The sequence below is a fragment of the Pristiophorus japonicus genome, chromosome 20, assembly GCF_044704955.1.
Source record: "Pristiophorus japonicus isolate sPriJap1 chromosome 20, sPriJap1.hap1, whole genome shotgun sequence".
NCBI classification, from domain to species: domain Eukaryota; kingdom Metazoa; phylum Chordata; class Chondrichthyes; family Pristiophoridae; genus Pristiophorus; species Pristiophorus japonicus.
In genome coordinates this window covers 54,989,017-55,061,105 of record NC_091996.1, presented here as the reverse complement: position 1 = coordinate 55,061,105, position 72,089 = coordinate 54,989,017, and positions in this window count along the sequence as shown.

The window sequence follows — 72,089 nt, the reverse complement described above, 5'->3', positions numbered from 1 at the left end:
TTAACGCTTCTTTTTCAATCATGCTGTAGGCTCTCTCAGCCTTAGACAGACTTCTGGATGCATAAGCAACTGGTTGCAGTATCCTGAAATCATTAGCTTGTTGCAATACACGCCCGACGCCATATGACGACGCATCACATGCTAGTACCAAACACTTACATGGATTGTACAACACAAGCAATTTGTTTGAACATAACAACTTTCTCGCTTTTACAAAGGCATTTTCTTGGCTTTTGCCCCAAATCCATTCGCCCCTTTTCGTAGTAAGACATGTAGTGGTTCTAGCAGTGTGCTGAGATCCGGTAAGTAGTTACCAAATAGTTCAAGAGTTCCAGAAACGACCGCAGCTCTGTCACGTTCTGTGGCCTCGGTGCGTTCTCGATTGCCTCCATCTTCGTGTTGGTGGGCCTGATGCCGTCTGCCGCAATCCTCCTTCCCAAGAACACTAATTCAGGTGCCAGGAAAACGCACTTCAAGCGTTTTAACCTGAGCCCCACGCTGTTGACTCAACTACGAACCTCCTCCATGTTCTGAAGTTGTTCGACTGTGTTCCGACCTGTAACCAAGATGTCGTCCTGGAAGACCACGGTGTGCTGGACCGACTTCAGTAAACTCTCCATGTATCTCTGGAATATTGCCGCCGCTGATCGGATTCCAAGCAGCATCTGTTATAAACAAAAAAGTCCTTGTGCGTGTTGATGCAGGTGAGGGCTTTCGATGATTCCTCTAGTTCCTGCATCATGTAGGCTGAAGTCAGATCTAGTTTCGTGAACGTCTTTCCTCCCGCCAGTATTGCAAAGAGGTCATCAGCCTTTGGTAGTGAGTATTGGTCCTGCAGGGAGAAACGATTGATAGTTACTTTGTAATCGCCACAGATTCTGATGGTGCTGTCTCCCTTGAGGACTGGGACAATAGGACTGGCCCACTTGCTGAACTCGATCGGTGAAATGATGCCCTCTCTTTGCATCCGGTCTAGCTCGATCTCTACCCTTTCTCTCATCATGAATGGTACTGCTCTCGCCTTGGGATGGATGGGTTGCAACCCGGAATTAGATGGATCTGCACTTTTGCTCCTTGGAATTTCCCGATGCCTATTTCGAACAGCGAAGGAAATTTGTTTAAGACCTGGGCACACGAAGTGTCGTCAGCGGGCGATAGCGCTCGGACAACGTCCCAGTTCCAGTGTATCTTTCCCAGCCAGCTCCTGCCGAGCAGCGTGGGACCATCGCCCAGTAGCACCCAGAGTGGTAGCTTGTGCACAGCTCCATCGTAGGAGACCTTTACGATAGCACTGCCGATTACAGGAATCAGTTCTTTTGTGTAAGTTGTTAGTTTCGTGCGAACTGGAGTTAAAACTGGCCTTGAGGCCTTGTTGCACCACAACCTTTCGAAAATCTTATTGCCCATGATGGACTGGCTCGTGCCCGTGTCCAGCTCCATTGACACCAGGAATCCATTTAGTTCAACATTCAGCATTATCGGGGGACAATTCGTGGTGAATGTGTGCACCCCATGTACCTCTGCCTCCTCTATCTGTGGCTCTGGTTCATCGCGATCCTCCGTGGATCTGACCTCCTCTGCAACATGGTGGTTTGCAGGTTTAACAGGCTTAGCAGCTCGCCTGCACACCCATTGGAGGTGTCCCATTGTTGCACAGCCCTTGCAAACGTACTCTTTGAATCGGCATGAATGGAAAGATGATCACCCCTGCAGCACCAACAAAGTGTTAATGGCCTTGCATTCATCACCCTTGATGGTGGTCTCTGAGTCATCTGCGGATGTGCGGCTGCACGTATGTGTGACCTGCCCTGTACTTTATGATTCAAAAACAACATCACTTTGTTCACAGTACTTGTGAACAGCACTTGTGTGCTGAGAGATTTGCTTCGTATTGGCACTGGTGGCAATGAACGCCTGGGCTATCGCTATGGCCTTACTCAAGGTTGGGGTCTCTACAATCAAAAGTTTGCGAAGTATTGTTTCGTGGCCAATGCTAAGTACAAAAAAGTTTCTGAGCATGTGCTCCAAATGTCCTTCAAATTCGCAATGTCCTGCAAAGCGTCTTAGCTCGGCGACATGTCTTGCCACTTCCTGGCCTTCAGACCATTTGTAGGTGTAGAACCGGTACCTCGCCATCAGAATACTTTCGTTCGGGTTCAAATGCTCTCGGACCAGTGTGCACAAATCGTCGTGCCATTTCTCCGTGGGTTTCGCTGGAGTGAACAGATTCTTCATGAGGCAGCACACTCTTCCCCATCTAGCTCGTTGACCATGAAGTATTGGTCTTGTCGCTCCACAAAACTTTCCCAATCATCTCCCTCCAAAAATTTCTCCAGGATGCCCACTGTTCTCTGTATCTTTGGGTTCGCTATCTGTATCTCGTCGCCAGTTGTTGTGTATGGAGAAAGAGTCAGACTGAACACTGTGAGCTCAAAGTAAAGTGTGACCTTAGTCTTTTATTGCAGGTCTGCAGAGTGCCTCTCCAACCTGTGAAGCTTCCTTAAATACCTGTGCTCCCAAGGGATTATGGGATCCCTTGGGACTCCAGGGAATGAGCTCTCTGGTGGCTGTAGAGAGTAAATACAAGTCCACATATACAACAGTAGTAGCAGGGAAATGCTGTGGTCACCACGATAAATGTCGTGGCCCAGAAAACCTTCCAAAGTGTCTTGACCTGTTCACTGTGCACTTCTGCTGCTCGCCCAGTAGAGTCTGGGGCTGTGAATTCCACCCCCACTCCCCCTAACCGCTCAATCATGCTCCTTTTGATGTATGTGTTTTGGGCAGACGGAGCCCCTGCTTAATTAGCATTACTTTATAGATTTTGGGGCTAGGTTTTTCAATTTTATTTCAATTCAGTTTAAAAAAGCTATCTTGGGTTTTAATAAACGTTTGATGTAGAGCCCCATAAAATTGTTGTTCGTGAAAGTGTAAATAACTATGTGTTGTCATTTTGCTTAACTGTACATTTTTTTTAATTCCCTTGCTTGCTTTTCTGAGTTTCAACAATGTTCAGAAAAAGAAAAAATAAATTCCTGCTTTTTCTCTGAAATGGCCTCGACTTTAGGGATCCAACTTCCCACTGAGTTTTTCTCTTTGTTGCACTAAAAATCAATTCAAATAAAACACAGGAAAAAAATTGTCTGGAAAGCTCCTTATCCCTACATGATGCAAAGTGAAATCTCTCCACATGATTCCTGATCACATTACTAAACTCTAGACGTGAGGGGGCTGAAATTGTCCTCCGCCCGAAACGGGGCGCGCCTACTGATTTTTAAGTGTTTCGTCCGTCCCAATACACGTGGCGGACAATCCGGCGACTTTCAGCACTTTGTTTCTTGTTTCTGGTCAGAGTGGTTTTGGTGTTGGGAGAGGGCGTAAGTGTGGGCAGGTGGGTGCGGCTATCAATAGCGGGGCGGGTCAGAACACTCGGCGCTCCAAGTCATCAGTGCCACGTTGACGTCATCAGCATACGGCGGGAAAATGGGCGAGCCGGTCCCGTATACTGCTCCAAAAATAAAGAAGGACAATTTAGAAAGTGGCTGTCCCTCCACGCCGACTGAGCGGTGAGTCCTTACTGACCCATGGCCTCTCTGAGGCAGTCATGGCTCTTAAAGAAAGGGGCAATTTCTTTAATAGCTCTTTAAAGTTTACACGTGCATATGATGTTAATATATTATGCCCCCACACACAGAGAAACTGCGTATAGATGATAGTCTTACAGACCAGACAGGCCCAGGTTCAATTCTCAGTCTGCACTACAATTCGCCTCAATGCTCGTGGGGTAAGGAGTTGGGGTTCGTACACCGGATTGCTAGTTGCTTTGTCAATGTAATGTTCTCGCACACAATTCAAGGTTTCAGAAGGAAGGCCTTTTCCATCTTCACTTATCACCGAACACCCAACTTTGCAAGAATCTAATTGATCAGCATTACTCAAGTAGAAGATTTAATTAATGTAGAACCAATGAAAATGTAAATCAAATAAATGTTCCCAATGACCAATTGTTTTCTTGCAAGGTCGGAGGCTACCCAGTCAATTTTAGGTAGGAATTTACTGATGGTATATGAATGGTATCAATGTCTGATCATTAGTACATGTTTATAGCCTGACCTTATATATTCTCTCGGGTTATCATAATCATAGGTAGTCCCTCGAAATCGAGGAAGACTTGCTTCCACTCTAAAAGTGAGTTCTCAGGTGACTGTATAGTCCATTACGGGAATTACAGTCTCTGTCACAGGTGGGGCAGACAGTGGTTGAAGGAAAGGGTAGGTGGGGAGTCTGGTTTGTCACACGCTCCTTCCGCTGTCTGCGCTTGTTTTCTGCATGCTCTCAGCGATGAGACTCAAGGTGCTCAGTGCCCTCCCGAGTGCTGTTCCTCCACTTAGGGCGGTCTTTGGCCAGGGATTCCCAGTTGTCGGTGGGGATGTTGCACTTTATCAAGGAGGCTTTGAGGGTGTTCTTGAAATGTTTCCTCTGCCCACCTGGGGCTCGCTTGCCTTGTAGGAGTTCCGAGTAGAGTACTTGCTTTGGAAGTCTTGTGTCGGGCATGCGGACAATGTGGCCCACTCAACGGAGCTGGTCAAGTGTGGTCAGTGCTTCGATGCTGGAGACGTTGGCCTGATCGAGAACACTGATGTTGTTGCGTCTATCCTCCCAGGGGATTTGTAGGATTTTGCGGAGGCAGCGCTGGTGGTACTTCTCCAGCGCTTTGAGATGTCTGCTGTATATAGTCCACGTCTCTGAGCCATATAGGAGGGCGGGTATCACTACACAGTGTCATATTTGAGGTCCTGGTCTTCGAACACTCTCTTCATCAGGCAACCGAAGGCTGCGCTGGCGCACTGAAGGCAGTGTTGGACCTCGTCATTGATGTCTGCCCTTGCTGATAGTAGGCTCCCGAGGTATGGAATGTGGTCCATGTTGTCCAAGGCTGCGCCATAGATTTTGATGACCGGGGGGCAGTGCTGTGTGGCGGGGTCAGATTGGTGGAGGATCTTTGTCTTCGGATGTTAAGTGTAAGGCTTATGCTTTCATATGCCTCTGTGAAAATGTTGACGATGGCTTGGAATTCAACCTCTGAATGTGCGCAGATGCTGATACTGTGGTGCTAGTGACATTTGTAAATGGTCTGAGCATCTTATTTTTAGGGTTGTGCCAAAATGGCCCAATACTTAACTCTACAATATTATAACCCGGGGTGTAACAATAGTGTTCCCTTCTAACATGAACTAGATATTCAGCTCTTTAACACATGCTCTCTATTTGCCTTTCCAACCTTTTCAAAGATGGACAGAAATAACATCTGATAAGATGAAGTCAGATACGAATCATTATGTTGTTTTATCTGATCATTATCACATTGCTGTTTGTGGGAGCTTGTTGTGTGCAAATTGTTTGCCATGTTTCCCACATTACAACAGTGACTACACTTCAAAAAGTACTTCATTGGCTGTAAAGTGCTTTGAGATGTCCGTTGGTTGTGAAAGGCGCTTTAGAAATAAAAGTCTTCTTCTTCTTCTTCCTCTTCTCTTTGAAAACCTGGCTGACTACCTGAGTCTCTATCCCCATCTTTTAACTCCGTGTTCACAAGGCGAAGGGAAGGCCTGAACCAGATACTCCCTGCTGAACTCCCAGCATGAGAGACCTCCCAACACGATGGATGTGACGTGTTCATAAATTATTGAGATGAACTAGCAAAGTGCAAACTGCCTTTGGGGAAAATTAGCATTTCATCTTGGTGCCTTTTTATTAAACTTTTGTGAATTCAGCAAAAAATCCTGAAACATGGCAGTCTTGAAATTCTGATAAATAGATAAATTCTGAATCATTTATTTCCAACCACAGAGCTGAACTATTTTCCTTTAAGCTCTCAATTAAATATCATTCAATTAGAAATACTTATTTCAAGTTCAAATCTAATACTGATTTGAGTTGCTCCTATTGCAGTAACGCAGTGGAATCAATCATCCACTTATTTTGGGATTGAGTGCGTGACAGTGATCCAGAAAGACTTAATTCATTTGTAATAAGGAACATCAACATGGATGGTAAGTTGCAAAGTGAAAATGTCCTGTTCAATTTCATAAATTACAAATGAGGCAAACACAACTCATCATTAATTTACTCATTATTTTAGTAAAATTTCATGATGAGGTAAAATTAACAGGCAGGAAGCCACATTACTTAATGTTTGAGAAGGAAATGGAACAGTGCGTTAACGTAATTAAAACCGTCCAACAATAGGAAACAAATGTGTGCAGTATGGTTCCGTTATTAGCTGCTTACTGTCTTCCTCTTCAGCTGCTTTCCTTGGCTTTCTCACATAGGTCTACCATTTTCCGCAGCCTCATTTGGTTTCTGTGCAGCATTATGTTGCAATTAGTTCCTCTGAATCATTTGTGATACCACCCTACAAATCACGAAGGTCTGAAATCTCATTCCTAATCGGTGTTGCAGCAATTTGGGGGCTTGAAATTCAGTTGCTAACACCTGCTGATAATGCCGTGCTAGATGTTAACTGGAAGTTAGGTGGTTGGGAGTGGCACTGAGTGCTGTTCACGATTGACACGAAATTCGGTGGTAATTTTTTAAGGGCATTAAAATATAATGTCCCGCTGGATAACGCCATGGAAATCGTGACATCAGTGTGCGTGCAACGTCTCCTTGGCACCCTTCTCGCCACATTCACTTTCGCTTCCTCACTTAACGGCTGGTGTCCATGACGCCAAAAAAAGTTGGACTGCACAAGGTAGAGAAACTAATCCGGAGTGTTATTTAAACGGATTTGCAGCCGGGGCTCAGCACCCAGCGTCACTCCCAACCGCCCAACTTTGAGTTGACATCTGACAGGTCTTGGTCAGTGCTGCGTTTGATGATCGCACAGACAGTAGGGTGTTGGCTTCGTACTGCTGTTGACTTGTCAGATTGACTCCTCGTATCTGGGACACATTGGCTTCCATTTCAGATAAATTTGAAATCTCTATCTCACTGTGACCTGTGCCAAGTGGTGGGGGCAGTGATGACACACCATGCCATCCTGCAGCGCTGAATTGAAAAGCACCGGCTGCAGAGACAGCTCAGGGCAAATGTGGATCCTCCCCAGAGGAGAAGCCCCAGATGGCGGGGCAGGAGGTCATACACATGCAGGGTTTACTGTGCGCATTACTCTTATCTTGAGATACCCGAGGAGCAGTGCTTAAGAAAGCTGAGCTATCCCCAAGGAGGTGGTCACGGACCTTTGCAACCTTCTGCGGACATAGCTGGCAGCTGACATCGGCACGAGGATCTCACTGTCAGTGGCAGTGAAAGTGACAGTAGCTTTCAACTTCTATTCTATCGGCTCCTTCCAGTCTCCTGTAGATGATATATGCAACATCTTGCAGTTTGTAGTATATTGCTGCATTCGCTAGGTGTCCAATGCTCTCTACAGCAAACGAATGGACTACATCAAGTTCAGCATGTCAAGGCAAGACCACGATGAGCGCACCCGTGGCTTTGCCAGGATAGCGGGCTTCCCTAGGGTTCAAGGAGCCATTGATTGTACCCTTGTTGCATTGGGGGTTCCGCCCCACAATGGAGAGATCTTTTGGAATCGCAAGAGATTCCACTCCCTCTACGTACAGTTGATCTGTGATCACAGGCAGACCAACTGTAGATCATCGCTGTCAATGCACGCTATCCTGGCAGCTGCCACGATGCCTTCATCCTGCGTGCCACGACTCTTGAAGCCACCGCATGAAGGCCATGGCTGGCTTCTGGGCAACAAAGGATATAGTGTGGCCCCCTGGCTGATGACGCCCCTCCACAATCCCACCACCCCTGCCAAGCAGCGCTACAACACCAGCCATACCACAACCCGGTCCATTATCGAGCAAACTATCGGGGTTCTGAAGCAGCGTTTCCACTGCCTTGACCCGTCTGGAGGGGCATTGCAGTAGTCACCTGATAATGGGCTAGAATTTGCAGTGGCTCACACCCCCCCCCCCGGTTTCTTGGCAGTTTTGGCCATTTTGGGGATAACCGGGTCGGCGAGAAATTGCCCAGCAGAGTTACGCCGGCGGTTTCGAGGTACCGCTGGGGAACGGACCACCGGCGTGCACTGTCCACGGATCGCCCTTCGCAGGGTGACTCCCAGGTAAATATTTTAAAAAACGCCCAGGAGAATCAGCGGAACTGGGTGGTAGGTGAGTAGCTCTGCAAGAAAAAGGTAAGTAATTGTTTTTTACTAATTATTTTAAAATTCTGTTGTGGTGATTTAAGTTAAAAGGGTCCTAAAAATGTTTTATGATTTTTTATGTTATGTTTTTTGAAAAAATATTTTTAGTGTTTTTCTCCTCCGCGGTCCAACCCGCAGACGCGGGGTAAATTTTTCGTAAATTTATTCATTATCGCCCATTTTCTCGAAGAAAACCATTCAACCCAAAATTCACCTTTTTTGCTGAGAATCAGGGTGCAACGCCCATTTTTTCTCTTTTTGGGGGAAGTTTTCACCGGCGATAATCTTGGGAATCTTAGCGGTCTTTTGAGTGGCAATCGGGCGCTGGCGGGTTGTTAGGAAATTCTAGCCCAGCGTCTCCATGATCATCGCTGTTTGCACAACCATACCATAATGAGGGGCCAGCCATTACCACCAACGATGGATGATCCACCTCAGGAGGAGGACAACGATGAGGAGGAAGTCGAGGAGCCTCATCAAAAGAGGAGGCAGCCTGACACTGCTAAGGCTGGAAGGGCTGTTCATCAGAGACTCATCGCTCATCGATTCCAATGAATGAGTCTTGACATGCTGAATAGCCAGCCTATACATTTGGGCATCAACTCAACACATTGCTACATACCCTGCAGCCCTCTGTTTTAAATAATCACTGCATCATCATGTGAACGATCCAAACTTGGTTTATTGCAAACATAAATCATGTGTGCTGAAAACAAGAACAATACAACAACTTCATGCCCAACACATCAACATACCCATAAAACCTCTTCAAACATTCTCATAGATATCCAAGTGCACCTATTGACATCAGTTCACTTCATAACAAGGTAGCATCTCCAGCGAGTACCAAACAATTGTTGCATCGTTCATCTAAGTGCAACAATTTACATGAGCTCACATTGCTTCAACCTAGCCATCACTGTTGATGATCAAGCAAGTGTTTGGTGTGTCATACAAGTGCAACTAGTTTTAAAGCATCATTTCTTCGCATGGTCAGCCTTCCCACAGGTCTTTACTTTGTCTTAAAGAGGGCTTTACTATCTCTTCCCTTCTCCCCCTCCCATGCCTACTGCTTCTCCTCAATGGGGTCTCGGGTCCTTCAGCAATGCTGGTAGTCGGTTGCTGACTTGGATCTGCAGCCACAGATGATGGCCCAGCAGGACATCCTCGACCAGCTCAGCCCTGGAAGACCCGACAGTGGACTGCATAACCTCAGCACGGCTGGAAGCACTCTGTTGTGGATGGGGTGCAGAAAGCTGCAGCTGTGAAGGTGAAATGATGTCGTCCTGAGAAACGACATCACGGTCCCATTGGCCCAGCTGGCTGACACTCCCCTGGGGAAGAGCTTCATCATCTGCAGAAATCTGGGTGAGGTCAGATTCCTGCCCTGGTTCGGCAATGTTGCGACCCCGTTCAACTGATGGGGCCCCAGACTGGATGGCAGCAGTCAGTGCGTCAGTGGAATCTATTTGCCTCTTCATCAAGAGTGTCTGTGACTGTACTACGCTGGAGAGCTGACTCAGGACACCATGCACTGATGACATTTGCATATAGAAGCCTACAATAGCATCGTCCTGGTGCTCAATGGCCACTGCAACGTCAGCCATAGCCCATGCCACATTGTCTGGGAACCCATGGTCACTGTTTGCATCCAACATTTGTTGGTACCTCCCAAGGATGGGCTCGGTGGGCTGCTGAGAGGCATGAGCAATGGTTGAGGTGGACTCCTCCATCCTCACAGCTAGTGTATCAAGACTCTGGGACACCCTTGCTAGTGCACCCAGCAGATCGCTGTGCAACTATGAGGATTGTCTTGCGACTATCTCGAGGTTGGGCTCATCAGCATCACTCAGGCGCGCACTCACCCTCCGAGGAGCTGGTCCCCAGACTCCACCCCCCTCCACCCCCGCAACCCGTGGTGTTGCTGGAAGCAACTGGATCCCGGAGCAACCCCGACCACCCCTTTAAGGAAACCGGCTGCTGATGCGTCATCAGATGATGGCATCAGACCCACTTCCTTTAAATTGGTCGGGAACCTCGCAGGGCGGGCTCAACAAGCCCCAGCCACGTAAACTTACTTGGACAGAGACAGATGGTGAAAGGAGCCAGGTTCCAGCACACACCCAAAGTAGCCTGCTTCGCACCCCAATAGGTATGAAAAATCGCGGCCAGAGAATGGTTACATCACAGAAGGAGGCCATTCGGCCCATTGGGCCCGTGCCGGCTCTCTGCAAGAGCACTTCAGTTAGTCCCACTCCCCCGCCCTTTCCCTGTAGCCCTGCAAATCTTTTTCTTTCAGGTGCTTATTCCCTGATTCCATTTTGAAAGCCATGATTGAATCTGCCTCCACCACCCTTGCAGGCAGTGCATTCCAGAAACTAACCACTTGCTGCATAAAAAGGTTTTCCTAATTTCGCCTTTGGTTCTTCTGCCAATCACTTTAAATCCGTGATCTCTGGTTCCCGACCCTTCCGCCAATGGGAATAGTTTCTCTCTATCTACTCTGTCTAGACCGCTCATGATTTGGAATACAACTATCAGATCTTCTCTCAATTCTCTCTGCACTAAGGAGAAAACCCGAGCTTCTCCAGTCTACCCATGTAACTGAAATCCCTCATCCCTGGACTCATTCTTGTAAATCTTTTCTGCAACCTCTCTAAGACCTTCACATCTTCCTAAAGTGCGGTGCCCAGAATTGGACACAATCCTCCAGTTGAGGCCGAACCAATGTTTTATAAAGGTTCCTAGCTTTTGTACTCTATGCCTCTATTTATGAAGCCCAGAATCCAGTATTATTTTTTAACAAGATTCAATGACGTTATGGTTTTGGTCTTCTACTCTAGGGGGCTGAAATTACCTCTCTTCATAAGACCTGTTACCACCGCAAATCGGCAGCCACGCTGCGGAGTGGAGTGGCCGCCGACTTTTCATGGAATGGCCACTAGTAGCCCAATTGCCCTTCCGAGGTTTCCCGTTGGTGCCCTGAACCTCCCCTACCGCTCCGCTGCTGCCGATCCATGTTAAGTGCATCATCACCGTGCGCACCGCCGATCTAACTCCCGATGGCAACATCCCCCTCTGAAAATCTTCGGCCTGCCCGGCAGTACCAAACCCTACTTGTTCCCGTTGGTCCAGTGAGGCTGTGGCCTTCTGCAAATTCGGTGCGGCTTCACTTCCTGGAAATTGCCCGGGAGTTTGCGGAGGTGCTGCCTTACTGCTCCACGGGGGAAATTGCCCCCCCCCCCCCCCCCGGCCATGAGGCTAGCGCGAGCACTCTCTTCCTCAGGCGAGCGAAAGCTGCGCTGGCACACTGAAGGCAGTGTTAGACCTCATCATCGATGTCGGCCCTTGCTGATAGTAGACTCCCGAGGTATGAAAATTGGTACATGTTGTCCAAGGTCATGCCGTGGATTTTGATGACTGGGGGCAGTGTTGCGTGGTGGGGTCAGGTTGGCGGAGAGCCTTTGTCTTACAGATGTTTAGCGTAAGGCCCATGCTTTCGTACGCCTCGGTGAAGATGTTGACGATGGCTTGGAGTTCAGCCTCTGTGTGTGCGCAGACACAAGCGTCATCTGCATACTGTGGTTCGATGAAGAAGAGTGTGAGGAAGAGAGTGTTTGAAGACTAGGACCTCAAATCTGGCACCAAGCTTATGGTTTACCGGGCAGTAGTGATACCCGCCCTCCTATATGGCTCAGAGATGTAGACCATATACAGCAGACATCTCAAAGCGCAGGAGATATATCACCAATGCTGCCTGTGCAAGAACCGACAAATCCCCTGGGAGGATAGACGCAACAATGTCAGTGTTCTCGATCAGGCCAACATTCCCAGCATCAAAGCACTGACCACACTCGACCAGCTCCGTTGGACGGGCACATCGTCCACATGCCCGACACGAGACTCTCTAAGAAAGCGCTCTGCTCGGATCTCCTACACGGCAAGCAGGCCCCAAGTTGGCAGAGGAAACGTTTCAAGCACATCCTCAAAGCCTCTTGGATAAAGTGAAACATCCCCACAGGCGCTGGGAATCCCTGGCCCAAGACCGCCCAAAATGGAGGAAGAGCATCTGGGAGGGCGCTGAGCACCTCGATTATCGTCGCCAAGAGCATGCAGAAATCAAGTGCAGACAGCGGAAGGAGCGTGCAGCAAACCATCCTCACCGCCTACACTTTCCTTCAACCACTGTCTGTCCCACCTATGAGAGAGACTGTAATTCCTGTATGGGACTGTACAGCCACCGGAAAACTCACTTTTAGAGTGGAAGCAAGTCTTCCTCGATTCTGAGGAACTGCCTCTGATGATGATGGCATGAACAGGTGTCAAAGCCAGTTTTGAGGATCACAAAGCTGACCGACATGCTCTCGCAGGGCAGAGTTAAAGGGGAGGTCGCCAGGGCCCCGCGCCGCCATCTTCGATTTTTTGCTAACACGCTAGTCGGCTCACTAATCTGTTTTTTTGAGTGTTCTGGGCCGCCATCATGCAACCTAGCACTCCATTTTCAGTACCCCGCTGCCCTGGTGGCCCAGTGGAGGGCATCAGAGGCCTTGCAGAATGCGTAGCAGCCTGCCCCATTAAGCAAAGGGGAGGGGCGTTGAAACGCGTTAGTACTATGCAGAGCATCCGCGTAGCGCTCCACAACTTGTCCTAGCATCGCCCCGGGACCCGCGCCTAAAGGAAGTGGAGCATGCAATATTGCGCTCCACTTCCTTTGTGGGGCGGTAAGCCCAATTCAGGGGCCGGGAAAGAACATCGACACCGGGCACAGGAAGTCTTGGCCCCAGCAGGTTATGGCCCCCAATTGGGGTGCGGGGCAATTTTGTCCCCTCTATATCTCTCTGATTGCTTCAGATGGACTGCTCAACTGGAACCAGACAGGCTGAAATCTTCCTTCCAAAATTTGACCAGGACAAAGAAAATTTTAATGTGTGCATCTTGAACTCAAATAGAGCTATAAATCAAACCTATTCAAGTAAAATCCACAGGTTGCTTGCATTTGAATTAAATATTTGGTCTCTCCCTGTAACTCATATAGGCCTAGAAATTCGTGTGGTTTGCGCCATCCGATAGTGCCTTGAAATGGCGACAAAATGGCGGCCAGCGGTCTTCCACCAGCTGGTGGCAGGTACCGCGGCAGCCGGCAATCACCGCAGATCATCAGTGCTGCTGTTGTCTGCAATCAACGAGTGTGCATTAATGAAGTGGACCAAAAACATGATACATCATAGACAGAAGTGCTTCAGTTTTGTCACAAACATCTGTTTATGAGTGTTGACTTTGGAAAATGAAGGGGATGATATAAATATTTCCAATGATTGAATTACATTGAATCTTACAACACCGAAACAGGCTTTTCAGCCCAACCAGACCATGTTGGTGTTTATACTCGCCATCAGCAGTAGTCCTAATTCCATGAGCCCGCCCTATTCCTATTTCCCCTTATACCCTTTTCCTTTAAACATCTATCTCACCTAGTCTTCAAAGTTGACTTCCTTAAAGGTTGTCGTTGCACCCACAAATGTGGCATTGATACACCCTTGTTTGGACCTGCGCAATCACAGCTTCCAGTCTTTCTTATTGAAGTGTGGCATCAATCACAGTCGCACAACTCTTACGGGCCAATTTGAGGGCTGAAAGTAAGGCCATGAGAGCAAGTGTCTGCTTGAGCACAAAAATCTAGGCTGACACTCCAGGGCAGTCCTGAGGGAGTGCTGCACTGTCAGAGGTGCTATCTTTCGGATGAGATATTAAACCGAGGCCTCTTCGGCCCTCAATTAGTGAACAGATTGCAATAAAGGCTAAAATAAATATTTAAGGAAAAATGATTAAAATGGTACAGTTGCTGCATTTAAAATGGAAAACTATCAATTCTACTGTAGGTTTGTTGACTTCAATATAAGACTTTAAAAAAGCGCAGGAATAGAAGAGAGTGCCAACGTTAAAACTCATTTAAAGTAACTTATTGCCTTTTCTTTACCCTATTGCGTGATTCTTCAGAGTAATTGAAACAGATGTGTACAGCTTGTCTGTGTACAGGCTGTCCTCGATTCGATCCCTGTAGGTTGTAAAAAGTTGCAACAGTGACAAAAGTACTTAATTGGCTGATTAAAGCTCTTTGGGATGTTCAGTGGTTGTGAAAGGCGCTATATAAATGCAAGTCTTCCTTTATTTCTTATACTCTTATAGTGAAGGAGTGCTGTGCAACATGGGGGTGAAGAGAGGAAATAAAAGAGGCAAGTACAAATATAAAATAAATTATGGAGATGCCAATGTAAGTGATAGACATTAAAATAGGGAAAATCTGCTCATGCACAGTTTAAGATGATGTGAATTGGGACAAGATTAAAACCTGCTTCAATTGTAATTCCATCAGTAACATTTTAACAGGAGTGTGCGAGTACTGCACTGCAGCAATATCTCCCAGATATCTCGTATCAAATGTCAGAAGTACATTTATCCCCAGTGGAGTTTGGGATGCTTTTTCTTTCTCCGAGGATTTCGTGCACATGTGGAACATCCAGAAGTAAGACTGAAGTAGTGACTGGGATTTAAATATATTGGAGTTCAGCAACAAGATAGTAAATGGTATGGAAAAGGTTAATACTGGAATACTACTACAAATTAGACTGTGGGAGGAGGACAAGGGCACACAGGCTCAAGGTACTGAAAGGTAACTTTAGGACTGATATCAAGTGGTTCTTCTTCATGCAGAGAGCGATCAACATTCAGGTTGAACGTCTGAGCAGAGTGATGGAAGCAAAAGTCTGGTATCATTTACGAAACAACAAGTTGCTGCAAGGGGGTGGTGGGGTGGGGGGAGGTAGATTTGTTCTGGCAGGATTAATTAATCTTAACCGAATGGCCTTCCTCATCAATAAGGATCTTGTGATCAAAGACAAGCCTGAAGTCATATGAAACCAGCAGAGTAAAGCTGCACCAAATTGGACTGGCCGTAAATGCCTGCCCAATAATCTAGGCTGACACTTTAATGCTGTATCGAGAGAATGCTGCTCTGTTGGTGATACCGGGGGTGGAATTGGACTCGTTACTGAGGCCCCTTAGGGTTCCAAAATTGATGGCACGCACGCACGCTTCTGATGCGGTGTGCTGGACGCCATCTTGGTAAAGGAGTTAGCGCGTATACACCTAATGTCCGCCGGAAGTATGCAGAACAGGCCAATCATGTCATCAATCAGTTTGATGCCAGCACTGCCATTTTGGAGCATATCTACCCAGGGTGTTCAGGGAACAATTCCGTTACCTGAACTTCAGTAACAACCAATGTTTGAGACATCTGCACTTCACTAAGGAGGTAGTCACTGAAATCTGCCAACTGCTGCAGCCACAACTCCAACCTCAGAGCAGGGTAAGCACCGATTTTGAAATGGCTGTCAAGATGACTGTGGCTATGAACTTTTATGCGTCTGGCTCCTTCCAGCCTGCTGCTGGAGATATTAGCAACACCTCACCGTTTTCTGTCCACTGTTGCTTAATGGAGGTCACTGAAGCTCTGTATTCAAAGAGAGATGACTGAATTTCATTCCCTCTTGCAAGAGAGGCGCAGACTTCGCATGTGGGTTTGCAAGGATTGCAGGCTTCCCTGTGGTGCAAGGTGCCATTGACTGCTCGCACATTGCTTTGTATGCAGCTCATATCAATTCTGCTATGTACCTGAACCCAAAGGGATTCCACTCCCTCAACGTTCAACCATTGTGTGACCACAGGCAGCGCATCTTGCAGGTCAATGCCCGGTACCCTGTCAGCAGTCATAATGCATTCATTCTGTGGCAGTCCTCTGTGCCGGCTGTATTTTAGCCACCACAGCAAAACAAAGGTGACTACAGTACGACAAGGTGGTGCTACAGAACAACATTATAAGTTATATCTATGACTGTTTTAATTAATTAAGAATCATCCAACCAGAGATCTCATTCAGGTGATTTAAAAGTTCAATTGGTGAACAAACTGTAATAAAGGCTAAAATACATATTTAAAGAAAAACGATTAAAATGGTACAGTTGCTGCATTTAAAATGGAAAACTATCAATTCTACTGCAGATCTGTTGACTTCGATATAAGACTTTAAAAAGCGCAGGAATAGGAGAGAGTGGCAACTTTAAAAACTCATTTAAAGTAACTTATTGCCTTTTCAATACCCTATTGCACAATATGGTTTTATTCTTCAGAATAATTGAAACAGTTGTGTACAGTTTGTCTTCAGAGAGGCTATCCTCGTTTTGATCCCTATAGGCTCTAAAAAGTTTACCGCAAAGACATAAAATAGAACAGCTTCAATTGTGAGTCAGGCTCTGCTAGGGTAATCAGTAACTCAGAAATTGCTATGCAGCAGAGCATAGCTGGATAGGTATGCCCTTGTTGCCCTATCTTGTTCCTGTTGCATTGTGCATGGTGTGAGACTTCTCTTCCAAGTTTGGAGCTGAAGTCAGCACATTACCTCAGATAGCCAAATTCACAAGGATCCTTGCGGTCTGTCTGATTCCGTCTACTAAAACAATGCCTGAAGCTGCAATAAAAGAGGCAGTGTAATTAATGGGCTCTGCTGCGAAACCCACACTGCCAACATGAAAGCCTTTGTCTCAAAAGTGACTTTATTATTTGCCTCAAGGCGTGTTTCCAAGAGAAAATTCTTCTCCTTCTGTAGACACTGTGCTGCTTGGTTTTCCTTCTGCCGTAAGCCAATGTCCTGCTGAAAGAATTTGCGTACGTGGCAATCACACCCATCATTACTTTTACTGCCACAATATAAACCTTTAACCTTCTGAGATCTTTGCAGAATTATTCAGAGTGCATCTGCCACTGCAGCTAATCTATTTCTTTAAGGATGCATCGTTAATGTTCATTTAAATGAATAATGCTCTGTAAGATTATTCATCAATTGGAAAACATTTACAAAGTGTTTATTTACATTGATTGAGCCCTCTCATTTCACCGCTGTTGATTTTCATTAATAAAAGAATATAAAAAGGTTCACAGTTTCTGTGAAAGACCTTTCTCCAGTTTGTATAATACAAGTGCCTGTTCTTTTTTCATGCCAAATTGCCACAGTTCCCTGCTCTTATTCACCTGAGGGGTCAAGACTCGCCATCCCATGGACTTGTCAATGACCATTATTTGTGTTTCTTTAGTCAGAGAAATCTTGAAGAAGGACCGAGGCCCATCACCCTGGACAGCACCAAGGTTGAAGAGAGTCAAAGATGAGACGTGGTTAATTGGAAGTAATGATTAGGTGACACCAAGCAGAGGTTTATATGCCTGAAGATTGGAGGAGGAATACAAGATTGAGGGAGGTAGGAGCTTCACAGCTTTGAGGATACTTGTTAAGAATCGCATAGTTGGAATGTGCAACACAGAGGGGACATTGGGGCCTATTTTCAACATTGCCGATTTTTGGCACAGTTGTAAAGGTACGTCCGATTTTTTAGTGTCCGACTGCGGCAAAAAACAAGTTGCAATTTTAGCCGGAATAAACTTTCATTTTGGAGCGGCGCAGATTGTCCTTAAGCTCTGTGGGTGGAGCTTAAGGTCCGCGCCGAAAAACTGAGGTTGCCAGGGTAACGAGGGATGCACTGAAGGGCTGAGGCTGCAAAGTGAAACCCATCTCTTAAGTCCAAGACCCACCAGTTTGACCTCTGTTTCTGAAGTCCAAATTCCTGGGCAAATCTGTCCGTTACAGCAGAAGTTTTTAACATTCAAATTGTGGAAGAGTTGAAGAAATTTAAAGGGTACATGTTCTGAATGCTTCATTGTTTAAATGATGATTTATCATTTTACATTGTAAAGCACAGAAGATGGTTAATCTCATTGCAATTATAGTCCTGCCAACTGCCTGCAAAACAAAAATTCTGTACGGATTTAGCTTGCTCTGGTCTAAGCCAGATTGGAAAGGTTATATAGTGTACATTTGACTGTATTTCATATCAACTCCAAAGATACTCCAATCCCCCAGTGTGCTGTATAACCAACAATAATATACTGAGCATATTGTAACGCTACTAAGAAACATTGCAGTTCTCAAAAGGAATAAGAGTTTGTTTTCCAGGAAGTGGAGACTTAGAGAATGAGGTATTAAATGAATATTGCCGCTCCTATCCCGGGCCCAATGGCCCCCCCGCCCCCGGTGCCATGTCATCAACTACGCTAAAACAATGCCGTCTTCTCTGCACCAATTTTCTTAACTTCAGGTAAGGTTTTTCAGAATGGTGCACTGCACTGTTTTTGAAAAAATCCTAGTTGGCTAAACTAGCTTAAATAACCAGAAATGGCACAGTCGGCAGCCGGCACCACCAGGGACGTCAAAAAATCGGGAACTAAAAAAATTGGGCGTAAGTAGTTTAGGATGGCGCAGAAACTTTGGCAAAACTTGTAGATTTTAGTCTGCTCCAAAAAAAACAGCATAGGCCAAAAATCGCCGCAGAATGGTGGTGAAAATTCTGCCCATAGGAAGGAGGAATTTGGAGCTTAGAAGGAAAAAGAGAGAAATGTTCTGAGGAGCACTGATCATAGTCATCGTCTTCTCTTCCATGCACATGAGACAACACATTTTTTCAACTGCTTTACATCGAGCAGATGGTGCTCTGGGTTGTTTGCACAACAAAGACCCCTTTTATTTTAACAGGTTGTTAGCCTGACTCACAACTCCCTACCAGGAAAACCAGCTAGATTTGATCAGACACGAATTTCCATATTCAGAGACTGGAATTCTTGCTTGCTGGAATTGTCTTCAATGTTGCTCGATCCCATAACCTTCAGAGTTAGAGGCAAGGATACTACCACTCAGCCAGGGCTCAATTCTTACTGGCCATAGTAGTGTTAGTAAAATAGAAATAGATGAATTTCATTACAATGTGAAGAAAGAGAGGTTAGATGCTAGGGTGAGAAATGAACCATCCATTGGATGACAAGCCTTTAACTGTTACTTAACTTGGTGTGAGAGAGAGGTGGAGCAAGGACCTCTACAGATATGGGAACACTATTCAAGTCTTCAATAGATTTGGGCCTGGCAGAGAGTTAGTAGTTCTGGAGGGGAAAAAAACTGATTGATACTAAAGGGAAAGCTGAGCTTCTCAGAGTCATTATGTGGAATAAATAAGTTATGTAACTTCTAGTTGGGTCAGGAGATGGTGAAGCCATCAAAGTTAAGCGATGGCAGCTTTTGTTTATACTTGAGAAAGAAGTGAAGAAGCTGTCTCTGAAAAATGACACAAAGCAACATTTACCTCATTCCATTAAAGGGCATAAATCAGACCAAGATGCATTGACTTAGCCACTGTGTTGTGAAAGGACTGGCGAATGTGAGCGCTGAGATGATAAAATCTGAAAGAAGTTGATGATGGTAGAGTAGAATCATCAGGGAAAGAGTGTTCAGGGTTGGATGGTGGGTGGAGGGAGTCATTGATATGAAGAAGAAACAGAATGGGAATGAGAATAGAGCCCTGGGGACTGTTTGGGTAGTGGAAACAGAGGATGAGCCATCAATGATAGCCAGATAGAGTGATTTCAGAGGAAATTAGATCGACGTAAATATAGTTGTCATGGGAGGCAATGTAATGGTAAGTTGTTTAGAAGTGCACAGTGATGGTATTAAGGGATATGGAGCCAAGGCAGTTAAAATGGATTTAAGATACAGATCTAATTGAATGGCAGAACAGGCTAAAGGGGCGGAATGGCCTACTTCTGTTCTTATGTTCCTATGTTCCAAGTTTCAAGATCTTGGATGCTTTGGAGATGTCCAGGTAATGATATTTAATTCACCAAAGGATTTAAGAGTACAGTACCAGAACAGAAGCTTTTCCACTGCTGTTTAATGGCAACAAACAGCTGGCAAATCTTAAAATGGGCAGATAATCATGAGATAAGCTGAAAGGGCTAGTTTATTTTTGCCTATTCTACACTGCTTGCCCTTCCCTGCCCACAACAAAGAGGAGTAAAATCGATAACAATGTTTTCAATTCGAAGAAGATGCCTGTTAAGACCTCGTTAATGACCTTTGAGAGAAAGGTGCAACAGCTTTCCATTGGGGAAAATAACAACAACCAGGTAGGGGTCAACTCAGCCACTGAGCTGGAGTGAAATGAATGAAGCAACTGGTGAGCTCTTTAGCACGGGATCCGTTCAACATGGAATTCACTGCAATTGTTACATTAACTGGTTCAGTGTTGCTGTTGTGGAAGAAGGTGTCCAGGGTGCGCAGGCCGGAGCAGAGCTCAAGCTCCCGCCACTGACAGGTTTTGCAACAGGGCATTGAGTGTTTTCCACTCACCGGCACTTTCATCAGCTGGTGGACAGTGGAATGAGAATTTGGTCTCTGGGGTTTAGCCCGGGGCAATGAGAGCATTGATTAGATCCACTGTTCACCTTTATCCTTCATTCTCCTTTGCATAAAATCAAAAATCTCAAGGTTTGGATGTTTACGAAGTAAAAAAGGGCCAGAATTAACCAAGCAATTAGTGTTAATATAGTGACCAATACAAACTACAGATGCAGACACTGCTTGTGTTTCTAACAATTGTGCTGTAATTGAGTCTTTGTTTTCAGATTTCAAAATCAGGGAAAGCAAAGAGTTTGGGGGTTAAATTGCCCTGTCCCCCAATTGGGGCACACAAATTTGAATTAAGTGCAGATCTAGCGCCCGGCAGAATAGGCTGCTGAATTGGGGACTTCGAAAGAGAAAGGTTTGCGGGGTGGTATCGGAGATGGGAATGGCCTCCGTGGGGCGCTGCCGGGGCATTAGTGAGACGGAAGTGGGGGCACGGTGCCCAGTTTTGATGCCAGTCCGACGCGGACGTGCCAGGTCGCACTGACGTGCCACAACATCCTTCCCTTTCTTTTAAAGGAGAAGGCCACTGAGAACTCTGCAGCTACTTTTGTGGTGCCCACTAGGCCACCAGGGAGAGTGTTGGCCAGGCCGGTGGCCTGCTACCCAAGAGGGGGTGCTGGGCTGCATGTTGGCAGCCCGACCGAACCAACGGCCACCATTGTTGGGCCGACTGCAAAGTCGGCCGAATAAAAAAAGATGGTGGCCGCGGTGCAAGGCCCACCCCTTTAAGGAAGGATGCTGCGCCTCAGCCATGACAGCTTTGCGCCCCATGCTAGCCTGACTTCCCGTGGGGCAATTTCCCCTGTGGGGCGCAAAGGGGTCGGCGCGGACTGATAAGGGGGTGAAAAGTATGGGGTGCGACGCAAACAAGTTTTCACCACTCAGATATCATGAAATTCCCCCGGTCATAATCTGGGACCCACAAGAACTTTGTTAATCATGTGAAATTAAAGATATAACTGGGATAATATGATTAGGAATCCAGTGATTATATGTAGCAGATTCCCTGCCACTGTTCCACAATTATATTTTAAGAGTAAATAAATTGATAATGTATGCAGTTTCTTTCACCCGTATTTCTTCCCATTTTACCATTCTCTGATAAACACAATATTGTGCTGTAGGAACCACTAATAATATCATCCATGGGGAGTGGTAGGGGAATGGTAGCATAGTGGTAATGTTACTGGGTTAGTGATTCAGTCGGCATGAACTAATAATCAGGACATATGAGTTCACATCCTACCACGGCAACTGAGGAATTTAAATTCAGTTAAGATAAATCTGGAATAAAAAGTTTAGTATCAGTAATGGTGATCATGACAAACTACAGGATTGTTGTAAAAACCCATTTGGTTCACTAATGTCCTTCAGGGAAGGAAATCTGCTGCCCTTACCTGGTCTGGTCTAGAGACTTCACAGTCTTTCCTAGAGACTAGTGTGAAATAGGGCAGGATTCACATACTCATTAATAGTCTGACAGGTCGAAAATGTTCTGTTCATGGCTGAAAACACCTTTACACCAGTTGATAGCGCGATTAGTCCTGTAATGCAGGAAGGTCTCATGGGCTACCACAACCCATACGATATATTGGGGGGGGGGGGTGCACTGGTGGATGTGAGTAACCCACTGGATGTCAACCCTGAATTCAGAGCTGGCGTTCCAGTATCCACTCAACAGGTCTGTCTGGATTGGGTTTCGAACCCTGAGCCTTCTGACTCAGGCAGAAATGTGACCATAAACTAGAATCATAGAGTCATAGAAAGTTATGGCACTGAAGGAGGCCATTCAGGCTATCATGTCTGTGCCAACCAGAAAAGAGCTATCCAGCCTAATCCATCTTTCTAGCTCTTGGTCCATAGCCCTGTAGCCAAAGGCTCCCTACTTCAGGTGTTTGAGTGGATTAGGAACAGTTTGTTTTTGTTGCAAACTAGGCAATATTTTTGGAGAGAATTGGCCTGGTAAAAACATACAAACATACATACATAAGAATTAGGAGCAGGAGTAAGCCCTACGGCCCTTCGAGCCTGCTGCATCACTAGTAAGATTATGGCTGATCCTCAACCTCAACTCCACTTTCCGCCCGATCTCCATATCCCTTGATTCCCCTGGAATCCAAAAATCTGTCCATCTCCCCACATCATGCCTCATTCACCCATCACCCTCTGTGCTCACTGAACTAAATTGGCACCTAGTCCAGCAACACCTCTAATTTAAAATTGTCATCCTTATTTTCAAATCTCTCCATGGTCTTGCCCCTCCTCATTTCTGTAACCTCCTCCAGCCGCCGAGGTATCTGCGCTCCTCAAATTCTGGCCTCTTGAGCATCCCTCACTCCCTTCGTCCCACCATTGACAGCCATGCCTTCAACTATCTGGGCCCTAAGTTCTGGAATTCCCTCGCTAAATCTCTCCGCCTCTCTACTTTTCTACGCTTCTTAAAGACCCTCCATAAAACCTCATTGACCAAGCTTTTTGTTACCTGTCCTAATATTTCCTTATGTGGCTTGTTGTCAAACTTTGTCTGGGAATGCTCCTGTGAAGTGCCTTGGGACATTTTACTATGTTATCTTGGAATCATAGAATGATACAGCACAGGAGGCCATTCAGCCCTTCGTGCCTGTGCTGGCTCTATGGTATAACTACGCAATTAATCCCACTCGCCTGTTCTTTCCCAATATTCCTGTAAATTGTTTCCATTTAAGTGATTTTCCAATTCACTTTTAAATATTATTATTAGACCTGCTTCCACCACCCTTTCAGGCAGTGAATTCCAGATCACAGCAACTTGCTGTGTAAAAAAATGTTTTCTCAAAGAACCCTCTGGTTCTTTTGCCAATCACCTTAAATCTGTGCTGTCTGGTTATCGACCCTTCTGCGACTGGAAACAGTTTCTCCTTATTTACTCTGTCAAAACCGTTCATGATTTTGAACATGTCTATCAAATCTCCTCTTAACCTCTTAACCTCTAAGGCTCTAAGGAAACCACCCAGCTTCTCCAGTCTATTCACATCCACTAAAGGAGCTATATAAATGCACATTGTTGTTAGGAATGCTAGCAGGAAAGTTTGTGTTAAAGACTCCATTTTGTAGCTGCAGTCTGGAAAATGTCTAAAAGTCGGCCCATATCTCCTTTGCGCGGTTGGTACCTTTGTTGTCATAAAGATAGTTGTTTTGTTATTTGTGTAGCTCTGACCTTCTACTCGATTGATTTACCTGTTTGAGGACAATATGGTTATCTTTTCTGTACCTGTAAGGAGCCAAGCAGACACTTTCTGTTAAATTATGTTACATTTTGTGGTAACATTTTTATGTTGCTTCAGACCTTGTCTGAAGAAAATATCAGAGCAGGTCCAACGTCGAAAATCCGGTACCGTTCCGGATTCCAGGCTTTTCCAGGATTCAGGTATTTCCGGATTTCGGAACGTCAGAAGGGAGGGGGTGGGGGGGAGGGGTGGTCCACGCCGAGGAGCTGTTCGGGCCATCGATGAGGTCATCAGGCGGGCCCCGCCATGATGGAGCTGTCCGGGCGGGCCTCGCCACCAAGGAGATGTTTGGGCGGACCCCGTCGTGGAGTAACTGTTCGGGCGGGCCCCGCCATGGTGGAGCTGTTCGGGCGGGGCCCCGTCGCGGGCATGCTGGCGAGGATGCCCGAGGTAAGGGCAGCAACGGCGAGTGGGATGAGGCGAGCAGCGGCGAGGTAAGGGAAGCAGCGGTGAGAGGGCGATGAGGCGAAGCCCAAGGTCGGGCAGCGGCGGGGCCCTGAGGTCGGCAGGGTTGGCGGGTCCGGATTCCGGAACATTTTATGGATTCCGGCCAACCCTGCCACCGATCGGTCTGGAGTCCGGTTTCCGGAACATTCTGGATTCCAGAACTCTGGATTTTCAACGCCGTACCGGTAATCCATTCAAACAAATTTCTGGATGAAGCTACTTCTGAGCTATTTGTGAAGTAACCACAGTAAAGTTTCCGATTCACTTGGTGGTTGTCTCTTGTGATGTGTGGTAGCAGTTTTGCTGTTAGATTACCTCTTAAAAGCAAATGAGTCATATCAAATCTTCAGTCCCAGGATGCAAGCAATCTATTTGTATAAGCACAGATAATTTTGTTGCATATCTAAAATCAATCCTTGTTCACAACATGGTTTAATTTTCATTGTATGTTACCTGTATTTCTTTTGCACTGTTCACAAATCTTGTTTCTATTTTCTCTTTCAGTAACTACAGGGTTTGTTCTGTGGTACAATATAAATGTTGGTATCACTGCCACATGCTGTGAAAGCAATCAGGAGGCCAGGCTATTTTCAAATTGCTTTTGTGTTTTTGACATGACTCTTTTAGTCTTTAATTTTTCTCTCAACATAACTACCATGTCTCAAAACTGAGAGCTAAATTGGTCCCAAATTACTCACTGAATCAGCCCAAGTCTATTTTATTCACTGCTCTCCTGCCATGCCTTCTGTTCCAGCCATGAGGGAGTGAGCAGTTCATGAACTTCTGGTGCTCAGCTGGGGGTTGGTGCATTAGGTTAATAAAACAAGATGTGTTAACAAGCACCGCTGTAAACATTAGTCCAAGTCAAACAAAAACAATGCATTGAACATAAGCTGTAAAACTGCAGAGATATCAAGTGAACATTTTAATTGTAAGAGTTTTGGTGGAACGATAAGGGAGTCAAGGGTTATGGGGAGCAGCCAGGGAAGTGGAGTTGAGTTCAAGATCAGATCAGCCATGATCTTATTGAATGACGAAGCAGGCTCGAGGGGCCAAATGGCCTAATCCTGTTCCTATTTCTTCTGTATGTTCTTATGTAAACACCATTTCACAGTAATAATGGATATTTTCCATGGTATTTGCAAACAAGAAATAGAACTGCACAGTACTTCTGAATTGGCCCAAACCAATGGAACCCAGCCAAAATGAACTGCTTAAAATAGGGCCCACACCTTCAATTTTAAGGCTCTTGAATAAAATCCTTAGATTACAGACCATACCAACACCAAATTACCAGCTATTTCACATACCCTCTGAATATAGGATGTGTCTATTTGTACTAACTGAAATGCAGCCATTTCTCTGATTGGCTTTCCAGACCTATTGCTGATTGGCCCCCTTGGAGAATATGTCACACCCAGAAGTTCCTCTGGAATGTGTAACTGGAACTGCCCAGGCCAAGTTCTGAGTGCATTTCCAATTTGTAATTCGATCCATTTTGACTTCAGAAGCCACAGAGGATAGATGTCCTCAAAAGCCACCAAGTTCCAGCCGAAGTCCATTACCCCAGCATTAGTGCATTCCTCCCTCAGATGAAGTCCATTACCCCAGTGTAAGTGCTTCCCTCCACCAGCTGAAGGCCCTTACCCCAGAAATCCCTCCGTCACATGAAGACCCTTATCCCAGCAATCCCTCCGACAGCTGAAGACACTTACCCAAGCACAAGACCTTACCCCCCCTCCCATAGATGGGGCATTGTGTGCAGTTTGTTAACATGTTTATTGGGTATGAAGTGAATAGTGACAGTGTTGTGACTTCTGCCCACTCCCCCCCCACAAGCTCTCTCTCTCTCTCTCTTTCTCTGCCCCCAGCTTTCTCTCCCCCCCAAGCTCTCTTTCTCTTTCTCTGCTACCCAAGCTCTCTCTTCCCCCCCCAGCTCTCTCTCTCTCTGCCCCCCCCAAGTTCTCTCTCTGCCACTCTAAGCTTTCTCTCTCTCTCTCTCTGCCCCCCTCCCAAGTTCTCTCTCTCTCTGCCCCCCCTGCCCCTCCCCAAGCTCCCTCCCTCTCTCCCTCTCTGCCTCACCCCCAAACTCTTTCTCTCTTTCTCTGCCCCCCCAAGCTGTCTCTCTCTCTGACCCCCACCCCCAAGCTCTTTCTCTCTCTCTCTCTCTCTGCCCCCCCCCACCCAACCACAACCAAGCTCTCTCTCCCCGCTTCTCGTTCTCCCTGCCTGCCTCTCGCTCTCCCCGCCACCCGCTCGCTCCGGTTCTGCGGGAGGCTCGGGGACTGCTCGGGGAGGGTCGGGACTCAGGGAGGCTTAGTACAAATAGTTACTGCGATGAATATATGCCTAATTGAAGATTTGCAAAGGCTGACCAATCAAAAAAGCTGACAACTTAAAAACAACCTGAATATAACCTGATGATATGTCAAAATGAGAAATTACACTGAAAGTGCAGTAGGACTGAGGCTTGTAACTTAGGCTGTGTATATACCCAACATTCCTTCATTTTGAAATGTGTGGAAGCCTGAAAGCACAAGATATTTTTTGGGGGGGCGACGGTGGGGAGTGGAGTCCCTACAGAAACATTAATTTTTTTAAATACACTTTGGCCTAGAAATTGGAGGTGATAGCACTGGCTGTTAAAGCCCGTTTTGGTAAAAAAAAATGGCGGCTGCCTCACTTTCGTCCGCTTCTAACAGGTCCTGCGGAAGCTGCCATTTTCAGCAGGTCAGCACTGCCGTTGCCTGTGCTTGTAACAAGTCTTTTAATTAGCAGGAGAGTGACGTCAATCGATATACAACGGCAAATTGACGCACGCTCATCCATTTTGGAGCTCGCCGCTCCTCTTACCGCTCTCTCCAAAGCATGCCTGTGCATACAACCGCTGACAGTGCTTGACCACCATACACATGCTATACCTGCTCGCAGGTACACATACCAACCAGTGCTCAATTTGATGGAAAGGATCTAATTCTGAGGACGAAGTCTACTCGAGGCGGTTCTGGTTATAATTGTAAATGGATGATTATGGGTGGGGGGAGACGAGAGCAGACTTATTCGCAACAGTTTGTGACTGAAACTAAAATGTTCATCGTTATATGAAGCGAAAGGCCAACGCTAACAGGTCGTTACAAATTATCATCGCCACTAACAATTTATCACCTCCAATGGAGATCGATCAAAGCACAGACTTTCCAGGCACAGTCGACAGACTCCCCATTAATGAATAAACAAGTTGCTGAACCCATTTTTTGCTCTGTAGAAATGTTGCGAGCCGGAGCCGGAGCCTGACTTAAAAGATGACACATTTCTATAGGTAGGTTCCAGAGCTATGCAAAACTGTACCATTGATGGATTGATGAGCAGGTGGCAGATAAATTGCTGTAATAAATCTGGCAATTGTTTTGTAGATGGTCTACAGGTTGACACGTTTGTTCCTCGTTCTCCTTAAATTCAAGCGGTAACAGACACAACCTTTGGCCTCCTGCTGAGCTTAGCGCCGAAAAGAGCGTGTTGCACCACAGACTCTCTGCTCCGCTCCTGTAAATTAGCAGGCAGCACCAAAATACCGGTGCTCATTCTGCGGGCGGCCGTTAGCCTTGGCCGGCGCTGTTACTGGCAGTTTTCCATCCTACTCGAATTTATGTTCCTTTATTTGGAGCAAATTCCAGCATTGTGAAATCTGCAGTGATCCTTAACATTGCATTGATTTCAAGTTAAAAAGGATGTGGCTTCTGTTCAATGTTATTGAAAATGATTCCCTATTTTCCATTTGAGAAATAAATTATTTTCTTCACATTTTAAACTTTCTGTATCTCGGTGGCAGCAGGCAACCTACTACTGAGAGAAAACAAATATTGAACAATATTGCCTGACATCAAATAAGGAATCAAACTCTGTCTTATTGACTATAAGATCATTCCAGTCAGAGCTATTGGCACTAAATTCTGTCCCTCAACCAAAATTTTGTGCATTTTGTCCAGAGATATATAACATTTTAAACAAATAAATGGTGCATTCTGGTTATCTTTAAGCTCTTTTATATTTCACAGTTGATAGATTTTTAATCTTCAAAAAAAAACATTTGGGTTTTCATCGAACCAGTCAGCCGCAGCTACCTAAAGGACTGAGCTCAGCTTCCCTTCCCTCTGCTTCCTCGCAATCACCCCTCCCCCCGACCCCCCCCGAACCCAAAGTGATTCCCCCACCCCACTCTCCAGCTCCAAGTACTGCCACTCCTCCCTTCCATCTGCTGCCACTCAGGAGCGCTTACCTACTGGTGCTGTTGCTGCGATTAAAAACGTAAGAACATAAGAAATAGGAGCAGGAGTAGGCCATTTGGCCCCTCGAGCCTGCTCCGCCATTCAATAAGATCATGGCTGATCTGATCTTAGCCCCAACTCCACTTTCCTGCCCCCTCATAACCCTCGACTCCCTTGGCATTGTACATGGCCAGTAGGAATCTCCCAAGAATTCCTGCCACAGTGCACACTGCCATCAATCACAGGTGGAGCATCGGCTGGTCAAAGCTCTAGAGAGACATTGGGGAGAGGGGGAGGGGAGGGGGGCTGATCTGCGATCATTTTGAACAATGCACATGGCACAGCCCTCACAACAATAAATGTCTGCGTCAAACAGGGACGGTTGGCTTGTAAGCCCACTTAAGCTGCAGCAAGGTGGATTGCTATGAAGCATCCAACAGCCTGCTCAATTCAAGGTTCCAAGAGCAGCGGCATCTGGTGCAAAGGCTGAGAAAGAAGGTGTACCTCAAAATCTTTCGGTTATATGCCAGCAAACGCTGTTTGAAATGAAAACATCTTGTTGGGAAAGACAGCTTCTGATTTCTTAATAGTATGAACAACTAGAGAGGAGGCCGCCTAACTTCAAATTTCCTGTTTGAGGCCTTCCTTTAGCCTAAGTCCAGGCTCCTCATCCAAGGCCTTTGTAGATAGTACAATTTTACTGCCATGTCTGTTCCTCATTCCTCTAATAAATTTATTTTCCCCCATCTAGCCATACTCCTCAAGTAGCATCCTTGCCTTGCTTTGTTCATGGTGGCAGGTCATGTAAACTTCATGGGGCTGATTTTACAATTGTGCGCAACTGATGGGAAATATCGCCTGCTGACCGCACATGGAAAGTGTGGGGCTGGATTCCTTGATAGTCACACCCGGCAGGTGAGGTTACCTGTAACTAACGCCGGTTTGTAGAACTGGCTCTCGTACACCCAGCCTTACCCCCGTTAAATTTGCCCCAGACTAAACCTGCCCCAGACTAAAACTTTCGTGAACAATTCCCCACTGTCGCTGTCTCCGTTACCCTCCCCCTCCCCCAAGAGCCAGATGGTATTTTTGTTCCCGTTGACACCTCCTGAAAACGGTTTCATTTTCCAGAAGCAAATTGTAAAATCTGACAGGAGTTGGTTGTACAGCTTAGCTTTCTGTCCATCACTAATTGATCCGTGAACCATTTCATTGCTACGCCAATCTTTCAAAGGAGGCACGGAAAAAGAGTCCCAGAGATTAAATTGGAATAATGTAGTTTTACAACATCTGACTATTCTTCTCTTTGAAGTGGAAATATTCTTTTCCCTTGACCTTTTCCAAGTTCTGCACCAGGATTGGAAAATTCCATTTACCGACTCCCCTGAGGAAAGATTTGTGTCCGCAAAATAACTGGACAGCTTGCAAATCGTATTGCTGCTTTTATCTCTCCATATCTAATCCTTTGTTGCTTAATTTCCCACTTTCTTGGTGTATGTGAGCCTGTGAAGCCTTAGTCTCGGATTATTCCAGAAGCGTATTTCATACTATTCTACAATTAAATTTTTCTGAATTAAGGTTACGAACCCTCAGTTTAAAACTATTTTTGAGCGAATTGTCTTGAAATCTCTGAAATAATACCACAAACCATCTTCCTGTTCTGTGTCCTATCACAAGATAATTATAGATCCAGGAAGTCAGTTTATCTCATCCATCCATTTTATAAAAACGTTGAATCCTCTTCAACATAACATCCAGGAGCAGCACCAGGTGTACCTAAAAATGAGGTGCCAACCTGGGGAAGTTGCAACACAGGACTACATCCATGCTATAGACAGGGCTAAGTGATCTCACAATCAACGGATCAGATCAAAGCTCTGCAGCCCTGCCACATCCAGTAGTGAATGGTGGTGGACCATTAAACAACTAACAGAAGGAGGAGGTTCCATGACTATTCCCTTCTTCAATGATGGCGGAGCCCAGCACGTGAATGCAAAAGATAAGGCTGAAGCGTTTGCAACCATCTTCAGCCTGAAGGGTCGAGTGGATGATCCATATCGGCCTCCTCCTGAGGTCCCCACCATCACAGAAGCCAGTCTTCAGCTAATTCGATTCATTCCACGTGATATCAAGAAAAGGCTGAACGCACTGGATACAGCAAAGGCTATGGGCCCCGAAAACATCCTGGCTGTCGTGCTGAAGACTTGTGCTCCAGAACTAACACAACAGCCATTAGGGCTGGGCAATAAATGCTGGCCTTGCCAGTAACGCCCACATCCCATGAACGAATAAAAAAACTCTTTAAATGATTCCAAGGTTTTTGCTTCAATTACCCGATCCATACCTCCGTTTCAAGCCTTGGGAAAACTTTGACATCAGTCCTGAAATTTGTTTTTCACCAGTTTGAGTCTGTGCACTCATTCAAGGCTGAAAAGTCCAAGTTTCTCCAGTCTTTCCTGATAATTCAATCCTCTGACATATCAGTCTCGTGGCTCTTCTCTGCATGTCCTCCTGGGATGAATGTTTTATTTTCCAGTGACTAGAAGATGCAGCCTGACCAAACACTGTGGAATTGGCAGCAGGACATGCTCCAACTTATATTGTGTGGCGGCATTATTTGTTGAAGTTTTCAATTAAGATATATCAGCGGCAATGCGAGTCTCAGAGCACATTGGGGAGAATTTCTACCACCCCACGATGGGTGGGAGAGGGTCAGGGGTGGGGGTTAAAAGGACAAAAATATGAAACCAAATCCCAACCCACCGTTAATGCGCCTAATTCTGGCTTAACCACTTTGGGTTTGGGGGCATCTGAGTAACCCGCCTTGGCAATGCGGTCAGTGATTATAATATGCTAATGAGGCTCCATTCCTCAGATTTTGGCAGTCATTAGAACTTAATGCTGGCTGGCCGGCATTCAGAGGGCATGAGAAACCAGGCAGCTAAAGGAAGTCTGGAGCAGCTGAATCCAGCCAGTAAATATTGTTTACAGTACTATTTGTGTGCCAGGAGGAGAACAGGAGTGCTCCCCCCAGCTCCTCAAGAAAATCTTCTGGTGTGATCGGCCGACCCCCACACCTTCCAGCCCCGCAATCTCCTGGTCCCCCCTCCCTCCCGATTGTCGGTCCAACTCACCCTAATTACTTGATGTACCTGCATGCTTACTTTTTGAGTTTCATGTATAAGGACCCCCAGATCCCTCTGTACCATGGCATTTTGTAGTCTCTCTGCATTTAAATAATGATTTGCTTTTTTATTCTTCCTACCAAAGTGGATAATATCATATTTTCCCACATTATACTCCATCTGCCAAATGTTTGCCGACTCACTTAACCTATCTATATCCCTTTGCAGATTCTTTGTGTTCTCCTCACAACTTGCTTTGCCACATATCTTTTCATCATCAGCAAATTTAGTCACAAGTCACTCGGTGCCTTCATCCAAGCAATTAATATAGATTGCAAATAGTATAACGGCCCCAGCACTGATCCCCGTGGCACCCCACTAGTTACAGTTTGACAACCTGAAAATGATCTATTTATCCCAACTCTCTGCTTTCTGTTAGTTAGCCAATCCTCTAGCCATGCTAATATATTACCCCCAACCCCGTGAGCTCTTATCTTGTGTAGTAACCTTTTATGTGGCACCTTGTCGAATGGCTCTGGAAATCGAAATACACAACATCTGCTGGTTTCCCTTAATCCACCCTGCTCGTTACATCCTCAAAGAACTCGAGCAAATTTGTCAAACATGATTTCCCCCTCATAAAACCATGCTGACTCTGTTTGACTGCATTATGATTTTCTAAATGTCCTGTTCCTACTTCCTTAATGATGGACTCCAGCATTTTCCCAATGACAGAGGTTAGGCTAACTGGTCTATACATTCCTGCTTTCTGTCTCCCTCCTTTCTTAAATAAGGGCATTACATTTGCGGCTTTTCAGTCCACTGGGACCTCTCTAGAATCCAAGGAATTTTGGTAGATTACAACCAATGCATCCACTATCTCTGCAGCCACCTCTTTTAAGATCCTAGAATGTAGGCCATCAGGTCCAGGGCACTTGTCCACCTTTAGTCCAATTAGTTTACCAAGGACATTTTCTCTGGTGATAGTGATTGTTTTAAGGTCCCCCCCGTCCCAATAGTCCCTTGATTATCAATTATTGGGATGCTTTTAGTGTCTTCTACCTTAAAGACCGATACAAAATATTTGTTCAATGTCTTTGCCATTTCTTTGTTTCTCATTATTAATTCCCCAGTCTCATCCTCTAATGGACCAATGTTTACTTTAGCTACTTGCTTCCTTTTTATATACCTGTAGATACTCTTACTGTCTGTTTTTATATTTCTTGCTAGTTTACTCTCATAAGCTATGTTCTCTCTCTTTATCATATTTTTAGTCATCCTTTGCTGGTTGCTAAAAATTTCCCAATCCTCTGACCTTCCACTGTTCTTCGCAACATTGTATGCCTTTGTTTTCAATTTGATACCATCCTTTACTTCCTTAGTTAGCCACAGATGGTTCATCCTTCTCTTAGAGTCTTTCTTTCTCACTGGAATATATCTTTGCTGAGAGTTATGAAATATCTCCTTAAATATTTGCCACTGCTTTTCTACAGCCTTACCCTTTAATATACTTTCCCAGTCTACTTTAACCAGATCTGCCTTCATACCTTTGTAATTACCTTTATTTACGTTCAGGACACTAGTTTGAGAACTAGCTTACTCACCCTCAAAATGAATTTGAAATTCTACCATGCTATGATCACTCTTCCCAGAGGATCCTTTACTATGAGATCATTATTTAATCCAGACTCGTTACACATTACCAGATCTAAAATAGTTTGCTCCCTGGTTGGTTCCAAGAAACCAGCCCGCAAACACTCTATGAACTCTTCCTCCAGGCTACCTTTGCCAATTTGGTTTGTCCAATCAATATGAAGATTAAAATCACCCATGATTATTGCCGTACTTTTCTTACAATCCTCTATTATTTCTTGGTTTATACTCTGTGCTGCAGTGTAGCTACTGTTTGGGGGCCTGTAGACTACTCCCACCAATGATTTCCTGCCTTTTTTATTTCTTATCTCCACCCAAACTGATCCTACATCTTGATCTTCTGAGCTAATATCTTTTCTGACTACTGCACTGATCTCATCCCTTATTAACAGAACTACCCCACCTCCTTTTCCTTTCTGCCTATCCTTACGAAATGGCAAATATCCCTGAATATTCAGTTCCCATCCTTGGCCACCTTGCAACCATGTTTCTGTAATAGCAATCAAATTATATCCATTTACTTCTACTGGTGCCGTCCACTCATCTATCTTGTTACGAATGCTGCGTGCATTCAGATATACAGCTTTTAGTTTTGTCTTATGTGTATACGTTCTGTCCCTTCCGGTCATACTCTTCCACTTATATCAATGCCCCTATTGCTACTCTGCACTTTTGCCTTCTCCTTTCTCTTTTTACATTTCCGCTCATCGGATCCCTTCACCCCACTATTTAGTGTAAAGTCCTATCTACAGTCCTAGTTATTCGATTCGCCAGGACATTGGTCCCAGCCTAGTTCAAGTGAAGCCCATCCCAATGGGACAGTTCACTCTTACCCCAGTACTGGTGTCAGTGCCCCATCAATTGAAACCCATTTCTCCCACACCAATCTTTGATCTTATTTACCCTATGCAAATTTGCTCGTGGCTCAGGTAGTAATCCAGAGATTATTACCTTTGTGGATTACTACCTCGGGGACATAGTTTCAGAAAAAGGGGTCGCCATTTAAAATGGAAATGAGGAGGAATTTCTTCTCTCAGAGAGTCATGAATCTTTGGAATTCTCTACCCCAGAGAGTGGTGCAGGCTGGGTCATTGAATATATTTACAGTGGAGACAGGCAGATTTTTGAAAGACAAGGGAGTCAACAGTTATGGGGAGTGGGCAGGGTAGTGCAATGAAGGCTGAGATCAGATAAGCCACGATCTTGTTGAATGATGGAGCGGGCTCGAGGGGCCGAATGGCCTACTCTTGCTCCTATTTCTTATGTTCTTATGTATTTCTGACCTGAGTGCAAAAAGGCCCGGGTTCGGAGGTTACCTCCCCGCAACACTGGCACAGGGTAATTTCAGCCCTTTGTGTTTTCCTCACAATTTGCTTTCCCACTTATCTTTGTATCGTCAGCAAATTTGACTAAAATGCACTCGGTCCCTTCATCTAAGTCATTAATACAGATTGTAAATAGTTGAGGCCCCAGCACTGATCCCTGAGGCACCCCACTAGTTACAGTTTTCCAACCTGAAAATGGCCCATTTATCCCAACTCTCTGTATGACTCGCTTCAATGTAAATTCTTTATTGCACTAAGAAACCCATGAAGTCATTTTAAACTGTTTATATTTTTTAACATTCAATTCATCATTGCAAATGTTTACACAGTCGAAAATAGTCAGCTAACAATTTGTTTTTAAAGACTAAGAGCATCATAAATGTATAACAAAAGTATTTGATGGTAAAAGTTCACTGTTTCACTTTAAATTGCATGCGTCCTTTCCTGTGCCTTGCTGAGGGAAGGGGAGGGAGGAGTCGACACTATCATCACCCCGCAAACGTGTTGGTTATGAGCTGTGCCTTGCTGGAGGAAGGGGAGGTCTGTCGGAAGACCATCAAGATGAGATGTTGGACCTGAATGATGCAATTCCCAGTTCAGCCATGGAGTTCAGATGCCTTTTCCAGAACTAAAATTTTGCAGCCTGAGATGCGATTTATGCGATAAAATTTATTTCATGTTAGAGCCATTAATTTGACGTGTACAAACAAATTGAGAGCCAGCATATCTTGCACCATGTGAGCAGAGTTACTATCTGGATTCCATACGGATATAACCCCTGCACACAGTTTTTCTCCTGTAATGAGTCCACCTTTGACTGAGTATTCACAGAAACTAGATTCATCGGGGACAATTTAACTCTGCCTCGTTTTGTGTGGATAATTAACGTCCAGTGGGATTCAGAGGGAAGAGGTGGAAAATTCAGCTTTTTAATTGTGACATCGCCTCCCGGCACTTTGGGGCACTGTTTGAGGCTGTGTAGAGGCGGGTTCGGGTTGGGAGCTGACGTAGAGCAACGTCCCTCCCCTTCAGTTAAAGGGCAGGGATACTGCCAGGCCTAGAGAGGCCTTCGTGGTGCTCACTGGGCCACCAATGAAGGGTTCGGCTGGACCAGCGGCCCAAGAGGGGGTGCCAGGCAGCCCAGCCAAATCCGCGGCCACCGTTGTCTGCCGACTACAGAATCTGGGATAGACTCTGGCAGCTTCCTGCCTCACAAAGCTGTCGGGGGCACCGACCAGCGGCGGCCAGGCTCCCATGAGGTAATTTCCCCTGTGGGGCAGAAAAGGGGTCGTTGCCGAGCGGTAAGGGGTCGGTGCATGGCCGACAATGGGTCGGAGCTCTGGGTAGGGCGGTACGTTGGGGCGTGGCAGAAACCCTTTCCACCGTGATTTAACATTTGCAAAAGCTTTTGGATTCTTCCTATTGTTCATTTCGATAAAGAAAGTCACACTGTAAAATGTAAATGTAAATACTTTTAAATTATAAAAACACATTTTATCAACACTGACACATACTAAAGTATTTCTTTTTTTTGTTAGTATTCATGTTTTTGTACAATGTTCTCCCTTCTCCTTTCCTGTTGACATTGCTTTATTGCTAGTCTGATTCCATGGGGACCAATCACTTTCTACCTCCCCCACCCCCAAACATCTCACTCAAGTGGGCCATTTTCCTGCCTTATCCTTGACAGTGAGAAACAACATGTTTTTGGGGAACATCGGGCGGCTTAGCAGCTGAGCACAATGTTGTCTTCACAAAGCGAGAGGAGGCAATTGCGCCAAATAATTGACAGTTTTGTTTCTGAGATAGTTCGAGCAAACAAAGATCATCGGCCGATTAATTTTGGACTTACGAAATGGGCCCAAATTGACATGTAGATTTTTAGGAAAAGAACACGCCACATAATTTACAGACATTGTGAATAAGTGCTACAGAAGTAAATATTGTCTGTCTTTCTGAATAAAGGCAAATTACACAAATTATATTCAGGCAGCATTAGGACTTTTCATCTGCAACTTGTTTACTCTTTGCCACAGCGAGGCAGTAACACATTGTAAATATTCAAAAGGTTAAGCCAGTGCTATCAGTTACCTGATTTCTCCTTCTAATACTGATCAGTTGACAGAAAAGCAACATGATAAAGACACTGTAGGAAGTTAGCATAAACTTATTATTCTATTGCTTCCCCGATTGCTCGGTCAATTTATTCTGTGAATAGTTCAGACTCACAAACCAGATTGGGGGAAGGGCGGGGGGAGTGGGGGGGGCTGAAATTGGGCTCCTTTGTGCATACAGTTAGCACCTCCAGGGGGTGCCAAAGGGTTGCAAATGGGTTTGTGACCGGGAACGGGGAGATCAGCGTCTCCCGTTAAATTCGGCGGAAGTTCAGTGGCGGCAGTACGGCAATGCGCTCGATCTACTGCGCCCAGAGAGCGTGACATCATTGCCATGCGCAGCGTACCAGAAGAAAAATTGGCTCTCGCCCCCTGGCTGTGCGCCTGCCATTAGCAACGGCAGATAGAGGAGACGGATTTCAGTCGTAGGTCGGCTGGAGGACAGATTTGAAACTCCAACATTTGGATCCGTTCATGGGGGCAGTGTTGGCACTGGATCTCGCCCTCCTGCGTCAATGTCGGAGGTAACTGAGGCACAGAGAAAGAATGCAAAATGTGTCCAGAATAGGAGGGCCAACAAGAGGCCTTACCCACCCAGGGTATTCAGACAGCAGTTCTCCTACATCAGTTTCACTGAGGAACAGTGTGTTCGAAGGCTGCGCTTCAGTAAGGACGTGGTCACAGAGCTCTGCCACCTCCTGCAACCTTGAGCCTCAGACTAGGGTGAGGACGGTGCTCTCAGTGGCAGTCAAGGTCAGCATCGCCCTCAATTTTTACGCTAGTGTATCCTTCCAGCATGCAACAGGAGACATCTCCAACATCTCCCAGTTTGCCATCCATTGCTGCATCTGCGAGTTCACAGATGCTCTCTATAGAAGGAGGAGGGACTAATCTCCTTCCCCATTACCAAAGAGAAGCAGCATGAGCGTGCATGTGGCTTTGCCAGGATAGCGGGCTTCCTCATGGTGCAGGGCACAATTGACTGCACCCACGTCACTTTGTGCTTAATAATCCTGAGGTATTCCGTAACCGCAAAGGCTAACACTCACATAATATGCAGTTGGTGTACAACACACGTGCCAAATCCTCACCGTCAATTAGCGTTATCCTGGCAGCAGCCACAATGCATTCATCCTGCGCCAGACTAGTATGCCAGCTCTCTTCCAGTCACCACATCATGCTGTGGCTGGCTAGTCGGACGCAAGGGCTATCAATTCTAGCTCCTGGCTAACACCTGGCTCATGACTCTGCTCTGCATCCCCATCATCATCATCATAGGTAGTCACTCGGAATCGAGGAAGACTTGCTTCCACTCTTAAAATGAGTCCTTAGGTGGCTGAACAGTCCAATATGTGAACCACAGTCCCTGTCACAGGTGGGACAGATAGTCGTTGAGGGAAAGGGTGGGTGGGACAGGTTTGCCGCACACTCTTTCCGCTGCCTGCACTTAATTTCTGCATGCTCTCGGCAATGAGACTCGAGGTGCTCAACGCCCTCCCGGATGCACTTCCTCCACTTCGGGCGGTCTTTGGCCAGGGACTCCGAGGTGTCAGTGGGGATGTTGCACTTTATCAGGGAGACTTTGAGGGTGTCCTTGTAACATTTCCTCGTTTGGCTCATTTGCCGTGAAGGAGTTCCACGTAGAGCGCTTGCTTTGGGAGTCTTGTGTCTGGCATGCGGACAATGTAGCCTACCCAGCAAACCTGATCAAATGTGGTCAGTGCTTCAATGCTGAGGATGTTGGCCTGGTCGAGGACGCTAATGCTGGTGCGTCTGTCTCCCAGGGGATTTGTAGGATCTGAAGGTGCACTGGAGGCGGTGTTGGATCGCGTCGTCAATATCTGCTCTTGTTGATAAGAGGCTCCCAAGGTATGGTAAATGGTCCACGTTGTCCAGGGCTGCGCCTTGGAATTTGATGACTGGGGAGCAGTGCTGTGCGGCGAGGACAGGCTGCTGGAGGACCTTTGTCTTATGGATGTTTAGCGTAAGGCCCATGCTTTTGTACACCTCAGTAAATATGTCGACTATGTCCTGGCGTTCAGCCTCTGTATATGCGCAGACGCAGGCATCGTCCACGTACTGTAGCTCGACGATAGAGGTTGGAGTGGTCTTGTACCTGTCCTGGAGATGGCGAAGGTTGAATAGGCTCCCACTGGTTCTGTAGTTTAGTTTCACTCCAGCGGGGAGCTTGTTGACTGCGAGGTGGAGCATGGCAGCGAGGAAGATTGAGAAGAGACTGGGGCAACCAGCAGGCAACCCCAACACTTGTGCCCAGCACTCATATGTTGTCCTTTATTGCAAGGGGGTTGGAGTATAACAGTGAGGAAGACTTGCTACAATTGTACATGGCCTTGGTGAGAGCACACCTAGAGTACTGTGCACAGTTTTGGTCTCCTTATCTAAGAAAGGATATACTTGCCTTGGAAGGGGTGAAATAGAGGTTCTCTAGATTGATTTCTGGGAAGAGAGGGCTGTCGTATGATGAGAGACTGTGTAGAATGGGCTTATACTCTTTGGAGTTTAGAAGAATGAGAGGTGATCTCATTGAAACATACAAAATTCGGAAGGAGATTGACAGATGCTGAGAGGTTGTTTCCCTTGGCTGGAGAGTTTAGAGCTAGAGATCACAGTCTCAGGATAAGGGGTAGGCCATTTAAGACTGAGATGAGGAGGAATTTCTTCACTCAGAGGGTTGGGAATCTTTGGAATTCTCTGCCACAGAGGACTGTGGATGCTGAATTTCTGAATATATTCAAGGTTGAGATGGATAGATTTTTGGAGACTAGGGGAATCAAAGGATATGGCGATCAGGCGGGAAAGTGGAGTTGAGGTCGATGATCGGCCATGATCTTATTGAATGGCGGAGCAGGCTCAAGGGCCGTATGGCCTACCTCTGCTCCTATTTCTTATGTTTTTATGTGCTTATGCAATGAGAGCCATGCTGCCACCAGGAACATCATTGATCAGACCATCAGAGTGGTTAAGTAACGGTTCTGATGATTTGACCACTTGGGAGGAGTCCTCCAGGACTCGGCTGAGTGGGTGTCCCTTTTGGTCATCATCTGAGGCATGCTGCACAACTTGCCCATCGTGAAGGTGCAGCCATTGCCACCAGCCATAGCTCCACCACCTCAGTAGGAGGAGGACGATGAGTACGAGGAGGAACAGGAGCAGGAACAGCAGCGACGAAGGTGGCAGCCACTCAATTGGCCTTCTGGAAGGGCGGTCCGTGACTGCCTCATCAGACTTCAGTTCCAATGAATTCCAGGTCACTTCACGGTTGCTCAGCATGCCCCTATTATTACATCAATTTTGTGTTCCATACCACACCCCAAAACGGAAATGAAAGAGACCACCAAATGTGCAACAATCCAAGACGAAATTTCTGCAAATGCATTAGCCACATATATTACACAACAACAATTTACTAATTACCCTTGTGCAAAATCTTCTATCCACTTTTAACACTGCCTTTTCCTAATCTAATGCTATTACGTAGTGTCCCACCAGTTCCTGCAGCTGGTGGGAAGGCTGCTGAATGTCCATGCCAGAGACTACAGATGGACTTGCAGGATGCCCTCAACTAGCCCTGGGCCTGGATGGCCCGGCTGTATACTGCTCCAATTCAGGCTGGATAACGACAGCATGGGATGGCTGGATGACAGGCAGCGACAAGTGCCATGGCGGAGTGGCAGTGGTGGGATCAGGAATGCTGTCATCCTGAGAGAGGACAGCATGTTCCCGCTCTACTGACCCACTGCCACTCCCCTGGGGCAGCATCTCAGTATACCTACCAATCAGCTGGAGCATAGATTGGTGGCCTGCTGCGACAGCGTGAGATCCCCAGTGGACTGTGGTGGAGTCAGCGATGATGGCAGCAGTCAGAGCTTGCATGGCATCTTGCTGAGACTGCATAAGAGTAGTCTGAGCTTCGATAACAGCAAGCATTGTCTGCATTGCAGTACTAAGATGCTGCGTTGCCTCCAATTGTGCTGTAATGGAAGCTGCCACATCGCCCATGACATGGGTCAGAAGAATATAACATAAGAACATAAGAAATAGGAGTAAGAGTAGGTCATTTGGCCCCTCGAGCCTGCTCTGCCATTTAATAAGATCATGGCTGATCTGATCATGGACTCAGCTCCACTTCCCTGCCCGCTCCCCATAACACTTCACTCCCTTATTGTTCAAAAATCTGTCTATCTCCAATATAAATATATTCAATGACCCAGCCTCCACATTTCTCTGGGGCAGAGAATTCCACAGATTTACTGCACTTAGAGAAGAAATTCCACCTCATCTCAGTTCTAAATGGGCGACCCCTTATTCTGAACCTATGCCCCCTAGTTCTAGATTCCCCCACGAGTGGAAACATCCTCTCTACCTTGTCGAGCCCCCTCAGTATCTTATATGTTTCAATAAGATCACCTCTCATTCTTCTAAACTCCAATGAGTAAAAACCCAATCTGCTCAACCTTTTTTCATAAATCAACCTCTTCATCTCAGGAATCACAGAGCACAAGCACACACAGCTTCTAACATGGCAGACAGCTCACACGGAAGCGTCCGGAACATACCTGGTTCTGTTTATTATTAACTCTGTAGTTGCAGTACACAATATGTCCACATCCACAGTGTGGCGCTACAAACATTACAAGCTCACAGACATTACACTTCTCCCTCCTTAAATGAAGAAGTTATTACAACAACATCATACATAACTTTCATGTTTATACATAACACAGGATATAGACTTATTTTTTCCATATTTACAAATTTAATTTAACCTCTTGTTTTCTGTTTCAAAGAGGATACCTTCGTTCTTGAACAGAACCTTCCAAACATGATGTCGAATCTAAACTCATTCGAGGTTCATCCTGAGGAACGTTTTACTCCATGGAATTTCCTTGATTTTCATTTGAACTCACTCTAACTTCAGGCTGTTTGTTTTCTTGAGTCTGACTCAGACTTACATTCTGATTTTCTCTTGGATTTGTTTCCAGTACATGAGATGTAGGATTTGCTACTGGTATATCAAAAGTATCTGATGAGTCAGAAATAATTGAATCATTCCCCCCTTCAACTCCTTCCATGTCTGTAGGTAAAATAAGATCAATATGAACAAACCTAACCTGTCCATTATCAAACATCTTTACCAATTATGTGTGAGGACCACGTATCTTCACCACTCTTCCTAGTAACCACTTTAACCATTTATGGTGATGGTTCTTCACTTTCACCTTCTGGTTTAATTTCACACTTCTCTCTTTTACTCTATCTCTATCATGATTCTCTTTCTGTCTTAGTTGTGTCTCTTCTACGGACTGTGCCAAATTTGGGTTTTAACAATGAGAATCTGTCGTTTGAGAAACAACTCTGCTGGTGTTCTATCAGTAGTTGTGTGAGGAGTATTATGATATGTAATCAAAAAATTAGCCAATTTGTGATCCAATGACAACTGTCATTTCTTTGGATTTGGAACTAACATTGGTTTTATGAGGGCACGTTTTACAATTTGTACAGTGCGCTCTGCTGCACCATTCGAATCAGGATGGTATGGTGGAACCTTAGTATGTTTCATACCATTTTTGCTGGTGAATTGTGCAAATTCTTCTGAACAAAGTTGTGGTCCATTACCCGGAACAATTTCTTCTGGGAGGCCAAATGAAGAAAATAATCTTCGCAAAATGTCCAATGTTTTACTTGTTGTTATTTTCCACATTGGAAACACCGCAACCCACTTCGAATGGCTACCAATCACAATGAACAATTGTTGTCCTTCTAACTCAGCAAAATCAATATGTAGCCTTTGCCACACCTGGGGAGGCCATTTCCATGGCTGTAATGGTACTGGTGGTGATTGCTTGCTTACCGATTGACATGTCGTACACTGACTCACGATGTACTCTATATCTTTATCAAGACCTGGCCACCATAAATAACTGCGTTCAAAACACTTGGTCAAGCACATTTCCAGGTGCTGGTCATGGAGGTCTGCTAATAATTTAGACCTAAATTTATTTGGTATAACCACTCTTGCACCCCACATGATAGAATCTTTATTAACTGATAATTCATTCCTTTGAATGAAGAATGGACGAATATCTTTGTCTGTTTCCTGGTTTGGCCATCCATTTGCAATATAATCATGCATCTTTGATATCACTGGGTCATGTTTAGTTGCTCTACCAATCTCTTCAGCTGTGACTGGCAATTCATCAATGTATGGAAAATAGAACACCTCTTCCCTGTCGGGTGCAGGGGAAGGTAATCTAGACATTGCATCAGAATTATTGTGATCAGCTGATCATCTGTATTCAATATCATATGTATATGCTGTCAAAAATCAAAGCCCATTTCTGCATTCGGACTGCAGCTAATGTTCGAACTGGGGACTTTGGATGGTGGATTGCTGTTAGGGACTTATGGTCCATAACGATGGTAAACTTACGACCATACAAGTATTTGTGGAACTTCTTGACCCCAAAAATTAATGCCAAGGCTTCCCTTTCAATTTGCGCATAATTACTCTCACTGGCACTGAGAATGCGTGAAGCAAAAGCAATTGGTCTCTCCTCCCCACGACGTGATATATGAGAGATCACTGCCCCAACTCCGTACGGAGAGGCATCACATGCTAGCTTAATCTCCTTAGATATGTCATACTGAACTAACATGGTGCTCTCTACCAATTTGCTTTTACACTCCTTGACTGCTGTATCGCATTCTTTTGACAACTTCCAATGGACCTGTTTTTTCAAAAGTTCATTCAGTGGATGTAATACAGTAGCGAAATTTGGTAGGAACTTCTCATAATAGTTCAAAAGATCCAAGAATGAACGAAGTTCAGTGACATTCTTGGGAGTGGGTGCATTTTTGATTGCATCCAGCTTTCCTATGGTTGGATGTAAACCATCTTTGTCTACTCTGTACCCTAAGTACTCCACTGAATTTTTAAATAACTCACACTTATGAGCAGACACTTGTACTCTGTGCTTCTCTAGCCATTTGAGAACTTCATTCAATATGTTATTATGAATTTGCCTATTTGGTGCTGAAATTAGTATGTCATCCAAATAACATACTACCCCTTCAATACCTTGCAAAATCTGGTTCATCACCCCTTGGAATATGGCAGGGGTGGAAGACACTCCAAACGGTAGCCTATTAAATTGATATAGGCCTAGATGAATATTTACAGTCATGCATGACTTGGACTCCTCATCTAGTTCTAGCTGCAAGTAGGCATTTGGAAGATCCAGTTTTGTAGAAGATCTGACCACCTGTCAGTGTTGTGAACAAATCTTCTATATTTGGCAATGTATTGGGGTCATTATCCTCTAGAACCTGGTTTACGGTTACTTTACAATCACCACACAATCTTACCTTACCTTTGGACTTAGGTGTAACAAAAATGGGTGTAGCTTAATTACATCGATCTATCTTACAAATAATGTTCTTAGTCTCTAGTCTTTTGAGTTCTTGCTCAACTTTCTCCTTGAGTGCATATGGTGCGGAACGTGGCTTGTAGTAAACCAATCTAGCATCCTTCTGTACCCTAACACTCACCTTGAAGCCTTGGATGGGACTGCCCTTTTCGCGGAACACTTTCGGATACTTCTTGATAACCTCATCCGTTGATGCAAATCTCGCTTCCACACGGAAAATCTCACTCCAATCCAGCTTCAGTGATCTCAACCAATTTCTTCCTAGTAAGGCAGGCTTGTCTCCTTTCACTACTATTAGAGGCAAGTTCTGAAATTGATCCTTATATTTCACCAGTACGGTGATACGACCTACCACAGGAATATTCTCTCCCAAGTAGCCTTGCAGCTCTATCTTGGCTTTCTCCAATGGGAAATTCCACAATTTGTCGAGGTATAACAACTCTGGTACTGCACTCACGGATGCACCCATGTCGATTTCCATTGGTATTTTGAATCCCGCAACCTCTTTGTGGATTTTGATACTTTTTGAATTGCTGTCCATTAACCTCGTGCTCCTGATGACGTGTAACTCTAACGTCTTCTCGTTCTGTCATTGTTCTTCCATGCTATGTAGTCTCTGGGGATTTCTACTCATAACTTTGCACACTGGACTCATAGCTTTGAAAGCTGATTTACCCTTCAGTTGGCATGCCTTCGCAAGATGCCCAGTCTTTCTGCAGAAGAAATACTCTGCCTTCACATCGGGACAACTTTGAGCAATGTGTTGTCCCAGACACCTATAGCACGACTTTGACACTCTGTTAGAATTTCCAGTTTCTGAGACTTTAGGTATCCGCTTCGAAACAGAAAACAAGTGATTAAGTTTAATTTGTAAATATGGAAAAAAAAAGTCTATATCCTGTGTTATGTATAAACATGCAAGTTATGTATGATGTTGTTATAATAACTTCATCATTAAGGAGGGAGAAGTGTAATGTCTTTGCATGCACAAGAAACGAATGTGTGTGAGACAGCGTCCAGCTATGTGTCTGGGAGGTATGCCTGCCATCATTGAATAGATGTGATTGTAGGCAAGGAGTGAGATGTGGATGTGAGTTTGAGTAGATGCAGATGTTTGGTGGGGAAGTGGTGGAGGTGTAGTGCTTTGCGCAGTGTGCACAGACAGAGGTTCAGATGCTGGGATGTAGGATGTTGTAGCATGTACTCACCTTAACCACCCAACTGAGGTCATTGAATTGTTTTCGACACTGTGTGAGGCTACGTTGCCCCAGAATACTGGCTGAGACCGCCTGTGCCACTTCCCTCCATATTGCCCTGAAGACCTGGGGCAATGGCCTCCTTCTACTGGCCGGGAGCAGTCCTTTACTCCACTCCAGCCACCAATGCCTCCAGTGCCACATCTGTGAAGTGACGAGCTCTCTCCCTGGGATGGGAATCAGCTATTGCCATTAGGGGATTCACTTCCTCGCAGGTCGCCTTCAGATCCAGCAATGTTGTAAATGAGCTGCTGCACAATTATATAACTTCCCCTTTAAGAGCTGGAATGGAAGGATGGAAGGGTCATTGCTGAATGCATTGCACCTGAACTTCATTATCGCCCTGGTGGTAGCGTCCCTGTCGTGCCCCAATCAGGTCATTAGTGCTTGATTTAGCGCCACACTTCCTTTCTGGGGCGCTAAAGCCCAATTTCGTCGAAGTTCAGAATCCTTTGTGCCTGGCGCAAAATTTTAAAAATTTCAAAAGTTAACGCCCCAAACGGGGCGCTGCCAAATGTCTCCACCTCAGTCTCTCAATTCAATTCCCAACCTGCACTGAGTTAGCTGATCTCAGCTGGGTGGCATTTGAGGACCTGCCATTGGACCATTGCCCATTGGTTGGAGAATGGAAGGGCCCCTGCTCTGGTTCATCATCTTGTTTGCTAGAAACTGCACATATCTGGACATGGGATTGGGTCAGTATCAGACATAGCTTTAATCACCCAGGCCCCCTTCACTGCAGTCAAATAACCTGTGAACCCTCAGTATTGAGCCTTATACTCAAATGGTAGCCGAGACAGTAAGAAAATTCTCTATTCCATCTCTATGTATAACTCGCATTAAAGTAATGATGCAATAAATTGTTAACAAAGTCACAAGGCGAAATCCTGCACTTATTGTCTGACTCCTGGTGACATTATTCACTTCTGTAATTTCTGGGCTGTCTCCTCACCTCTTTGCAGCAAGAACTGAAAAATGTTCTTTCCCAAGTGTTGGCAAGTAGTTTTTTTATATTCCAGTTTTAAACCACAGAAAGTTAGCTTTGTATGTATTGCAGTTCGTTGTGAAGATGACGTAGTGTGGTCTAATTGAGATGTAGAAGATGATGAAGGCAGATATAGGGAAATTACTTCCTTTGGTGGTGGAGCCTAGAACAAGGGGGCATAACATTAAAATTAGAGCGTGGCCACTCAGGTTGATGTCAGAAAGCACTTCTTCACATAATGGGTAGTGGATATCTTGATCTCTCTCCCCCAAAAAGCTGTTGGGTGTGAAACTGTAATGTATTAGTTTCATGAGTTCTTTGCTTAAGAATTCAAAGCTACACATTGCTCTTAAGAACTAGTTGGTTTATTAACAAAGGTTTAATGATCACACTACACATTACCAGTTCATCCACTATGCTCACAACTGTATACATAGGGAAACATAGAAATTTACAACGCAGAAGGAGGCCATTTCAGCCCATCGTGTCTGCGCCGGCCGACAAAGAGCTGCACGGCCCTTCATCAGCAGCCCTAAAGGTTACATACAAACCCATGAACAATGACGGAAATGCAAAGAGCACCCAGCCCAACCATTCCGCCCCACACAACTGTAATACCCCTTATAATAAAAAACATCTACACTCCACCCCAACCAGAGCCATGTGATCTCCTGGGAGAGGCAAAAACCAGATAAAAACCCAGGCCAATTTAGGGAGAAAAAAATCTGGAAAAATTCCTCTCCAACCCATCCAGGCGATCGAAACTAAACCAAGAGATCACCCTGGCCATATTCTATTCCCTGCAGTACTTACCATTATATATGCGCCGACCAAAAAAAGGTCATCAAGTCTAATTCCAATTACCAGCTCTTGGTCCATACCCTGAAGGTGCCCATCCTACCATCCTTTAAAAGTGGTGAGGGTTTCTGCATCCACCACTCTTCCAGGCAGCAAGTTCCAGATCCCCACAACCCTCTGCGTAAAGAAGCCCCTCCTCAAATCCCCTCTAAACCTTCCACCAACCACCTTAAAACTATGCACCCTCGTAATAGCCCCCTGCACCAATGGAAAAAGACCCTTACTATCCACTATGTCCAGGCCCCTCAATATTTTGTACACCTCGATGAGGTCTCCTCTTAATCTCCTCGTTCCAATGAGAACAAACCCAGCCTATTCAATCTGTCCTCATAACTAAGATTCTCCACTCCTGGCAACATCCTCGTAAATCTCCTCTATACCCTCTCCAATGCAATCACATCCTTCCGATAATACAGCGACCAGAACTGCATGCAGTACTCCAGCTGTGCCCTAACCAAAGTATTATACAATTTAAGCATAAACTCCCTGCTCTTATATTCTATGCCTTGGCCAATAAAGGCAAGCATTCCATATGCCTTCTTAACCATATTATCCACCTGGCCTGCAACTTTCAGGGATCTGTGGACAAGCACTCCAAGGTTCCTTTGTTCATCTACACTATTAAGTGGCCTACCACTTAATGTGTTTACCCTTTCCTTATTAACCCTCCCAAAGTACATCATCTCACATTTCTCTGAATTAAATTCCATTTGCCACTGTTCTGCCCACCTGACCAATAGATTGATAGCCTCCTGCAGCCCATGACTTTCCTCTTCATTATCAACCACACAGCCAATTTTAGTGTCGTCTGCAAATTTAATAATCATACTCCCTATATTCAAAAAGCAAGAGACCCAGTACTGAGCCCTGCGGAACCCCACTGGAAACATCCTGCCAGTCACAAAAACATCCATCAATCATTACCCTTTGTTTCCTACCTCCAAGCCAATTTTGGATCCAACGTGCCACTTTGCCCTGGATCCCATGGGCTTTAACCTTCATGACCAATCTATCATGCGGGACCTTATCAAAAGCCTTGCTAAAGTCCATATATATTACATTGTACGCACTTCCCTCATCGACCCTCTCAGTCACCTCCTCAAAAAATTCAATTAGGTTAGTCAAACACGATCTTCCCTTAACAAATCCATGCTGACTGTCCCTAATTAATCTTTGCCGATCCAAATGCAGATTTATCCTGTCTTTCAGGACTTTTTCCAATAATTTTCCCACCACTGACGTTAGGCTGACAGGCCTGTAATTACTTGGCCTATCCTTTTTTCCCCTTCTTAAACAAGGATACTACATTAGCAGTCCTCCAATCCTCCGGCATCATGCCCATATCCAAAGAGGACTGGAAAATGATGGTCAATTTGCAATTTCTTTTTTTACTTTGCTCAACAGCCTGGGATTCATTTCATTCGGGCCTGGGGACTTAGCTACTTTCAAAGCTGCTAAACCCCTTAGTACTTCCTCTCTCACTATATTTATTTCATCCAGAATATCACACTCCTCCTCTATAGCAGAATCTGCATATCTCTTTCCTTTGTGAAGACAGATGCAAAGTATTCTTAAGAACCTTAACAACATCTTCCGCCTGCACACAAAGATTAACCTCATGTTCTCTAATAGGCCCTACCCTTTCCTTAATTACCATCTTACTCTTAATATATTTATAGAACATCTTAGGATTTTCCTTAATGTTACTGGCCAAGAATTTCTTGTGCTCTCTCTTAACATGCCTAATATCCTTTTTAATTTTGCCTCTTAACTTTCTATATTCCTCTAAAGACTCTAAAGTATTTAGCCGTTGATATGTGACATAAGCGTCCCTTTTTTTCTTAATTCTCCCTTGTAAGTCCCTAGACATCCAGGGGCTCTAGAATTATTTTTCCCAGCTTTCTTTAAGGCCATCTGTTTGGCCTGAACCTTTTGGATCTCCTTCTTGAATGCCTCTCACTGTTCCAACACCGATTTACCCATACGTAGCTGTTTCCAGTCCACTATGGCCAAATCACTCCTTAACTTAGCAAAATTAGCTAAGGTACCTCATTGTGGATCACCTAGACCCAACTGACTGGGGTTTTATGGAGTCTTGTGAATATCACGTGACTGGCTAAGCCACTCATAATGCAACAGCTCTACAACTATTTTGGTAGAACGTTAATTCAAGTGCCCACTTTTGTAAGAACACAAAAATCCCACAAATTAACATTAAAGGGAGCCTTGACAAATCAAATTAAATTAAAATGTTGCTCCCTGTTGAAATGATGCACTCCAGTCCCTCCGGTACCAGTGAACACCGCATGCTCCATCTCTAGGGCCATCCTGGTGCAAACGTAGCCGCAGAAGAGAGGCAGGCAGTTGGGCTGAACGACCCCTGCAACAGCGCGACAACTATTTTTGTAGAAACAATAATTAAGTGCCCCCTGGTTAAAGATGGAGGGTGGGGGGTGGGCAGGGGGTTGGTGACACTCCAGAAACTTTCAATCAAGTGCCCCCTTGTTTTTTTTTTAAGGACACCAAAAACAAAAATTATACAAGTGCCCCCTGGTTAAAGGGGGGGGGGTGGGTGGGGGGGGGAGGTGACACAAAAAACCAGCACAATAAACAAAATAAACTTTAAACATATAAAATTAACTTTTGGCAGTAAGCTTAATTCAAATCAAAATTTGGTTGCCGGCAGTGATGATACACTCCAGTCCCTCCGGCGCCCACCTCTCACGGAAGGCCGCGAGCATACCTGTGGACACCGCGTGCTCCATCTACAGTGACACCCTGGCTCGGATGTAACCACGGAAGAGAAGCAGGCAGTTGGGCTGAACGACCCCTGCAACAGCTCTACAACTCTTTTAGTTGAAGACAAAATAAATAGTTAGTTCAAGTGCCTTCTGATTAAAGGAGGGGAACACTCCAAACAGTTTTTAAGTGCCCTTTTTTTTTTTGTTTCTTTTTTTTGTGTTTTTCTGTGTTTTTGTTTGGGCACTAAAATCACAAATTATACAAGTGCCCCCTGTAAAAGGGGAGGGGGACACTAAAACCCAGCAATAAAACAAATTAAACTTTAAAACATATAAAATCAAATTAAAATTTGGTTGCCGGGGGTGATGATGCACTCCAATCCCTCCGGCGCCCACCTCTCGCAGAAGGCCGCGAGAGTACCAGTGGACACCACATGCTCCATCTCCAAGGACACCCTGGCTCAGATGTAACCGCGGAAGAGAGGCAGGCAATTGGACTGAACGACCCCTGTAACAGTTCTACAACTCTTTTGGTTAAACCTGTGAGCATACTCACAGGTGCATAGATTACAGAAACCGAGATCCAAATGCTTGCCCTTCTCATTGTAATTATGTTGCATCTTTTGTATTGATGTAAATCACAAAATATGCAGCAAAGCTGATTTACCTGAATTATTTAGTCTCTGACAGTTGAACTTCTCTTGACGAAAGTGTGCATTAGCGCTGCTTCACTTGTTAAACTAGATGGGTGTTTCAAAACCTCAATTAGACACAAATTTACTCCCAAGTTCTTAATTTTTATTCAATAATAGAATACCAATAATTGACCTCTTTTTACCTTTTAAAATTCTGGGCCTATTAACAGTGGACATTGGTGAGAGAAGCAATTAATGTTAATTGTGCACTCAGAAAACAGAGGGGCCATTTGCACAGAGCTGACTTCATCTCACGTGGAGAAACAATTGTCTGGAAAAAGCAATAAATTAGGGAAAGTAGTACTTGTAGTTTGAAAGAAAAAGATCAAATGAGTCAACATCAAAGGGAAAAAAAACACTTAAAGAATGAGCTTTGCCCTGATGTATATGTATTGGTAAAAAATGGAACTGATAGAATTATGATTCACTTTGTCTTTTCTTGATTTGCATTTCTAATTCTATGAAGAGTTTTATTTTATTTCTGCTGGTGATATTGTCTGAGAATTGACTGAATTGTGAAGGAGATAAATTAAGGTTTGCAGATAAAGAACGAGCGTTTATATAGCGCATGCCATGTCCTCGGGATGTTCTATAACTCTTCAGAGCCAATGGAGTACCTTTGACATGTAGTCAGTGTTGTAATGTAGGTAAACACAACAGCCATTTTGCACACAGCAATGGGATAAATGAAAATCTGTTTCAGTGCTGTTGGATGAGGAATAAACATTGGCCATAAATCAAGAGAACTCCATACTCTTCTTCAAATAGTGTCATGGATTCTTTTATGGGACTAATTATTTGTACTGCACTTTTTTTGACAGGCAGGCATCTGTCCAGCACCCCCCCGCCCCCACTTGTACTGCAATTTTTTGACGGACAGGTGACAAGCCCCGACCCCATCAAACTCCACCGCACCCCCCAGTCGAATCATTCTATCCACGTGGTGCCAGAAGCAGAACCTGAGGCTCCAACAAATAAGCGCGTCCTTCTTTTATGTCCGACTGAGAGGGCAGATGGCACTTTTGACACTGCAGCCTTCCTCAGTACTGTACTGGAGTGTCAGCCTAGATTATGTGCTCAAGTCTCTGGAATGAGGCTTGAACCCACAACCTTCTGACTCAGAGTCAAAAATGCTCCCAATGAGGAGCAAATACTTTTTGTGTGCAGTTATTAGATATTTTTATGTTGTGCTAAATTCTGAAATCTCTCTGTCATGTATTCAACCAGCATTGTAACCCATGTATAAACTGACCTAAGTTGTACACCGTGAGAACACTGACCACTAGGTGGGAGACACTCCTAACCTGGATCTTCAGGTATAAAAGGGGAAGCTCCACCCACCTTCATCACTTGAGTGCTAAGGAATAAAGGATAGGTCACAGACTGACCTTCTCTCAAGCATGGGCCTCGTGTGCATTTATACTGCATAGTAAGGGCGTATCAATGGCGACAAGAAACTGGGATTTAAACCACGCGAGCATGGCCACTAGCAGAACAGACGAGAGGTACTGTGTTAAGCAATGGTTGGGACAGAGATTCAACATTGTTAAAGCAGCACACAGTTCTCCAGGCAGACAAGGGCAATCGGGCATGCCCCAACATGTAGTCGAACCCAGAGGGGGAGTTCGACAGTGACAATGGCAAGTTGAACAGCGATTCACTCCATTGCAAGGGACAATGCGGCCAGTAATGGGGCCATCAACACCTGTTAATGGTGCACTCAAGGACAATAACAGAGGCAGTCAGGGACGATCGACTGGCAAGGGACCTTTTGTTTCAAACCGCAACTCATGCTGGAGGCGTGGAGGCATACATTCAGCCGGAGTTTGCAGAGATGAGCAAAATACCTGCAGAAATTGCAGAAATGGACACTGGGGGAAATCGCTGGAAGCTGAAGTTCAGCGAGTTCGTGTGGAGCATGTATACAGTTCATACACCAGGACGCCACCGATAATGATGAAAGTGCTCCTCAATGGCATCCCAGTATCAATGGAGTTAGACACGAGTGCCAGCCAGTCCCTGATGGGTATCAAACAGTTTGAAAAGTTGTGGGCATCCAAGGCCAGGAGGCCAAAATTATCGCCGATTGATGCACAGCTACGGACTTACACAAAGCAGATCATTCCGGTGCTTGGCAGCGCCACGGTAGTCGTGACCCACAAAGATTCAGAGAACAGATTGCCACTTTGAATTGTCCCAGGGGACAGTCCCGCACTACTGGGGAGGAATTGGCTTGCTGTCATGAACTGGAAATGGAGCGATGTCAATGCAATTTCCTCTGTGGAGCGAGTATCATGCTCACAGATCCTGGACAAATTTGACTCATTATTTCAACCCGGCATTGGCACTTTCATGGGGGCCAAGGTCGTGATTCACATAAACCCGGACGCCAGGCCAGTACACCACAAGGCCAGAGCGGTGCCGTACGTGATGCGGGAAAAGATAGAAGGCGAATTGGACCGCCTGCTGAGGGAAGGCATCATCTCGCCAGTCGAATTCAGTGACTGGGCGAGCCCGATTGTGCCGGTGCTCAAGGCGGATGGGTCGGTCAGGATATGTGGCGATTATAAGGCCACGATCAATCGGGTGTCACTCCAAGACCAGTACCCGCTACCGAGAGCAGTGGACCTCTTTGCGACGCTATCCGGTGGCAAACTTTTTTCAAAATTGGACCTGACCTCAGCTTACATGACCTAGGAGCTGGCGAGTGAGTCGAAGAAGCTGACCACCATCACGACACACAAGGGGTTGTTTGAGTACAACAGATGTCCATTCGGGATTCGCTCGGCCGCTGCGATCTTCCAACGAAATATGGAAAGCCTCCTCAAGTCGATTCCAGGGACGGTGGTTTTTCAGGACAACATCCTCATTACAGGTTATGATACTGAAGAACACCTCCACAACCTGGAGGAGATGCTACGCAGACTGGACCGGGTAGGTCTGCGACTGAAAAAGGCGAAGTGCGTCTTCCTAGCTCCAGAGATAGAATTCCTGGGGATGAGGGTAGCAGCAGACGGGATCAGCCCTACTGCGTCCAAGACGGAAGCGATCCAGAGAGCACACAGACCCCGTAACACGACGGAGTTGCGTTCGTTCCTGGAGCTCCTGAACTATTTTGGTAACTTCCCAAATTGAGCACGCTGCTAGAGCCGCTACACGTGCTCCTACGCAAAGGTTAGCGAATGGGTCTGGGGGTACAGCCAGGAAAGGGCTTTTAATAGAGCACGCAATTTGTTATGTTCCAACAATCTGTTAACGCTATATGACCAATGGAAGAAACTTGTGTTAACGTGCGATGCGTCGTCCTATGGTGTCGGGTGTGTGTTGCAGCATGTCAATGCCAAGGGTCAGTTACAGCCGGTAGCTTATGCCTCCAGAAGTCTGTCCCAGGCAGAAAGGGGCTACGGGATGGTAGAAAAGGAGGCGCTCGCATGTGTATTTGCGGTAAAGAAAATGCACCAGTACCTGTTTGGCAGGAAATTTGAGCTGGAGACAGATCACAAACCCCTAATGTCCCTTTTGGCCGACAACAAGGCCATAAATGCAAACGCATCGGCCCGCATACAGAGGTGGGCACTCACGTTAGCCGCCTATGACTACACAATTTGGCACAGACCGGGCACCAAAAACTGCGCCGATGCACTCAGCAGGCTCCCACTAGCCACCACTGAGGGGGCTACCGAGCATGCTGCTGAGATGGTCATGGCTGTTGAAGCTTTCAGAAGCGAAGGCTCACCCGTGACAGCCCGTCAGATTAAAGTCTGGACAAATAGAGACCCGCTATTGTCTCTAGTCAAGAAATGTGTCCTGAATGGGGACTGGGCAGCCACGTACAGGGCATGCCCTGAGAAATTTAAACCATTTCACAGGCGCAAGGATGAACTCTCGATTCAGGCCGATTGCCTACTGTGGGGAAACCGCGTAGTCATGCCCCAGATGGGCAGAGAGGTGTTCATCAGAGAACTCCACAATGGGCACCCGGGCATTGGCACGATGAAGGCAATTGCCAGGTCACACGTTTGGTGGCCAGGGATAGACGCAGATCTGGAACTTTGTGTTCGCAGGTGCAACACGTGTGCCCAGCTAGGCAATGCGCCCAGGGAAGCCCCCCTTAGCCCCTGGCCATGGCCCGCCAAGCCTTGGTCACGCATCCATGTGGACTACGCAGGTCCTTTCATGGGGAAAATGTTTTTGGTTGTAGTAGACGCCTACTCCAAATGGATCGAGTGTGACATTTTAAATTCAAGCACATCCTCTGCCACGGTAGAAAGTCTACGGGCAATGTTCGCCGCCCACGGTCTACCGGACATCTTGGTCAGTGACAATGGCCTGTGCTTCACAAACACTGAATTCCAGGACTTCATGGCAGGCAATGGAATTAACCATGTTAGAACGGCACCGTTCAAGCCGGCCTCAAACGGCCAGGCAGAACAAGCAGTGCAGATAATCAAACAGGGGATGCTCAGAATCCAAGGGGGTTCCCTACAAACCCGCTATCACGCCTCCTGTTGGCCTATAGATCCCGACCACACTCGCTCACAGGGGTTCCACCCGCAGAGCTACTAATGAAAAGGACGCTCAAAACCCGGTTATCCCTTATACACCCCACCATGAAAGAAATTGTCGAGAGCAGGCGCCAGTCACAATATGACCACCATGACAAGAATGCGAGGGCGCGATGTATTGATGTAAATTATCCTGTTTTTGTCCTCAACTATGCTGCAGGGCCCAAATGGCTCGCAGGCACTGTGGTTGCCAAAGAGGGAAATAGGATTCTGGTAGTTAAACTTACCAATGGACAAATCTGCCGCAAACATGTGGATCAAACAAAAAGGAGGTTCAGCAATCCCATAGAAGAAGAACACGATATAGAGTTCACTCCACCATAGGTGACCGAAAACCGGAACCAAAAGGAGGAGAGCCCAGTCACTGTGGGCAGTCCGGACAGGCCTGAGGCACCGCAAACAGCAGACACTCAGGCCAGCACCCAACAACCAGAGCCCCAACTCAGGCGCTCTACAAGGGAGCGTAAACCACCAGAGAGACTCAACCTGTGATCCCAATAAGACTTTGAGGGGGAGGTGATGTCATGTATTCAACCAGCATTGTAACCCATGTATAAACTGACCTAAGTTGTACACTGTGAGAACACTGACCACTCGGTGGGAGACACTCCTAACCAGGACCTTCAGGTATAAAAGGGGAAGCTCCACCCACCTTCATCACTTGAGTGCTCAGGAATAAAGGACAGGTCACAGACTGACCTTCTCTCAAGCATGGGCCTTTTGTGCATTTATACTGTATAGTAAGGACGTATCACTCTCAATGCATGGATCTATCACAGATAGATAGATTTTTAACCAATAAGGGAATTAAGGGTTATGGGGAGCGGGCGGGTAAATGGAGCTGAGTCCACGGCCAGATCAACCATGATCTTTTTGAAAGGCGGAGCAGGCTCAAGGGGCTAGATGGCCTACTCCTGTTCCTAATTCTTATGTTCTTATGTCCTTATGTAACTGGCGTCAACACCACAGAAAACTTAACATATTCGCACAGGTTGGTGGCTTGGAAGACTCACATGTCAGGTCTGGTGGCACCTCAATGACAATAATTGTGCTATAAAAACAGATGTTGATCTCTTGTTTCCATTCTGCCCAGCGACAGTAATCTCCATGCATCACCTATCTTTGCTGAATTTACAGTCAGGTGCCTGTTGCACTTGGCCCCTTTGTAAAAAGGGTTTAGGTCCTTAGGTTTACTTTCCTCAAACTAGTTCTGCCAATCAGACAGCTCATTTGCAGACCAACGTTTTCACCCCACACTCAAGAACACCTTCACGTTAATTCCATTCAATTGGCTTTAAGAAATGTTGAAGCAAAATCCTTTTAATCAAAGAAAATTGTAATTATGTTTTTTAATGTTGCTGACCTTGAGACTTTCTCGTCATTGGACATATTAGTCTGGGCCTCATAGCATTACTTACATACTCAATGGAACGGGAGCTGGGCAAAAAATTAGTCATTGCCAGAGGTGGGATGAGCCAGCTGGAATCTCACCGACGAACTGACCAAACTCATTACCGTTGACAGATTAACGGAAGAAAAATCTCCCTTTTTCACAGTAATGTCCTCTGCTGCACCAATGTGACAGTTTTGATTTCCAACATTCGCCATCATATGGCCTATTTGAGTAGGATTTCCAGTTCACGACTGTTCAGGCATATCTATCAGTTGTCAGCATTTCAACCAGCCAGCATTTTAATCTATGTACCAGCTTGTCAGTGTCCCGTAACCCCGGCAACCAACTTTTAATTTGACTGTTTAATGTCCAAAGTTTAATTTGTTAATTTGTCGTTCGAATGCCCCTTTTAAGGGGGTGCTTGATTTATAGTTTAATTAAAATAGTTGTCAGTGGCCTGTAAGAAAAAAATGGCTTTGCACTGGGATTGGAGGTCGACTATCATTCAATCAGATAAATTAGAGGTCAGGATTGAAGGCTGGTTAAAATCAGTCAAACTTGGTTGGCAGGTGACATTGGAGTCTGACTGGAGGTGGATGGAACCAATCAAGGTGGTTGGAGGGGGGGACTGAAGGCTGGAACTGAAGGTTGTCAGAACCAATCAGACTGGTTTGAGGATGTGGCTAGAGGTGAGGATCAAAAGTTGTTAGAACCAATCATACTAGTTGGAGGGTGGTAATGGAGGCGATCAGAACCATTGAGTTGGACATTATTTCCACTGTTTGCTGCATGCAGGCACTGTTACAAATTTGTTGATTTGACTAAAGATGTAAAGACCGCCCTAAGTGGAGGAAGTGCATCCGAGAGGGCGCCGAGCACCTCGAGTCTCAACGCCGAGAGCATGCAAAAATCAAGCGCAGACAGCGGAAAGAGCATGCAACAAACCACTCCCACCCAACCCTTCTGATATGTCCTTACTATACAGTACAAATGCATATGAGGCCCATACTAGAGAGAAGGTCACTCTGTGACCAGTAATCTTTATTAGCCAGCACTGAAGTGGAGAAGATGGGTGGCGCTTCCCCTTTTATACCTGAAAGTCCAGGTTAGGAGTGTCTCCCACAAGTTCACCACCTAGTGGTCAGTGTTCGCACGGTGTACAACATAGGTCAGTTTATACATGGATTACAATGACAGTTGAATACATGACACCTTCCCTCAACGACTATCTGTCCCACCTGGGACAGAGTTTGTGGCTCTCGTATTGGACTGTTCAGCCACAAAGAACTCACTTCAGGAGTGGAAGCAAGTCTTCCTCTATTCCGAGGGACTGCCTTTGATGATGATATAACAAGCTGCTAAAATGGAATTTATTTTAAGCTTTCTGGGCTATGCCCAGTTGTTGTCTTATGTGAAGGTTTATTTGCTTCAAGGCTGGTTGCAACCACTTCTTTGAGACAAGGGAGATGATCCCTTGATGTGAACTGGCTTTATTTCACCTTTTCTGTCAGTACAGAGAATGGGGTTAGTTGGTGATGAGCTTAACTTAATATTGTTTTAAAAATACACAAACGATTCCTGTATTTAGGATTTTTCTGCATTGTTCTGCTGTGATTTGGACTGTTGGCCTACTTTCTTTTTGAGTGCAGCACCAAATTCTTGTAGATCATTGATATGCTCAAGTTGAAGGTTCTTTTGTCGCCATGCATTAGCCAGGGAGAAAGCCTGCACCACCTGTATTTAAATAGTCAACATCCATGCGGAGATTTGAGAAGTGACATTAATAATCAACTGCCTCTGCTACTTCCTTCTTTACCCTTTCTTCGCTTCCCTTGGGCACCAAGCCAAATCTTCGCCCAGGCCCCCCGTCAGAGCCTTGGACCCATGTCTTTCATTCGTTTATCTCCCATATCCCGAAATTCTTTCTTTGTGCTTGTCTCATCCATAAGACCCACATGCTAATTCCCACTAAACTGTCGACTCCCCAACTTCCCTTCATGGGCCCCATGCTAGCTAACATTGTATTTGGTTCACTATCTTCAGGCACTGTGCTGTCCCCTTTAAATTAAAAAAACACTCTTGACCTGTATCTAAGTGTGTGAGTTGATTAGTTTACATGAATACTATGCTTTGGTCCTGTAGGTCTTACCCCATAGTCTTTTGGAATCACCGCTACAATGGATGCTCATCTTTTGATCTGCTGCTATCATATTCTGCATCATCAAAAATCTATCAATAATATTGAAATGAAATACAACTAAATTTAATAATGGCCCAGAAATTGCGGTCGGATGCCTCCGACCTGAAACATTTCTACAAATCTACCTGGTAATTTGGGAGCTTCAGCAAAATGCAGTCCTGGGAATCTATGCGAAGGCCTATGTAGAGGTCCACGTATTCCAGGGACTTAGGTGCTTTGCACGCGTCCCTGGGATCACGTGGGCCGGCCCAACCAAACCAAGTAGGGGTATTCCCATTCATACTTGTGTATTCCGTATCGAAATCATCATAAGTATGAATGGGAATACCCCCGAAACACACAAACACTTAAAATAAATTACAAAAACGTTACATATTTAAAATGAATCAAAATGGAATGTAGTTAATTATTTAAAGCAAAAAATTTAATTTTTTGAAAAATAAATTTACATACTTTAACGGGTCGAAAAATAAACTTGTCTTATTTAACAGGATTTTAAAATGTTTAAATTATTGAAATAATTGTCTTTTTCTGTCCTTTAAAAGTCTTACGCTGATAAAAGCAGGCCTTACACCTGACGCCTGCTTTTATCAGTCATAAGAATTTCAAGGGCATTCGCTGGGCAGAATTTGGGCAAGTAGCCCAACTCTCCGCCTGTGGAGGCCTTTTTCTTCCAGATGTGTGCTTGACAGATCGCAAGTTTCCGGGTTTAAACGCCTGTGCAGTGCATGGTAAACCCGGAAATTGTAGGGCCCCTACTGGCCCATGCGCTCTTCGCACCCGCCTGTAGGGGCTGTGAATTCAGGGTTCAGAATTCATGATTTTGCATGCTTCCTCTCAGTGACAGTTTACGATATCTACCTTTTTGAAAACGAATTTGGTACTCTTTCTAGGTGCTTTGCTAGTGCTAAGAGTAAATGAGATTGCTGGGCATCACTGTGATTCTCCTGGGATGAAATGACACTGCAACATTGAATAGTTTGGTGATGGTTGGTCCTGCCTACTGTCTGGCACATCTTCTGTTCATTTGAGGGAGGCCTGGACGTGGCAGCAGTCCGATAAGCATCAGTTACATCCATTCCTACTCCAGCTATTGCAATACTCCTGGGCATCCCTGCGCCAAGTATTGCGAACCCGAGACCTATGGCCTTCAGAACGACTCTCTTCATCAATCCCTCAAAATAACTGAAACCGGACTTGATGGTCCATCCGAAACTGGAACTTAAGGCATCTGTAGCAGCAGTCTTACCATTCATGAGAGCTATTGCAGTTGAGTTTAGCACGCTGTCACTGGGGTTGCACTGCAGATGACCCTAAAATTGCCATTTGCTCCATTGTGGAATCCGGTTCCAAGCGGTCATGCATGACAGCACAGTTCTGAACACTTCACGGTTGATGCTCCGTTCACACCCTTGTTTTAAAAGCAGGTCCAGTGAAGTCTGGATCTCAGGGCTTTACAATTGAGGAAGAATGTGGCTGGCTCTCTGGTTTTCTAACTCCACCATCTGCTCCTTCTCACTTGTGCTCTGTGCTTCACCCAGTGTACCCACCTAAAACTGACAACAACAACTTATAGTTGTATTGCACCTTTAACGCAGTAAAACGTCCCGAGACGCTTCACAGGAGCATTATAAAACAACATGAGATATTAGGGCAGATGACCAAAAGCTTGGATAGAGAGATAGATTTTAAGGAGCGTCTTAAAGGAGGAAAGAGAGGTTGAGCGGTTTAGGGAGGGAATGCCAGAGCTTAGAGCTTTGGCAGCTGAAGGCAGGGCCACCAAGGATTGAGTGATTGAAATCGGGGATGCTCAAGCGGCCAGACTTGGAGAAAGACAGATATCTCTGAGGGTTGTAAGGCTGGAGGAGATTACAGTGATAGGGAGGGGCGAGGCCATGGAGGAATTTGAAAACAAGGTTGAGAATTTTAAAATCAAGGTGTTGCTTAACCAGGAACCAATGTAGGTCAGCAAGCACAGGGAAGATAGGAGAATGGGCATTGGTGCGAGTTAGGACACAGGCAACAGGGTTTTGGATGAACTTGAATTTACGGAGGGTAGACATGGGAGGTCGGCCAGGAGTGCATTGGAATAGTCAAGTCTAGATGTAACAAAGACACATATGAGGGTTTCAGCAGCAGATGAGCTGAGGCAAGGGCGGAGTTGGGCAATCAAAGTTCCGCGTGGTGTATGTATTTGGATGAGTGTAGTGAGGTGCTGATTTGATGGGAACTATTGGGTCTGTGGCTTGTTCTTCGGAAACAAAGAACATATGTCAGAATGAGGGCTGAAAAGCATCTACTGAAACAGATGACACAGCTAATAATCAGTGGTCATTCTGGTGGGTCAGGTTAACTCTGTGGTCTTTTACAGTAGCACTGCCGATTATAGGAATCAGTTCTTTTGTGTAAGTTCTTTATTTCGTGTGAACTGGAGTTAAGACTGGCCTTGAGGCCTTGTTGCACCACAATCTTTCGAAAATCTTTTTGCCCATGATGGACTGGCTTGTGCCCGTGTCCAGCTCCATTGACACCGGGAGTCCATTTAGTTCAACATTCAACATTATCGGGGGACAATTCGTGTTGAATGTGTGCACCCCATGTACCTCTGCTTCCTCGGTCTGAGGCTCTGGTTCATCGCAATCCTCCATGGATCTGTCCTCCTCTGCAACATGGTGGTTTGCAGGTTTAACAGAATTTGCAGCTCACCTGCACATTCGTTGGAGGTGTCCCATTGTTCCACAGCCGTTGCAAACATACCCTTTGAATCGGCGTGAATGGAAATGATGATCACCTCTGCAGCGCCAACAAGGTGTTAATGGCCTTGCATTCATCACCCTTAATGCTGGACTCTGAGACATCTGCAGACGTGCAGCTGCAGGTATGTGTGACCTGCCCTGTATGTTACGATTCGAAAACATCACTTTGTTCACAGTACTTGTAGCAGCACTTGTATGCTGAGAGATTTGCTTTGTATTGTCACTGGTGGCAATGGATACTTGGGCTATTGCTAAGGCCTTACTCAAGGTTGGGGTCTCTACAGTCAAAAGTTTGCGAAGTATGGTTTCGTGGCCAATGCCAAGTACGAAAGAGTCTCTGAGCATGTGCTCCAAATGTCCTTCAAATTCGCAATGTCCTGCAAGGCGTCTTAGCTTGGTGACATAACTCGCCACTTCCTGGCCTTCAGATCTTTTGTAGGTGTAGAATCAGTACCTCGCCATCAGAACGCTTTCCTTCGGGTTCAAATGCTCTCGGACCAGTGTGCACAAATCGTCGTACGATTTCTCCGTGGGTTTTGTTGGAGTGAGCAGATTCTTCATGAGGTCATACGTTGGTGCCCCATGGATGGTGAGGTGTATCGCCCTTCATTTGGCAGCATTCTCTTTCCCATCTCGATCATTGGCCACAAAGTATTGGTCGAGTCATTCCACAAAAGTTTCCCAATCATCTCCCTCCGTGAATTTCTCCAGGATGCCCACTGTTCTCTGCGAATTTGGGTTCGCTATATGTATCTCGTTGCCAGTTGTTATTTATGGAGAAAGACTCAGACTGAACACTGTGAGCTCAAAGTAATGTGTGACCTTAGTCTTTCATTGCAGGTCTCCAGAGTGCCTCTCCAACCTGTGAGGCCTCCTTAAATACCTGTGCTCCCAAGGGATTATGGGATCCCTTGGGACTCCAGGGGATGAGCCCTCTGGTGGCTGTATAAATACAAGTTTACATGTATAACACACTGCAATTAAGAACTAGTTGGTTTATTAACAAAGGTTTAACAATCACACTACGCATTACCAGTTCATCCACCAGGCTCACAATCACATGCCTCATCATTAGATCCCCTGAACCCAACTGGCTAGGGTTTTATTGAGTCTTGTGAACATCACATGACTGGCTTAGCCACTCACAACTCAGCAGGTTTACAAACCTGTGAGCATCCTCACAGGTGCATTGATTGCAACTGTGGTGCCGCAGGCTTCTCTTTCATATGCCTTGCGCAGCAGTGGCTTTCCTTAATAAAACTCAGCCGTCCTATTTTGCTTGGGCAACATTGTGGACTCACTTCATCTTTTCGGTGGATCTGCCCTCAGAACCAGGTCCTCTGTGGATCCACTCGACTGGCGGCAGACTTTCAGTAAAAAAACAGATGAGTAGCATAAGGGCTGTTGCTTCTTGGCATCATCTCCCGAGACCTGGAATACACCGAGCCACAATGTAAAAAGTGTTCTGGACTTAGCCTTGATGTGATCAAGCTGAATGCCTAGTGTTAAGCAGCGAAAACACCTCCAGCAATTGAACAGATCAAACGTCCGTATATAAAGGATTAAAAAATATATGTATTACACTGTGAATTTTGCTGCACAGTTGAGTCATCACCTACAATGAGGAAATACGCACCGTAGCAGATTAAACTTCTTTATCAATGAAGCGTGGCCGCCTCCAGCCCCTCAGTTGCTCACGCCGATTGCCCTGCACATCTATTTTAAGAGATTGTCATGATCTGTATCTCGACAGTGATGAAAGTTCTCATCACGATGCAGTGACAGTTTAGGTATCACATTCAACTGGGATTATTCCAATTTGCCCGGGCATGTCATAAAGCTCACGCACAGAGCTAGGCAAATGCAGGATAATTACATACAAATTGCAGAACTTCTGGCCGGCATTGTTATCTCAGCTCTCAAACAGAAATTTGCCTGCGGGGCAAGCTTCTGATGTTGCTGAATGCAAAAGGTCAAACAGAGAGGAAAATGCAATTTACAAAGCATTCGTGGTTCTTTAAGAGGTGGAGAAATTTCAGGCACTATGAAGCACAGTAGTAAACAATTGAGCTGTACAGAACATTTGGTTTTGCTTAATTGCATACCTGATAATTACCCAGTTAGTTTCATATATTTGCATAGCCACCTTACAATTTTCAGCAATTTGCCCCGGGCACCGCACAGATCTTATTTTCATTATTTATTTGTTTAAGAGTTCCACACTATGTGTTTAGTTCAGCCTTAATGCGTTGAAAGATGTGTATCTGGTAATGAGGCACAAGCAAACAGTCTCCTGTGGAATTATTGCCAAAAGCAAGATTACAGCTAAGACCAAACTGAGAGAATCTCCTATCTCCCTCCTCCTATTTGGTTGAGAAAATCTGAGCTCATGTTTTAAGTTTCCAGTTTCTATTGAAAAGCTGATCCGAACCAAGTTCAATTTGCAGCACAATAGACACTGGCCAAGTTTGGATAAGCCTGCACTTTAGGCCCTGATTTTCAGTCACTTCCATTAGCAATGTTCACACGAAAGGATATATTTGTCTGTTTTCACAGGCTGTGACTTGACTGTACAGTGCACAAGTGACCCCCTTCTGAATCTATTCTTTAAAAACAATAAAAATGATTACTAGTTTCTGCAAAAGTGGAAATTTACTTAGCACTGCATCTTTGTCAGTCAACTTCAGAGTATTGTTGTGACATGTTGTTTCTGTTCTTTGTAGCTAGTGAGGTACAGATCTCCTTTCATGCCATATTTATCAGTTCAAGAATGTTTAGCACAAAACATCATACTGAGCTACAGAGTGAGAATATGTATTTTCATCTCTCTTTATACTGGAGAGGTTGAATTTTGTGCAGTTCGGGGTAAATGTCAGTGCTATGGAACAGAGTGAGTTTAATGAAGAATTCATGTGCAAATGCAGCAACTTCATGAAAATTACGGGGAGGTTAAGGACAAGATGCTGTTTTCGTCAAGCTAGCCATGGAGTGACGATTCGCAATTCACAGGATATCGCCTCTTCAGCACAAGTTACTGGCTGATTTGCGCATTAATAACGACGTGTGTTGTTCAGAGGCCGCTATCATTTCCGCAAAGTCTGCCCCATTATTATGTTTGTGAAAGTGAGCCTTCCATTCTGAGATTACTTTCTTGAGCTCCTCGAGTGTATTCTACTGCAGTCCACGAGGGAGTCAAGAGATAGAGGGGCCACATTCTCCTAAGTGAGGATCAGTGAGCTGGACTAGGTATGGTTCCGCTTGGTTTTCAGTTTGAGCCAAATTGAGCTCAGCCTAATCCTAACTAGGGCCGTTGAACTTGTCAATCCAAAAATGTGCTGTACTTTCATAGTGTAAGCCTAAGCGTGGAAGTGGAGGGAAGGTAGCTAAAGTACAGCCTCAAGATTTGTGGAATTTTGTGCAAATACAATTTAACTATTTACATCCTTCAATAAATCATCATCTTTTGTGAGCTGGAATTCTACACAAGCACATATGAAGCATTTCTTTATAAGCCATCAGCGTTAACTTTGGGTTTACCCCCATTGGGACAGTGTGGCAGAACACACCATCTAACAAACATTATCAATTCAAGAATTGAAAGTTTCCATTGATTTTCTCCCCACCATTGAAATGCTGATTCCTTGCCAGGGTGCGGTTTCACGGACACTGGCGGCCCACAGGTACCCATGCGGCATGGGTGGGCCCACACTGAGGCCGTCAGCAGGCTGTTCAACTGGGAAGAGGCATCAGACACGAGTCTGATACGGCCCTCACAGCAGGCTTCTGCTATATCGTGGTCAGGGGACAGGAATTTTGGCAGCTCTTTCCTGCCACCCTAACCCAAAGGGGCCTCAGCCAATGGTGAGGGGACGCTACCACTGAGAGCAGCTAACACAGCACAGACCGAGGGTAGAGCCTACGATCCACCTGATCTATCTGGCTCGGTTGTACATTGTTTTAACCAAGTGAGCCATTACAAGTTAATACATTTTGATTTAAAAAAAAAGCTGTGTGGAACTTTGTTTGACCCTCAGCTTGGTCATTATGTAAACAACCTCTCTGTCCCCAGCTCCCTATGGATATCCGTCCTCGCCTCAGAGAGCAGCAGTGTTTTAAAATCATTGATCTTGCTGTTCCCTGCGGTTCCAGTGACCTGCAAAGATTATTGTTGCCGGTTTGGACTGACTGTGTTAAAGGTGTTACTGAGCTTGTCGCTGTGAGGGAGCTGATTTTACATCAGTGCAAGAACAGTCATTAACGCCACGGTGCTGCAACAGTGAGGTTGCTCAGACTGTAATGCAAATGAATCTCTCTGGTCCTGTGGAGCTGAATGCGGCCTTTAGCCGATTTCCCCCAATTATCTTATTTTAACAATGGCCCTCGCTCAGTGAGAAATCAGCAGCAGGACAGAGAAAAAAAATGAAGTTGATTTTTGTTTTTGCCATATTTCTTTCTAGATAATTTTTTTTAAACAAGATGTACTTAAAATTGTTGGGTATGGTAGTGTAGTGGTTGCAGCATCACAGGGGCCGAATTTGATCAAGGCCTCTGCCCGCCCAAGTGCTGCCCAAAGTGCCATCGATGGCCGCCGAGGTACTGGACGATACTTTCGGCGGGGTTTTCATTGCCGAGGTTCCTCGAAGGTCGGCGGGCAGCAAATGAACAACATATGCCGAGAATCGGGGCGGCAGTGGGCGGGAGGTCTCAATCTCGGCGGCAGAGGCGCTTGCTGCCCAAGTGCCACCGAGGATGGAGTTCGGCCCACAGAGGGTCGAACAACTGAAAATAAAAATCATCAGGGAAAAAAAACTATCGGAAGACCTTCGGGGACCCCATCCAGGTAAATCGCTGTGGAAAAAAAAAATGTTCACTAACCTTTTTTTTTCAGGATCTACAGACTTACCATCGGGGACAGACCCGCCTCCAGCCAGCAGTCCACCCCCGTTCTGGCGCCAACTCTCATCGACTCCTGCCCCCATGAATATGGGAGCTCGGCGGGCGGGAGGTCAGTTGCACCACTTGGCCCGTCCACTGAGGTCAGCGGGTGGTTCCCAGCGGCTCGCCCCTCCCGCCCGCTCCAGGCCACATCGAAAGTGGCACTGAGCGGATCTTGCAGAGGAATGTCGGCAGCAATCAGTGGCAGTGGACGATAAGTTGATCAATTTCGGCCCCATAGAATCATAGAATGGTTACAGCACAGAATGGTTACAGGCCATTTGGCCTGTCGAGCCCGTGCCGGCTCTCTGCAAGAACTTCAGCTTATCCCACTCTCCCGCCTTTTCCCCGTGGCCCTGCAATTTCTTTTCCTTCAGGTACTTAACCAATTCCTTTTTGAAAGCCATGATTGAATCTGCCTCTACCACCATTTGAGACAGTGCCTAACCAGATCCTAACCACTCGCTGCGTAAAAAGATTTTTCCTCATGTTGCCTTTGGTGACATGCTATGTTACTGGACCCTGTGGATGCTGGCAGTGGATCAGCCATCACTGATCCTCTCCACATCTTCTTGCAGAATGTCCGTTTACTTGCAAACAAGGCCCTTGCCATCCATGAACTAATCATGGACCATAAGTTCAACATCATGGCCCTGTCGGAAACTTGGCTGAGGGGTAATGACACCTTGGGGCCAACATTGAGCCCCGCCCCAAACGGGCGCACCTACTGTTGTTGCAAGTTTTTCTCTGACCTATGGGGCAGAGATACCAGAGAAATTCACATCTTTGTTTTTTTTTTGGCTCAGGGCAGTATTGTGGTCAAGTGTGGGGCAGAAGTGCCCTTCCAGCGGGTCTGCCATCCCAACCAGCAATCAGTGCATTGCTGATGACATCAGCGTACATGCTGTGTTGCGCTAACGCGTCACAATGTCGCTCCCCTTCAGTGGCAAATACTGGGCAACCAGGGAGGGTTTCGGCCAGGCCAACAGCCTGGCACCTAAAAGTGAGTGCTTGACTGCCTGTTGACGGTAAAATGGGCAGAGCAGTCCCCCGCACAGCTCCAAACCTGAGAAAGGGCAATTTTTAAAATGGCGGCCCCTCCACAGAGACTCGACGGCCATTCCGCACTGACCCATGGTCAGAGCCTTATAGAAAGGGGCCCCCCTATTTTTAGGACGTCACAGCCAAGGGGGTAAGTGATTGGCTGGTGCTAGGTGAGTAGTTTTCTTTTTCTTTTCCCTTTCAGTAGATAACCTTAATCATTGTTGTTGCCAAATTAAGTTAATCTCAAGGTTAAGTCATGGCAGGAGAGCTCAGATACGTGTTATGCTCCTCCTGTGCTTTGTGGGAACTCAGGGATACTTCCAGCATCCCTGACGACTACATGTGTGGGAAGTGTATCAGCCTGCAACACTTGACAGACCGCATTGCGGCACTGGAGCTGCGGGTGGATTTACTCTGGAGCATCCGCGATGCTGAGGATGTCATGAATAGCACGTTTAGTGAGTTTGCCACACCGCAGGTAAAGGGTACACGGCCAAATAGGGGATGGGTGACCAATAGGAAGAGCAGTGGAAGGAAAGTAGTGCAGGGGTCCCCTGCGGTCATCCCCCTGCAAAACAGATACACCGCTTTGGGTAGTGTTGAGGGGGATGGCTCATCAGGGGAGCAGAGCAGCCAAGTTCAGGGCACCATGGGTGACTCTGCTGCACAAGAGAGGAGGAAAAAGAGTGGGAGAGCTATAGTGGTAGGGGATTCTATTGTAAGGGGAATAGATAGACGTTTCTGCGGCTGCAATCGAGACTTCAGGATGGTATGTTGCCTCCCTGGTGCAAGGGTCAAGGATGTCTCGGAGCAGGTGCAGGACATTTTGAAAGGGGAGGTGAGCAGCCAGTTGTCGCTGTGCATATAGGTACCAATGATATAGGTAGAAAATGGGATGAGGTTCTACAAGCTGAATTTAGGGATCTAGGAGTTAAATTAAAAAGTAGGATCTCAAAGATAGTAATCTCAGGATTGCTACCAGTGCCACGTGCTAGTCAGAGTAGGAATCGCAGGATAGCTCAGATGAATACGTGGCTTGAGGAGTGGTGCAGAAGGGAGGGATTCAAATTCTCGGGACATTGGAACCAGTTCTGGGGGAGGTGGGACCAGTACAAACCAGACGGTCTGCACCTGGGCAGGACCGGAATCAATGTCCGAGGGGGAGTGTTTGCTAGTGCTGTTGGGGAGGGGTTAACTCATCTGGCATGGGGATGGGAACCTATGCAGGGAGACAGAGGGAAGTAACATAGGAGCAGAAGCAAAAGATAGAAAGAAGAAAAGTAAAAGTGGAGGGCAGAGAAACCCTAAGGTAAAAATCAAAATGGGCCACATTGCAGCAAAATTCTAAAAGGGCAAAGTGTGTTAAAAAGACAAGCCTGAAGGCTCTGTGCATCAATGCGAGGAGTATTGGTAATAAGGTGGATGAATTAACTGCACAGGCAGCAATTAATGAATATGATATAATTGGCATCACAGAGACATTGCTCCTGGGTGACCAAAGATGGGAACTCAACATCCAGGGGTATTCAACATTCAGGAAGGATAGACAGAAAGGCAAAGGAGGTGGGGTAGCGTTGCTGGTTAAAGAGGAAATTAACACAATAGTAAGGAAGGACATTAGCTTGGATGATGTGGAATCTGTATGGGTGGAGCTGCGGAATACCAAAGGGCAGAAAACGCTCGTGGAACTTGTGTACAGATCACCAAACAGTAGTAGTGAGGTTGGGGCCAGTATCAAAGAAGAAATTAGGGAAGCTTGCAATAAAGGTAAGCAGTTATCATGGGCGACTTTAATCTACATATTGATTGGGCTAACCAAACTGGTAGCAATATGATGGAGGAGGATTTCCTGGAGTGTATTAGGGGTGGTTTTCTAGACCAGTATGTCGAGGAACCAACTAGAGGGCTGGCCATCCTAGACTGAGTGATGAGAAAGCACTAATTAGCAATCTTGTTGTGCGAGGCCCCTTGGGGAAGAGTGACCATTATATGGTAGAATTCCTTATTAAGATGGAGAGTGACAAAATTAATTCAGAGACTAGGGTCCTGAACTTAAGGAAAGGTAACTTCGATGGTATGAGACGTGAATTGGCTAGAATAGACTGGCAAATGATACTTAGAGGGTTGACGGTGGATAGGCAATGGCAAACATTTAAGGATCACATGGATGAACTTCAACAATTGTACATCCCTGTCTGGAGTAAAAATAAAACAGGGAATTTGGCTCAAACGTGGCTAACAAGAGAAATTAAGAATAATGTTAAATCCAAGGAAGAGGCATATAAATTGGCTAGAAAAAGCAGCAAACCTGAGGACTGGGAGAAATTTAGAATTCAGCAGAGGACAAAGAGTTTAATTAAGAGGGGGATAATAGAGTATGAGAGGAAGCTTGCTGGGAACATAAAAACTGACTTCACATATCTATAGAAACTTTTGCAGAGAAAAAGATTAATGAAGACAAACGTAGGTCTCTTACAGTCAGATTCAGGTGAATTTATAATGGAGAACAAAGAAATGGCAGACCAGTTGAACAAATACTTTGGTTCTGTCTTCACGAACCAAGACACAAATAACCTTCCGGAAGTACTAGGTTATTGAGGGTCTCGTGAGTAGGAGGAACTGAAGGATATCCATATTAGGCGGGAAATTGTGTTAGGGAAATTGATGGGATTGAAGGACGATAAATCCCCGGGGCCTCTGCATCCCAGAGTACTTAAGAAAGTGGCCCTACAAATAGTGGATGCATTGGTGATCATTTTCCAACAGTGTATCGACTCTGGATCAGTTCCTATGGACTGGAGGGTAGCAAATATAACACCACTTTTTAAAAAAGGAGGGAGAGAGAAAACGGGTAATTATAGACCAGTTAGCCTGACATCAGTAATGGGGAAAATGTTGGAATCAATTATAAAAGATGAAATAACAGCACATTTGGAAAGCAGTGACAGGATCGGACCAAGTCAGCATGGATTTATGAAATGGAAATCATGCTTGAGAAATCTTCTGGAATATTTTGAGGATGTAACTAGTAGAGTGGACAAGGGAGAACCAGTGGATATAGTGTATTTGGACTTTCAAAAGGCTTTTGACAAGGTCCCGCACAAGAGATTGGTGTGCAAAATTAAAGCACATGGTATTGGGGGTAATTTGCTGACGTGGATAGAGAACTGGTTGGCAGACAGGAAGCAGAGAGTCAGGATAAACGGGTCCTTTTCAGAATGGCAGACAGTGACTAGAGGGGTGCCGCAGGGCTCAGTGCTGGGAGCCCAGCTCTTTACAATATATATTAATGATTTAGATGAAGGAATAAAGTGTAATATCTCCAAGTTTGCAGATGACACTAAACTGGGTGGCGGTGTGAGCTGTGAGGAGGACGCTAAGAGGCTGCAGGGTGACATAGACAGGTGAGGTGAGTGGGCAAATGCATGGCAGATGCAGTATAATGTGGATAAATGTGAGGTTATTCACTTTGGGGGCAAAAACACAAAGGCAAAATATTATCTGAATGGCGGCAGATTAGGAAAAGGGGAGGTGCAATGAGACCTGGGTGTCATGATACATCAGTCATTGAAAGTTGGCATGCAGGTACTGCAGGCGGTGAAGAAAGCAAATGATATGTTGGCCTTCTTAGCTAAGGGTTTTGAGTATAGGAGCAGGGAGGTCTTACTGCAGTTGTACAGGGCCTTGGTGAGACCTCACCTGGAGTATTGTGTTCAGTTTTGGTCTCCTAATCTGAGGAAGGACATTCTTGCTGTTGAGGGAGTGCAGCGAAGGTTCACCAGACTGATTCCCGGGATGGCTGGATTGACAAGAGATTGGATCGACTGAGCCCTTATTCACTGGAGTTTAAAAGGATGAGAGGGGATCTCATAGAAACATATAAAATTCTGACGGGACTGGACAAGTTAGATGCAGGAAGAATCTTCCCGATGTTGGGGAAGTCCAGAACCAGGTGACACTGTCTAAGGATAAGGGGTAAGCCATTTAGGACTGAGATGAGGAGAAACTTCTTCACTCAGAGAGTTGTTAACCTGTGGAATTCCCTACCACAGAGAGTTGTTGATGCCAGTTCGTTGGATATATTCAAGAGGGAGTTAGATGTGGCCCTTACGGCTAAAGGAATCAAGGGGTATGGAGAGAAAGCAGGGAAGGGGTACTGAGGTGAATGATCAGCCATGATCTTATTGAATAGTGTTGCAGGCTCGATAGGCCGAATAGCCTCCTCCTGCACTTATTTCCTATGTTTCTATGTTTCTATGTTTCCATGTTAAACGAAGCCTCCCCGCCTGGCTATACCTTGCACCACTTGTCCCGCCCAGTGTGGCTCTAATCACCAAATCATACCTTGGTCTGTCCCCCTATTCCTGCTCTGAGCATCTCACGCTATTGCATCCTCTCACCTCGCATTTAAAATTCTCATTCTCTACCGTCCACGCTAGTACGATAAAAATGTTATTACC